The 71,277-nt window shown below is 37.1% G+C and overlaps 6 protein-coding genes across 8 annotated transcripts; 2 read left to right on the top strand and 4 right to left on the bottom strand.

Moving 5' to 3' along the window:
• The first annotated feature begins 12,746 nt into the window (after positions 1–12,746).
• LOC116206708 (ankyrin repeat-containing protein BDA1-like) lies at positions 12,747–13,795 on the top strand. The gene is made up of 3 exons (XM_031539505.1): positions 12,747–13,043; positions 13,375–13,433; positions 13,561–13,795. The coding sequence occupies exons 1-3, from the start codon at positions 12,747–12,749 to the stop codon at positions 13,793–13,795; spliced, it is 591 nt and encodes a 196-aa protein (XP_031395365.1).
• A 1,629-nt stretch (positions 13,796–15,424) lies between these two features.
• LOC116210422 (GATA transcription factor 26-like) lies at positions 15,425–20,376 on the bottom strand. The gene is made up of 8 exons (XM_031544291.1): positions 19,777–20,376; positions 18,248–18,616; positions 17,287–17,725; positions 17,117–17,189; positions 16,923–17,026; positions 16,580–16,766; positions 16,371–16,488; positions 15,425–16,043 (listed from the first exon to the last, which is right to left on the bottom strand). The coding sequence occupies exons 1-8, from the start codon at positions 19,814–19,816 to the stop codon at positions 15,724–15,726; spliced, it is 1,650 nt and encodes a 549-aa protein (XP_031400151.1). The 5' UTR covers positions 19,817–20,376; the 3' UTR covers positions 15,425–15,723.
• A 9,168-nt stretch (positions 20,377–29,544) lies between these two features.
• On the bottom strand, positions 29,545–32,240 carry LOC116200717. Of its 3 annotated transcripts, XM_031531594.1 has the most exons (5): positions 32,073–32,240; positions 31,598–31,716; positions 31,336–31,483; positions 30,217–30,327; positions 29,545–30,130 (listed from the first exon to the last, which is right to left on the bottom strand). In XM_031531594.1, exons 3-5 carry the CDS (start codon positions 31,450–31,452, stop codon positions 29,903–29,905), a joined length of 456 nt encoding a protein of 151 aa, XP_031387454.1. In that variant the 5' UTR covers positions 31,453–31,483; positions 31,598–31,716; positions 32,073–32,240; the 3' UTR covers positions 29,545–29,902. The 3 variants fall into 3 exon arrangements, with proteins under 3 accessions (XP_031387454.1, XP_031387445.1, XP_031387438.1); XM_031531585.1 differs by lacking the exon at positions 31,598–31,716; XM_031531578.1 differs by lacking the exons at positions 31,598–31,716; positions 32,073–32,240 and adding an exon at positions 30,529–30,828 and having other exon boundaries at positions 31,336–31,471.
• Positions 32,241–34,287: 2,047 nt separating this feature from the next.
• Positions 34,288–37,637, top strand: LOC116200709 (arginine/serine-rich coiled-coil protein 2-like). The gene is made up of 3 exons (XM_031531567.1): positions 34,288–34,693; positions 35,830–36,165; positions 36,344–37,637. The coding sequence occupies exons 2-3, from the start codon at positions 35,876–35,878 to the stop codon at positions 37,266–37,268; spliced, it is 1,215 nt and encodes a 404-aa protein (XP_031387427.1). The 5' UTR covers positions 34,288–34,693; positions 35,830–35,875; the 3' UTR covers positions 37,269–37,637.
• A 980-nt stretch (positions 37,638–38,617) lies between these two features.
• Positions 38,618–43,777, bottom strand: LOC116200699. The gene is made up of 15 exons (XM_031531555.1): positions 43,260–43,777; positions 43,096–43,154; positions 41,838–42,764; positions 41,649–41,715; positions 41,494–41,556; positions 41,306–41,369; positions 41,133–41,226; positions 40,968–41,051; positions 40,806–40,895; positions 40,672–40,699; positions 40,010–40,531; positions 39,876–39,931; positions 39,368–39,477; positions 39,205–39,292; positions 38,618–39,116 (listed from the first exon to the last, which is right to left on the bottom strand). The coding sequence occupies exons 1-15, from the start codon at positions 43,684–43,686 to the stop codon at positions 38,811–38,813; spliced, it is 2,985 nt and encodes a 994-aa protein (XP_031387415.1). The 5' UTR covers positions 43,687–43,777; the 3' UTR covers positions 38,618–38,810.
• A 17,341-nt stretch (positions 43,778–61,118) lies between these two features.
• LOC116198317 (disease resistance protein RPS6-like) lies at positions 61,119–65,813 on the bottom strand. Its single transcript, XM_031528595.1, has 7 exons — positions 65,045–65,813; positions 64,033–64,084; positions 63,774–63,849; positions 62,437–62,514; positions 62,227–62,336; positions 61,544–61,627; positions 61,119–61,440 (listed from the first exon to the last, which is right to left on the bottom strand). The coding sequence occupies exons 1-7, from the start codon at positions 65,506–65,508 to the stop codon at positions 61,258–61,260; spliced, it is 1,047 nt and encodes a 348-aa protein (XP_031384455.1). The 5' UTR covers positions 65,509–65,813; the 3' UTR covers positions 61,119–61,257.
• Between the last annotated feature and the right edge of the window lie 5,464 nt (positions 65,814–71,277).

The raw sequence follows: 71,277 nt of genomic DNA on the forward strand, positions 1-71,277 counted from the left end.
CAAGATCTTGCTTAATGGTAATAAGTGTCGCATCACTTAAACTTAATCCACATTAATTGGTAAAAAGCATATTACAATTAATCAGTTATCACTAATTTAAGTAATTTCTTCTTAGTTGTGACGTTGTAAATGTTCTTATTTTTCAGTTGAATCGCCGCAAGTTATGCCATTCTCACTTCGGCATACTTTGCTGCGACAACGTGATGTTTTTTAATGAATTTTGAACTTGAGCCCTATTACAAGTAAAGTTCATCCACTAAAAATTAGCCGGCCAATTAAGCCCTATTATATAATAGTCGTGATTTTCTAATTTGAAATATTAAAAATTGAAATTAAGATTAGCTTGGTGAAATACTGACTTTTATATAATATGAGAATTAATTAAAACAATCTTTTGGATAATTTGAATCGTTTATTATCATTTGCGAGTTCATAATTTTTATACATAAGTGATTTTATCATTAGTTTTAGTCATTATACTCTATTTTAGTTATTATACAAACTACTATGATAAACTAAAATTTTTGAAGAAAAAATTTTTCGATGCGGGTATGCACCCTAGTAGTGCATAAAAATAAGCCAACGCAACATTCGAGTCCTCCTCACTGGCCGATCCCCCTCTTGTTTCGCATGATGTCCATGGCATCATCTACTGGTCCCTATGGGTAGTATGTGCTTTGTCGAGTTTGCTCATATGGAGGCTGCAGTTGAGGCTATGGTGTAAGATTAATAATTAATCTAATAGCAATAAATTACGCAGCGGAATAAACTGACCTCTAGCCATTACTTTGATGACGTTAATGATTTTCTACGTGTCACACGATGAACCTGTAAAATAGATAAAACTGAAATTGTCTTCTAACTCCTAACCTCTCCATATGGGACGTCTAGATGGAGACACATTCCCTTTTAATAAGGCGAAGCTAGGGACCCCTCAGAATATTATTTCATTATATATCCTCTCATCGAAATGATATTTACTGTAATTCACAAGATATGAAATATCTCACTCAAATCACGGAATATATTGTATGACATGAGGGCCACTTAATTGAAATATTATTTCCTTAATTATGTAAATACATAATATATATTTTTACATTCTCTCACTTGGCCCCATGACATAAATATTTATGAGTGATAATTTTTATTTGGCCAAACTTGATATTCCCTGAACTGTGAAAACCTCTCACTTACCCTGAAAATGCTACACACGAACCATAGCGGTGATACCTGGTAAGAAAGTACTTCCCATCCATGTGTCACGATGTACAACACTCCCAAAATAAGCACTAAAGGGAAAATTTTGTTACTTAAAAATAAGTTACATGGGTCCTACTTTATATCCCAATGAATTTAATAATTTATTTGCGCAATTGATGGGAAATAGAATCCAACTTTATTCTCTAAAATAACAAAAGTAATACATAATTGTTCAAAGCATATCAAGAAAAAACTACATTGCGTATAGACCCATACTTCCAACATGACCAATGAACTGTTTTACCGGTAAAACTTTGGTCATTGGATCCGCAATCATAGCATCTGTACTGGTGTGTTCAATAATCACCACGCCTTTCTTGATATACTCCCTCACACTGAGGTACTTGATATCGATATGCTTACTTCTGCTGCCACTTTTGTTATTTTTAGAGAAGAACACTGCAGCTGTGTTATCACAATAGATCTGGATTGGTCTCTGTATGGTATCGACAACTTGAAGACCACTTATGAAATTCTTCAACCATAGTGTCTGTGTCGTGGCTTCACAGCACGCAATAAACTTTGCCTCCATAGTAGATGTAGCCGCCATAGATTGCTTGATACTCCTCCAGGAAATGGCTCCTCCAGCAAGAAGAAACACATATCCTGAAGTAGATTTTATGGAATCTACACATCCAACAAAGTCAGCATCCGAATAACCAACGACCCTCAAATGGTCGGTATGCCTGTAGGTCAATCGGTAGTCCTTGGTTCCCTGAAGATACCTCATCACTTTCTTTACAGCAACCTAATGTTGGATCCCAGGATTACTCTGGTAACGTCCCAGCAATCCAACTGCCAGACATGTCAGGTCTTATGCAGACCTGAGCATACATTAAACTCCCAACTGCAGATGCATATGGAATGTTCTTCATCTACTCAAGTTCCAACTCATCCTTAGGTGACTGGTCATTATTGAATTTATCCCCTTTGATTACAGGGGCTGGAGAGGGCCAACAATCTTTCATACCAAATCTCTGCAATATCTTATCAATGTAGGCTTTCTGAGACAGTCCTAAAGTTCTTTGTTTCCTACCTCTATGAATCTCTATACCAATGACATAAGAGGTTTCACCCATATCCTTCATTTCAAAATTAGTAGAGAGAAACTGCTTAGTCTCTTCCAGTAGACCTAAGTCATTGCTTGCGAGGAGTATGTCATCTACATATAGGACTAAGAAAATAAACTTACTCCCACTGACCTTAAGGTATATACATTGATCAACAAGGTTCTTAAAAAATCCGAACGAAGTGATGACCTTGTGAAACTTTAGATACCATTGGCGAGATGTTTGTTTTAGTCTATATATAGATTTCTTTAACCTGCACACTTTATGACTATCATCATTAAATCCTTCAGGTTGCTTCATGTACACCTCCTCATCAAGATCCCCATTAAGAAAAGCCTTTTTCACATCTATCTGGTGTAACTCTAAGTCCATATGAGCCACCAATGCCATAATTATCCTGAGCGAGTCCTTTTTAGAAACCGGAGAGGTCTCGTGGTAATCTATATCTTCCTTTTGAGTAAAACCCTTGGCAACAAGTCTAGCCTTATATCGTTCCACATTACCAAAAGCATCTCTTTTGGTTTTATATACCCATTTGCAGCCAATTGCTACCGCCCCTTCTGGTAATTCGACGAGATCCCAGACTCAATTCTTAGCCATGGAATCTAACTCATCCTTCATGGTATCTAACCAAAATGAGGAGTTATCCTCACTCATGGCCTGTGAAAATGTTGTGGGGTCTTCCTTAGGCCCAACATCGAAGTCGGACTCCACAAGGTATACATGATAGTCATCAGAAATAACAGGTCTCCTAGTTCTTGAGGATCTCCTTAAATCAACTTGTTCAGTGCCCTGAATAATACAAGTTGGCTCTTCTGGTTGAACCATAACTTCAGCAGGAGCAGTTTGTTCATAATTTGGTTGCTCTCTATGATCGACCGATCGATTATGCCTTAATGCAACCAAAGGTATTGTAGGTACCAAAACACCTTCTCGAGCTTCTTCAAACTCAATAGTTCAAGTACCATTACTCCCACTAGGTTCAACATCCTCAAGAAACCTTGCATTATTCGATTCGACAATTCGGGGACTGTGTGAAGGGCAATAGAACCTGAAACCCTTGGTATTTACGGAGTAGCCAATGAAAAAACCGCTAATGGTCCTTGTGTCCAATTTCTTTATGTAAGGATTATACACCCTTACTTCAGCAGGACAACCCCATACGTGTAAATGATTCAAACCAGGTTTCCAATAGCACCAGATCTCAAACGGTGTTTTAAGCACTGCCTTAGTAGGAACCCTATTTAATATATACATAGCGGTCTTTAAAGTTTCACTCCATAATGACAGTGGCAACTCAGAATGGACAACCATGCTTCTTACCATATCTATAAGCGTTCTATTCCTCCTTTCAGCAACATCATTTTGTTGTGGTGTGCCAGGTATTGTGTATTGAGAAACTATACCTTCACTTTCGAGGAATTTTACAAATGGACCACTCATTTGTCCATTCTCTGTGTACCGTCCGTAGTACTCCCCACCTCTATCAGATCTAACGATCTTGATTTTCTTGTCTTTCTGTTTCTCTACTTCTGCCTTAAATGATTTGAAAGCATCAAGAGCTTCCGTCTTTTCATTTAGAAGATAGAAATACATATATCTGGAATGGTCATCAATGAAGGAGATAAAATATCTCTGACCATTAAAACAAGGAGTAGGAAATGGACCACAGATATCAGTATGTATGATTTCGAGAAGCTCAGAACTCCTTCGAGAACCCTTGGATGTCTTGTTGGTCTGCTTTCCCTTTATGCAGCCCACACAAGTCTTAAAATTGGTGTCGTCCAGAGTCTTTAGGACTCCTTCTTTTACCAATCTCTTAATCCTCTCTAAAGAGATATGCCATAACCTCTTATGCCAAGGTTGAGAGGAATTTTCATCCACAGGATTTCTCTTAATACCAGCAGTTGCATGCAAACATAAATAATTATGCTCAAAGTCGGGATGTAAATCAACTTTAAAGAGATTATCAATCATGGTACCACTACCAATCTCAGAATCATTTCTAAAAATTGTCAATTTATTCTCATATAAAAACTTGTAGTCAAATACAACCAGTCTGGAAATAGAAATCAAATTTCTAGAAAAATCTGGAATGTAAAAGACATTATTCAAATCTAAAACATATCTCGAAGACAGAATTATCCTAAATGTCCCAACTCCAATGACTTGAGAGCGTCTCTTATTAGATGAGTAGACGAACCTCTCACTTTCCGTCGGATTCCTTAGGTTGAGAAAGCCATGCATGGTATTCACAATATGGATTGAAGAACCAAAGTCAACCCACCATGTATTCTTAGGAGCCTCAACAAAAAAATGATTCATGACATACTAAAGAAATTGAGATACCTCTATTTTCAAGCCACTTCTTATATTTGGGGCAATCTTTCTTTACATGCCCATCCTTCCTGCAGAAGAAGCACTTTACCTTACTGCCATCCGTCTTGAGTGGCACCTTATACTGCCTCTTCCCATGATCTTTCTTGCCCTTACCCTTTGGACGGGTAGCCAGATGAGCAACTTCAAGCTTGTCATGTTTCATCCTCTCCTCCTCTTGAACACACATGGTCAAGAGTTCTGTAATGGACCACTCCTCTTTATGTGTATTGTAGGAGATCTTGAAAGGTCCATACCCAGCTGGCAAGGAGTTGAGAATGAAGTGAACCAAGAATGGCTCAGAGATATGAATCTTCAGTGTCTTGAGTTGAGCTGCCAAGTCTCTCATTTCCGTAATGTGTGCACGCACACCTTTTGAACTGTCGAAAGTCTTGCTAGTCAGTCTCTTCATCAGGGTACTTCCCAAGGCCTTATCTGATTTGGCAAATTGTTCCTTAATTGCCTTCAGAAAATCCTTAGCCTTGGTCACCTCACCAATAGCTCCCCGTATGCTTTTACTCACATGAGACTTCATGAGCATGAGGCTTAAGCGGTTGGATTTCTCCCACCACCTATACTTCTCCTTGACCTCAAGCGCATTGTATCCGTGGGAGCAGGTGGCTCCTCCTCACGGAGCGCATAGTCTAGGTCCATGTACCCCAGAGTGAAAAGAACCAACTCCTCCCAGTCAGAAAAATTTTGTCCATCAAGTATAGGAACATAAGCAATATTTTCAAGAACAGATTGAGAAAATACTGCAAAAATCAAGGACATCAATTAAGTGCTATGCAAAATAAAAAATAACCATATATAGTAAATTCCTCCTCCCTTTGGGGATATGCCGCAAAAATGCATGAATTTACTAGTGAGAGAAGCGAATTTGATAATTACGATGAAATTATTCCTTAATCCTTTGGGCATAGAACAATCCCACCATAATACCAAAATTTACCTTCTCAGACTAATTGAGTCCCAAGACTAATAACTATCATTTGGGGCAAAGCGATTAATCTCACGACTCGATTACAATTTAATGTTAATAACTATATTGTAGTTTAACTATACGTGATTTGCCTTATATAGGGTGCTTTGGCTACTCCTATATCCTTAAAACCACACTACATAGCATCAGACCGGATCAGAAAATAATTGAACCGATCAGAGTTACCCGAACCGGTCAAACCAGGATCAAACCAGTCAAACTAGTCATTGGACCAGTCAAAATGGGGCTGACCAGTCAAACTGCGTTGAGTTCGTCTTAATGGGCTTGAGGCCAAGCCCAGCCCAGAAAGGATGATTGGGTCAAATCAAAAAACTAATTGGGTCGGACCAAAATATGGTCGGTTCGGACCTAATTGCTCGGGCCGAAGCGAATCGGGTGTAACCCAAGGCATATACGGGTCGGGTCGACTACATCTTCCTAACCCGACTCTGCTGCCTTCTCCCAAAAACCCTAGCCGCCACCTCCTCTCACCGGAAGCTCGAGCACCGCCATGCCTGCCGGTCAAGGCCACCTTCCACAACGACGACGCACACACCGCCGCTGGCCGCAAATGTCACCTGAACCGACAGATTGAAGGCTCGGGATCGAGACTGGAGAGGGGGAGAGCCACCGTGACTCGAAAACTGGAGGGCTCGGGTTCAAGCTGAAGTCGGGCACCGCAACCACGATTCCACCTGGGTGGGCCAAGGCCGGACGACCCATAACGCCAGATCAGTGAGGTCGACAATCGACCACCCAGACCGCAGAGGTAGGCGGCGGTCCTCGTCTGGTCAACATCGCCCTGTCATGACCGGAGAGGCTGCCGTCCGCCCAGCCCGAGACTGGTGTGCTTGTCGGCCGCCTCGTTCAGCCGCTGGCGGCAACCTTCAGCAGCCCAAAGGCTGCCCGCGGCCACCAGATGCCCCAAAAGTCAAAAACCCTTAATTCCGACCCAATTAAATTTAATTAACCCTAATCTGGCCCGATTAAGGCTAAATTCACATTAAATCAAATGATATTGCAATAATCGAAACCTAATTTTACCGTAATCTGCTTGAATCCGAATTAATCACAGAAGACAAATAATAATCCAAAGCCTAATTGCAATAAGCAGAAACTGATCAAGCTTAATCGGCAGAAAAATCATAAACCCTAATTGCATGATAAAATCATCAAGCACGATTATAGCACCAAGCATGGCATGAAGGTTGGCTCTAATACCAACTGTAAGATTAATAATTAATCTAATAGCAATAAATTACGCAGCGAAATAAACTGACCTCCAACCATTGCTTTTATGACGTTGATGATTTTCCACGTGTCACACGATGAACCTGTAAAACAGATAAAACTGAAAGTGTCTTCTAACTCCTAACCTCTCCGTACGGGACGTTTAGATGGAGACACTGGCCCTTTTAATAAGGCGGAGTTAGGGACCCCTCAGAATATTATTTCCTTATATATCCTCCCATCAAAATGATATTTACTGTAATTCACAAGATATGGAATATCTCATTCAAATCACGGAATATATTGTATGACATGAGGGCCACCTAATTGAGATATTATTTCCTTAATTATGTAAATACATAATATATATTCTTACATATGGCTCATGCGGTTGTAACTGACGGTGAGGCCGAAGCTGCTGCACTTGTGCAGCCAATTTTAATTGAAGTGCAAGTCCCTGTTGAGCCACATACAGCGCTCTACCTGTAGCATCATTATCATGGTCAGCATCGCCTGCGGTGCCTCCAGCTTAGCTTTCGACTCGGCAGTAGTCACCTTATCTGCTCTGGCAACTTGTCCTCGACATTTGATGATGCGTGCTGATCCAGCAATGTGGGGACTACAGCTCGCCAAGGCCACATATCCTAACAGTAGATTCGTCCCTTCTTGTTTCTAATCAGGAAAGACATTTGGCGACCTTGGTCTGTGATTGTCGACTGCCAGCAACGGCCAGGACAGTAGTCTAATATATCGATAGGAATTTTATGAACATATAGACTTACAAAGGCATTTGGCCATCGCCCATTTCTTGAATCGTTTCAAATTTATCAACTTGACTCATTTCCTGCACCTGTTTCATTCTCATATCTGTCAATCATATGATCAACTTAAATTCATTATCATTAGCCCCAAATACATGCCCATATTCTTGCCCAGTGACATCATCAATATATATAGTCAAAAACTCGATTTTAACTCTTAAAATCTTACGATTTTACTTTTCTAAAGAGCTAATAAACTTGCATAAAAGAGCGACTTAATTCAGAAGGAACGATGGAAATTCGATTCTATGAGTCAAGAATTTAACTAAGTACGTGAACCGTTCTAATCCATTCTACGAGCAATTAGCTCAATCTTATAATTGATTCAAAATTATAGCGCGCGAAACTTTAAATATATGTATATATATATATATATATTATTTTCTCTAACCTCGTTGATTTATAGAGAATCGAACTCTGAGAAGTATTAAAATCAGAGAACATTATATTTATGCCGGGCAAATTGCATGAAAAATCACCAAATTTCACTATCCTTACAGCTGATTCAGTAAGAATATATTTCGAATCTAAATTTTTTTCGATCTCAATCCTGATATTCGGAACCCTAATGAACCCCGACCAATCTTGTCGAGCCCTTTTAGCCCATTGAGTAAATCTCTCCCGGCATTAATTTTCTCTAACCACAAGACTCGAACCCGAGACATTGTTTAAGGAGAACAAATGCCGAACATCTTAAACCAACCCACGTTGCTGATTCTTAATTTTTTTGGTACGAACAACATTAGTTGTCACAAATTATTTGTGCTATTTTCATTGAGCATATACAATTAATATTGCTTCACAACACGCATAAACAAATCCAATCCATACAAATGATGGGAAGGCTCCCTTCCACAGTGCTCATCTCCTCCTCTTTACAACTCTGAGACGGCAACTAACCTTAGTTATATACACTAACATCGATATAAAAATTTCGTAAGTTAATATTATTTAGCAAACCTACATAATTATATATGAGATAAGTATCTATATATAATGCATATGATATAAATGTACTGATATATCTCTGGTATACATAACAGTTAATGATCGAGGTGAGGAAAACGAGCCACCGGCTAGTACGAGCTACCTATCTATACATATCTATATGCATATATATATATATATATATATATATATGAAAGCAGGATCAACATGGGTCCAGTCAAATAGCCTTCCTTTTTTAAAATAAAATTTTCTCAATTTTTTGATCTTTTTCTAAAAAAAATCTATAGATCTAGATTTGTGGGATCATTCATTATTTTCTCGATTTTTTTAGTTTTCTTTATTTTTTAATTTTTTATTTTAAATTTTTTAAACAATTAAATATAGATTTGTGGGATTGATCATTATTTTTCTCGAATTTGTTATTTTTTTACAAAAAACGAATTTTAGTTTTATTTTTAAAACATATAGGTATAGATTTCTAGGACCAATTGTTATTTTCTTGGATTTTGACCTTTTTTCATAAACGGATTTTAATTTTTTAAAACATATAAATATAGAATTATTTATAAAATTTTGAATTTCTAAAAATATATAGATATAGATTTGCGAGAGCATTCATTATTTTCTCGATTTTTGAGTTCTTTTATTTTAAAATTTTAAAATTTTAAAATAAATAAATATAAATTTGTGGGATCGGTCATTATTTTCTTGGATTTTTTTTTAGAGAAACGAATTTCAGTTTTATTTTTAATAAATAGTAGATGTAGATTTTTATTATAGATAGCATGATGTGTTATATATATGTTCTTCAAAAAGCAAATCAGTTTGGCACCTCGATGTCGACTCATCACATCCTAGGGTTGAAGAAGGTACCAAGGGTTCGCAAGAATGAAACTAAAAGGAATTGACGGGGCCCACACAAGCGGTTATCATTTTTTATAGATAAAGATATGATGCATTATCTATATTTTATTTCGTATGATACGCTATAAACAGTGGATGTACCACACATATACCGTGACTAATTTGACTAAAAAAAATATTGGTACCATTATATTTATTCAATTTTTCGCATGCATGCAGTTTATTTTAGGTACGTTCACAATTAGATTTTTGGAAGGGAATTATTCAACTTTTTATTTTTTTCTCACACGTGAACTTTTGTAGAATTAGGACTCTTCAATTTTGTGTATGTGGTTTAGCTGTTAAATTTTTATAATATTGAAGAGAAAATTCATCATGCCATGGTGGGAACTTTTATTTTCAATATTTTATACATAATCTTGACAATATTAGTTCTAAAAAGACTTATATTGAGTTCTTTTCTTTTATGTAACTTTTTTTCTATCTTATTTGTGAAATTAAATTATTATTAATCTTATATGTCTAATAATATACTATTACTGATTGTAAACAACTATTTTGTAAAATTTATAGCACCTATTTTATATAATAAAATCAGCAAAAAAATAATCACGTTTAATTCTATGCATGCTCTAGCTTCCCAACTAGTTATAAATATTGCAATATCATAAACTTAGCGCACTTGAAAATAATGATGGTAAGAAAAAGTGCTCGTGTATATGCAACTTAACAGAAATTATCAGTCAATTTTATTCGGCGTGAACTTTAATATCGGGAAATCCAATGAGCCCCTACTAATTCAATCGAGCCTAGTCGGCAATTATCAATCAATTTAATTAAGCTTAGTCACAATTACTTGTCAATTTCATAATATTATAAAGATTTAATAAAACTATAAGTACTTTATAAATATTCAGAAAATAAAATGATGTAAGTTCGGTTTATAAAGATATTGGACGTATTTTTCTTGCCGATATTCACACAGCTAGCACAGCCACTCAGTTACATTACATTCCCCGATTTCTGAGGCAGAATGAGAGAAATCTTCAGTTGGTTTTCCGTTTTTCTTTTCTTTTCTTTCATTCTTTTTTTTTTTTGGCCTCCATTGGAAAATGAGCAAAATGTTTTCCCTCCAATTTCCCTCGAAAATTTTCCTTGCCAACGCTCCTTCCCTTTTTCCGTCGGGAATATGGACGGAAATCCCTCGGAAATTCAGACAGAACATATTCAATATGTGATTTTCCTGTAATGTATGTACTACATCGCTCTGGCAGACAGCACCCTGCAGTCAGACGCCACGGGATGCATCTGGAATCTGGTGCTGATCATAAGCACTTCTGTGATCGCGATCCTGCACATTCACTTCACGATGGCTAGAAATGGCTCGGCTTAAGACTAAAAAGTACCACGTCGAATGGATAGTCCGAAGAGATGCATTTCTTACCTCACAAGTTTCAATCAGCGTGGCCCCAATGACGGCTAGAGCAAGAGATGCTGCAGTTATGTATGAAATACGAATGATCAGAAAGTGGTGCAATGCAAACTGCCTGAGTCAAAGAAATTTTTGTTGTCATCCGATCGTAAGTGCTAGTTTTCTTTGTATGCTATCAATTGATGCTTCTATTTCTGAGATTGTCAAGTTCGTAGCTTAGTATCGTGTTCAGATCAATACTGTATTTTCATATGCTCCATGAAACTCAAATCTTGACGGGTGCTCCAGAATGATGTATAGAAGTCGTGTGCCACGGGATGCTGGAATAAAGCAAATGGAATTGCACTTTAATATCAGCTTCTGCTTCAAAACAACCTCTACATATATATTTTTACTGCAACTCTATTCCCACAAGCAAACTTATATGGGATATACCTTTAACAAACCCTCTTGAGGTAATTTATATGTCAGTCAGGTGGCTTAAGTTGTGTGCAGTGGACGATTAGAGCTCAATGAGACGATTCTTGATCTGAGTGAGTCGAGATCAACAAATACAGTGGTGGCGACGAGGTGGTGAGACAATTCGCGGTCGAAATCTTCAAGTTTTGTAGCCCTGAAATCACGACAGGCCACATCGTGGATGACAACCTGTTCAATCTTCTTAAGCCTATGTCAATCTCGGAATAATGAGAAGACTCTAATCCATATCTCAAGATGTATGCTATTCCAATTAATATATGGACATTGATAAACAGTACCAGCTTCGTCCAGATTGCTGTTTGCGTATCAAATAATCCATTAAACGATTTGAAAATGATGTACCAATAGCATGTTACTACGATGCACATTTAAGAGTCGCCACGGGGTCTTCCACGGCACACTTTGTGTCTGCCGTAGCAAATGATACATGGTGTTCATGACCGGCTGTGTCCATGTCTCTGTTTGTATGTATATAGTTTACCTTAGCATTATTCCCACAAACCGCTTCCACCACATATTTCAAACTTTTGGGTCGTGCCTGGTCATTCATTTGGTCGGCTTACAAAACTCAAGCCATCCTCAACAGAAGGTCTTACAATAAATTTGTTCCAGATCAGGTTTCTGCGATTTTATGTTTGCATTATTGCCGTTAGCTGTGAAATAAATAAGGTTTGCATCGGTCTGAAGGAATGGATACCCGGTATCAAAACTCTTTACCTTTCGCTTTTTCTATTTTTTCTTAATCAAATCATGTGCTGTTTAAATTTTATGTATGATAGGATAATAATCAGATTGTTAGTTCTGAAAGAGAATTTAGAAGAATATCAGAAGCTTTATCCCATGTTTCGAACTGTAAAGGTAACAAGAGGAGTGCTCAGTAGTTCTATGTTAGGAGGAAAGGAAAATCTCACCCCTTGTTTATGAAAGTTCTGAACTTCGTATAAGACTCGGGACTCTCGCCCTCGATGTAACTAATTGAAAGTCGCTAATCCTATGGAAATTGTAAACAGAGGAATGGATGAGCTGAATGATGCTGCACGAAGGGGTGACACGGGCTTGTTATATGAGTTGCTTGACCGGGACCCCTGTGTCTTACATGGGATGGACAATATAACAATCATCGAAACTCCCCTTCATATAGCTGCAAGCGTCGGGAACACCCTCTTCGCCATGGAAGTTGTGATGCTGAAGCCATCATTTGCGTGGAAGCTGAACACCTTGGGCCTCAGCCCTATGCGCTTGGCATTGCACGCTGAAGGTGCCTGACTGTGAGAGCGCTGATGACAATCAACGCCGCACTTATTCGTGTCAGTGGATCGGGCGGGAGGGCTCCCTTGCACTTTGCTGCTGAGATCGGACTCACGGATCTCTTGGCTGAGTTCCTCTTTGTTTGTCCATCGTCCATTGAAGACGTGACAGTTCAGTTGGAGACTGCAGTGCATATCGCTGTGAAACGGGTTCAGTTAAGAGTTCTTTTCGGGTGGCTCCTCAGGATCAACCGGGAAGATGTCCTGAAATGGAAGGACATAGATGGCAATACGGTCCTGCATATCGCAACCTTCTCAAGCCAGCTCCAGGTGTGCGATTCGTTCAGCTCGCTCTTGCCATACAATAAACTGCACTTTCATCTAATAAGTTTAAGCTTTAGGACATAGATGGCAATACTGTCCTGCATATCGCAACCTTCTCAAGCCAGCTCCAGGTGTGCGATTCGTTCAGCTCACTCTTGCCATACAATAAACCGCACTTTCATCTAATAAGCTTAAGCTTCTAATGGTTAACCCGGTCTCGGCTCTTCTTACCTTTAGGCCAACTTTAAGCTTTTAGATTAGTTGATTGTGATTCTCTAAAACATTATCAATCTCTCTAATGCGATAACTTTCATTAGTCCATTCGTGTCATATGAAGGTGGTGAAGATGCTCGTGAAATATGTCGAGAACACAAAGAATTGCGACAACATGACCGCGTTGGACATATACATGGAAAAAAGAAGGCCAGCACCGGGATGAAAAACTCGGGAGGGTCCTCTATAGTGCAGCGAGGAAGAAATGGATCTGTTGACACACTTTCTTCTCATGGGCGTGGCCTTACAGCCACGAGTTCACGCTCGGGAAATACTTCAGTGCTGATCTTTGTTTTACTGAGAAGTGGGAGAGATTCTTGGGGTTCAGCATCGATAACGGAAGCACAGGAAATGACAATTCCGGGGGTGTGGCCCTAGCAGTAGCCATCCTGATCGCCACTGACACCTACAAAGCTATTCTCAGCCCTCCCGACGAGTACTGGCAGGAAAACCATACCGACGTTCTGAACGATATGAAACAATAGGCTGGGCAAATGGTCATGAATGGACTGAGGCTCGCGTTCTTCCTGGCATCCAACAGCATCGCATTCATGCTGTCTTTTTCAAACATCCTCATCAATATACCCGGCCTTCATCACAGCTTGCCCCTCATTGCATCCGTGTGCTTCCTCCTAGTCACCTACTACATAGCTCTTGCAAGCAATACCTGGCAGTCGGACACCACGGAATGCATCTGGAAGCTGGTGTTGAACATAAGCACTTCTGTGGTTGCATTCCTGTACATTCACTTTGCAATGGCTCTAAGTCAGCTCAAGACTAACAAGTACTGGGTGAATAGTCCAAAGAGGCACATCCAGGACCTTGCAAGTTTCAATCAGCCCTGCCCCTGTGGTGACCAGACCAAGAGGTTCTGCAGCAGCGGTGCTCATGACGAATGAAATATGAACGGCAAGAAAGCGGTGCACACTGCCTCATCAAAGACAAATGTTGTTGTCCAACCTAAGTGCTAGACTTCGATGTATCCTATTGAGTTCGGATTTAGTATCATGTTAATTCATACAAGGGGTGTCGTAGTTGATCTTCGTCTTATGCGAGTTAACTTTCAGCAATTCTTGGCTTATATCTTGTGGAATACGAAAACCATTTCAGGCTGTTTTTGCACTCTTTAAGGAATTCAACCTTCTGCAAAGCATGTTCAAGCCAAACCAAAAGGGTGCAGTAGGGGATGAATAACAAAATCACATAAGTCGAAGTCCTGAACGGTAAGATATTCTTAAATTCTTCTGAACGATGGAATTTATCGCTCTTCTCACAAAAAGATGGCAACGCAAGAGGGATCACTCATGTTCTAAACCAGAACTCAATGTCCCATGGAATCATCAGATGTGTGAGATATGAGAGAAGCCTTATATTACCAGGTTGCCCGTGATCTTAATCCCGCCATCGTGCATAAACCATAAAGTAGATCACCAAGGAGATGCACCCAATTATCCTAACGTATATCACTATAACCAGCTGTGTCTGCGAATTGCAATATTAAAATCGATGCGTGTGTGCTCGTATGTACGGTTTACTTCACCATTATCTGAACAGGTAGAGCACAAGTCCTGATAGAGCGAAACACAAATCCTTTTCTAGTTGGAACACATTCGCTCTTTGTTCAAAGAGCTTGTCATGATCTATCTTCTTCCTTTGGAGATCATTACCTCCTCCAACATTTGACACGGATATTAATCGCAAATAGAGGTTGAATCTCACATAATATGTAGTTCCCAGCCCGTCAAAGCTCCCAGGCCTTTCTTTTCCAAGCACTTGTGTTACATGAATTATTTTTTTGGTCGGGACAGGTCCCATTAGATTGATCAGTAGTCCACGGTCAGGTGTAAAATGCAGGATTCCAGTGCAAAATGTGCCTTTCGGTCCTCTGTTCCATTTAATTCATGCTGATGCGATGCTGTCCAATGTCTCCACTCGGAGTGGCAACAATGACCCAAAAGCCAGTCTATGATGGGGGTATCCCGTCAAGCGCTCCATTCAAATCCTGCCTATGCCTCAGATTTGAACTATCCTCATCATCTGCCTTTTGATATAGTCAGCCATGATAGAAAAAGCTTGTGTAGCAAGCAAGCTATCTCAATACCTTCTTCTGCAAGTAATTAGAAAGAAATTGAAATTGCAAAGACGGAACCTTTGAAGAGTAAACCAACTCTGCATCCTGAACTATATATTACAACCTGTTAAACATCCTATACAGAAAAACGCAGCCCAATCTGTACTCATCCCGAGTTCGGAAAAACGTCAAGTAGAAGAAAGAACAGAGCCCATCAAACCTCATTCACAAACTGTCCGCGGTTCGGATATTGTTTACTCAGTCCTAACCATCCAAAATATTTCTTCAAGGCCACATGCCTAGTATAGACCTAGTGAACCGGGCAATCCCCGAAAGGAGGCATCATCTGGGATGCATAGGGTACTGGTGCACTGAACTGCTACTAGTACTCGCCAGTTGGGACAGTGAACCGAAACTTGGAGCTGGGTGCAGAAGCTCTGCCTGAGGAAACGAGCTATTCGACGGCACGTTGAGAAGGAGATCCTGATCGGAGTTCTCCTCTACAAATGGCGAAGGCTCGAGCATGAGGGCACTGCCATTGGGAGGGAAGGCAAATAGGCTACTTGGGCTGAAGCAAGAGCCATCATTGTCCGTGAACTCTCTGTTTTCATAGCTACCCTTCATGCTGGGCCTTTTCGGGCTCGTCATCATCACCTTTCCTTCTGAAGATAGAAGGAAATACTCTTCAGAATAGTTCCAAGTTAAAATTATTGATTACCAAGACCTAGAGATGGAAGATTAATGTGAATTTCGACCTTTCTATCAAAAATATCCACATACATGCCTCAAATTGACCTGATTAATTCCCTTTTCTGCCAGTTACTTGAAGACATATAGCTAGAGAAAGTCCAATGGGGACGTGATAACTTGACCGTTTTAGGATTTCAGTTGCAGAGATTGTGGAGAGTTCATTGGTTTCTGAACAGATGACACAGTATCACAATTCACTAAAGAAGAAAACTTGGAAGAATTTATATTTCAAGGCTAACCTGAAAAATTCTGATTCTGCACATCACGTGGTCTTTTCCCTCCAACTAAATTGCTGGATGCTGTAGCTCGAAGCGTACTCAGTCCAGCAGAACTATTTTTGGAGCTATTCTTACTTTCCTGTATTGAAAATTTATACATATGATCAGCAAAACAAGATAAGATTTTATTGATCTTAGTATTCCGTGTAGTAAACTGTAAATTTTTATACCTCGAGTGAATTGTGGGATTCAACCTCTTTACGCTTCATTAAGCAGAACAAGGCAAGCTTCTTTAGAGTCTTACAATCTTCCGCTTTCGCCCCAGAATATGAGCCAACAGAGAGCCCATCAGCGAGCAGCTGAGGGAAGGAGGACAAGTTCTCCTTGAATTCTGAGCTACCAAACAAGCTTCTGAGGCTGCACGAATGATTAATCGAACACGAAAATTAGAACATAACCCATTCTCGGGAAGTCGGGCTTCCGAAGACGACTTCCATTCCTTGAACAAATCAATTCAATGAAGCGAATTTTGCAGAACTAAAATGAAAGACAATAAAGGGCAAGGACAATAACCTCTCGGGAAGTCGAGCTTTATCACCCGAAGGTATACACTTCAGAAGCTGCTGTTCCTCCTCATAAGTTAGGTGCTTCATGAACTCCTCGGCATTAATAACATCCTTTACCAATCACAAAGAGTATGTCTTATCATTAGAAATATTTGTAATTACAGGAACTTCTGCATAATGAAAGCAGGTAAAGATACTTACTTTAGGATTTATAGTACGCAAAGCGGAATTGTGGTCTCCGTGAATTTGCAGGTTTTCATGCTGAGAAATGTCCCTACAATTTTAGAAAAATAGAAAGCATTAAAGAAGACCTAATCATCAGAAGATGGTTTTCTTCAATCATTTGCCAAGCAAAGAACAGCAGCAGTCACCTTTTGAGTTGTTCTAGTCCTGACCCTTGGTCGATAGGCCTCTTAATCTTCTCCATTCTGGGACTTGGACTCAGAAAACTAAGACCCTTACCACCTCTATGAGGAGGAAGGTTCGCTGTGCGAGAATAGGCCTCACTAGCTTTGTATTGTTTCCGATCTACTGACAGAGAACTTGCTTCAGATTCCTCTTCTCGAGCTAGTGAGCTTGGGCCTCTGAAGATCACTGTGCCATGTCCAATCTCAAAGGAGCACATTGGAGTTGTGCTCTCCAAAAGTAAGTCCTCTTCAGAGGACCCGGAGAAACACGAAGACTGCTGCTCATGCATTATAGCATGCAAGTCTTTCGTGAGTTTCTCAACTGACGATTGTTTCAGGCGGTTCACACATGTTCTCTTCCTAGAAGGAACCATTGAGTCCCACACAACTGACTGAGCTGGACCTGGAAATAAAAAAAATACAAGTTAACTAATGATAATCTAATCTTTCCTCCTTTCAGAAAATCCATCTGTCGTTACAAATTTTGAGAATTAAAGGCATGAAACAAAGAATGAACACCTAATCATTGAGGTCTATAGGTCGAGAAATACACAGCATAACTTACCGCCACATTATACAATTAACAGATAAAACTATAAAATGCATGACAAGAAGTACCCGGCAAGAAATTTATTATCATTGTTCTGACAGTCTGGGATATAAGACATGCAAGAGGTTCTCATCCAATTTTCCATGACACGAACTATTTGTGGTATATTATTACATTTATCAGTTACTTTTGCAAGAGGTTCAATTGAATGATTAGCAGGTTAACATTTTGAAAAGAACTGCCAAGTCCTCCATTAAGTTATCCACCAGATTCTCTCCATGCCCAATCTAACAATGAAACGAGTCCTCAGCACATCATGGGACAGGATATTACAAACACAGAGAGAGAATTTTCTCAATTGGTGAACGTTCCAACCTGTCAGATCACTAGCATCAGCACTTTCAAACTGGACGTCAGAGTTGGACATGGCAGACCCAGAACTCGATCTATTACTCATGTCTTCCTCCACAAACTTAGGGAAACCCGAGTTATATTCAAGTGGAACATCCCCATTTGCTAACATACTATCACTGGCATGCTTTCTCTTCAGGAGCTTTACTTCCTTGTTCTTGTTTATGGATATGCTCTTAACTCGGGCAGCCCTATGGTCTTCATAGTCCATAGGATCCGCACGAGCGTGCAGAGGAGTGTAGTTCAATAAGGTTCCTTTTGTTCTCCACCGGGAGCCGCACGCATTGCAGAGGACTGGCTTGTCCGGTGGCCCATTACGCCAAAGAGGGGTGCCTATTGTTAAGGAACAGAGAAATGAAAGACTACATTATTAATAAAGAAATAAGAAGAACAGCAACTTCACAGTGCTTGTTAATCCACATTCTTGAAAAGACCATGAGAAGAAACTAAAATATATACGTAATGGTGAGAAAAGTGACGGTTCGTACGTAGATGAACACAGGAAAATCAAGAAGCTCAGAAAAGCAAAACAGCTTTCTATAGCATTTGCGCAATCTAGTTTCTTCGCGCTTGATACTAAAGAATCCAATTTGACACAACACGATGAACAACGAACAACCAGCACATGACTGAGCAATTGGTCACTGCATGTTCTCAGTGAATTTAGATTTTAAATCAAAGGTAAGACCTCAAGTCCAGAAGCAAGTCACCTTGTAAGCACAATGTGATTGTTTTATCAGAATAACGAGTTTAAATGTATGAACTCAATCATCACCAGAGCAACACTCTAGTCAGAAAGCCAATCAAACATTCGTGGATATTTCCAAACAAGCTCGACCATGTGAGCATTGACTTGCAAGTCATAAGATACTAGGTGCTGATCATATTGTCCTTGAAGTATTGAGTATTAAGATCAACACGAACAAGCTTCTCCAATCACTTAGTGTTGCCCCTCAACTCAGAGTGAACCGATAGAAAAATGAGACCTAAAACTTCAAGTTATTGAATTACTCAAAACCACAGTGCAGGCATTTAGATTCCTCCTGTGAAGCTTCTATGAACAAGTTAACTCGCTGTCTCTCTAAGCATATTTTTCAGATTGAATTATGTAACTCTGCATTGTTTCGCACTCGAATTCACGAGCAACCAACAATGTGGGAGCCACGTTACTTTTGCTACATTTTTGCAAACTGCAACACCTAAATACTCAGAATAAGCATTCTGTCTGGAGCCATATGTGACGAGTGAAGAGTTGAACTGTCAAAGAACAGACACTGCGTATGTATACAAGTCATGGACGGTTGAGACAATGAATGACAAACCAAAAGGGAACAACCACTAGTATAACTCAAACCAAAAAAAAGATTTCACTGCAATTTGAATTCCATGATTTATAGAACTTAACCATCAGTTCATCACATCCACAAACTACCCAGAAAAATCTTTTGTAGAACACTGTCAGTCGAAAAACATGGGAGGAACCAACAACTCACTTGTAACTCCACAGTGATGGCAAGGGCCTTGCTTGCCCATCTATTCTTCCTTCCTCGTAAAACAAAGTTTACACTAAAATCGACGGGAAAACGGTCGGACGATGAAAATCTTATGGACAAGAAAGGTCAGAAAATAATTGCAAAAAATTTGTGCAAAAAAAAAAACAAAGAAAGAAAAGATCAATTTCTGTTCAAAGTTTTGATGGGGGCGGCTATACAGTATACGCTGCTGGGCATCTACGCCTCCTCCTTCTCTGCGGAAAACCCAGAGAGAGAGAGAGTTCTGCAGGAAGAGAACAACCAAGAACCGAAATACCCAGAAAGAGTATGTATGTCCAAAAATACAGTCCCGGTGAAGAAATCAAGACCAAAGACCAAGACAACAGCAGGAAGAGAGAAAATAGAAAAATCTACAAGGAGTGAAGGGATTGAAATGGGTGTTTCGGCCAGGAATCTGTACAATCCAATGGAAGAGAAAAGACCATTGGAGGAATCTAAATAATGGCCGGGAGGGGGAAGGAAAAGGAAGATGAAGGAAGGAAGGTGTTGAGAGAGAGAGAGAGAGAGAGAGAGAGAGAAGGGGGTGTGTCTCTGTGTGTGTTAATGTGACCTTTCCTCTCTTTTCTTTTGTATTTTGTGTTATTGTGCGTGTGAAGTAGAATTTGCGTATAAAAGATTTGAATTATTTTCTGCTTTATTTTTGGACTGGAGGGAGGTGATTTTGTTTTTTCATTTTTTACTTATTTATGGATATAATTAAATTGTATAATATATGATCAATATATATATATATATATGTGTGTGTGTGTGTAGATTTTGAAATTTTTCTTTAATCCGTGATTGGGGTGATGTGTAGAGGAGGAATATTGTATTGCTTATCCTTCTGATTGTGGACTTTTCTGCCCCCCTCTAGATAACAATAAATTTCCAAAAGCCCCTAAATAGAAATTTCAATGGAAAGGGCCATAAAAATAATGATGATGATAATATGGTTTTGTTTTGGAGCATTGGTTGAAAATTTCAGAGAAAGAAAAAGAATAGGGAGAAAGAAACAAAGTGGCGTTGTTTGGCCTTTCCATGGAATTTTCTTTCATGATTTTAGGACTGAAAAATTACGACATGAAATGGAATGAAATGATATTAGCTTGTATATCTATTTCTTTCTAAGTCCCGTTCATTTCTTCGCACCAACTATGAGTTATTACTAGTCAATAGTACTTTTTTTTCATCACTAGGATTCATTCTTCAAAGAAAATTCCGCAATGTTATTCCACATTGAAAAAGAAAATCCATCGAGATTTTGTTAACATAAAAAAATGTTTCAACACCGTCCGGACTATCGAACGACCCGGATAATTTTACCGAATTACCCTAGCAGGACGTAAATTTCTTCGGTGATTATATATATAAATATATAATAATGTGAGTGGTCTTAGGAAAGAACAATAGCCAAAAAAAAAGGGGGGGGGTCACTATCTAAGGTCACATTGAAATCGTATAATAGTCACGGCCCCAATCCAACCCTTCTGGTGGTGCTGTGGGAACAAAGTCATGGGTTGCTCCCTCCCACCGTGCTTGACACTGCTAGGTCACCTCGGACCAGGCCCGGGATCGCGCCACGTGGTCGACTCAGCAAATCTAAGGGTGATTTAAGCGCCCGTGACCTAATTGCAATTAGTAGGAAGGTAGCTTTATCGTGAGGGCCCTAATTGAATGCAATGCAAAGCTCAAAAGCAATGCCATGAAAGTGAAAACTTGACGCAGATCTGCCCTCCAATCCCCGTTGACACGGTTCCGTCTCCAATTCATTGACCAATTAATTGGGAATTTTAATTATGATGGGCCAGAAAAAATAGTATGCAATAACTCGGAGCACATATAATTTACCGTGCAAGTATCCAGTTTTGGTTAGGCAAGTAAGATCGAAAAAGTTAATGGCCGCGATTCTATTAGGAAGTGGGATCTTAATCTACTATCCATACCACGAATATAAGACTGCGTGGTTCCAAAAGAATGATATCGGGTGAAAAATTTTATCTTTTTATATTTTGAATTTGAATATCGAAATTTGCATCTATCCATACCAAAAATATTATGAAATTTACACCATATCCCCCCTCGAATTGATTCTCGAATATCTTGATACATTATTAGAATTTGCATTATTAGAATCACATTGATCTTCTTCTACTTAAGCATTAGTTCTGCACTAGATATTTGCCGGCCCTATAATATGGTGCATCGGTATCCTCCTGAATCGGAATCTCGTTTCATTAGATATCGGGTCGAGTTTATCTTCAAATGATAAGTTCTTAACATTGCGTGGTCAAAAAAGGTTCTTAACATTACAAAGAACGATTCAATGTTGTCCATAACAGTTTATTATCGTCGAATTGAGTTATTTTCGACCCTAACTCACAAATACGAATTGTTTGACGTACAATTGCGGTTTTTTCACTATAAAGCATTAAACATACGTAGCCATTGTGCAAGCGTTTTTCTTTTTTTATTAATTCTTAAAATTGACAATAGTTTAATAATGATATATTTTTTTCGCCTTTAAATCATTAAACTATACGTAGCCATAATTGTAAAAGATCTTCTTTTTTTTTTTTGTGAATGATGGTATCCGAAAACCCAATTGGGATCCGACTACCAATTGAGCCAAGTCGACCCACTAAAGAGTAAAGTTCTCTCAGCATGAATTTTCTGCATTCACAAGAACTCGAATTTGAGATCTTGTTTAAGCGGAACAATTACCAAACAGCTCAACCAACTCAAAGATTTTTTATTTTAATTCTTATAATTCACACAAACCGTAAATTATTTATGCCACTTAGAACCATTCAATGACGGTTCGGGGTAATTTGGTCCAAGAATTAATAGGAGAATTTTCGTTTTACTTAGCAGCGAAGGGTCAGCAAGAACATTTTGGATATTCTTAGGCTTTAATCTATATATATATATATATATATATATTGTTGTAATCCACTCAATTAAATAGGGATAAAATAGTAAATGCTTCAATTTAATTGGGGTTAAATAGTCAATGTATTAATAAATTAGTATGTTTTATATAGAAATTGAATTATTGTAATTAAAGAAAATATGTCCAAATGAAACATTAATGAAGAATTATAATAACTTATTGTTATTATAGAAATTGAATTATTATAATTAAAGAAAATAAATCCAAAAGAAACATTGAAGAAGAATTCTAATCATTTATAAGCAATTTTAATTTTTTATTAGATTAGCGTTTTGTATAGAAACTGAATTACTGTAATTAAAGAAAATATATTCAAAAAAAAACATTAAAGAAGAATTCTAATCACTTATTATTATTCTACAAGCAGTTTTATTTTTTATTAAATAAATATACATAATTTTAAAGAAATTAAGGATTATAAAACTTTACTTAATTAATTTTAATAATCATTATTAGCTTTATAAAAGTTAAATTAAAGAAAACTCTCATCGAGCTGATTAATCATTTTATCTAAAATTATTCAAATTTATAAAACTTAATATATGAAATATGAGTGACAAAAAGACAATTGAGATAACATAATATTAATATTTGAATTTTTTTACATGGAGGTTATTAATTACAATTTTTGAGAATTTGATGTTTAAGAAAATGTAATGTGTTTTCTAAAATAATATCATTTTCTTCATTCATATTTGATATTATAATTCATTTTAAATTATTATGAATTTGTTATTTTGTGCATTAATATTTGAATGCTTTCAAATAAAGAATATATATAATGAAAATTTCAATTGTGATATCAAGATTTGTAAAAAATCTATCTAAAAATAACCACTTTAAACAATAACTCATACATTTCACGGAAAAAAAACTAATTATTTTTTCACCCAATTCGGCATACTGGACTCTTTGTACTAAAACAAAAGCTCCAACCTTTTAAGTTTCAATATAATTACGTATTTACCATTTAGAGGGGTTCGATTTGCCGAATTCAACGGAAAAACCAATGCTCACACGTAAATTTTTTAATGTATTTTTCTACCCAAAGATTTTGACCAAATAGAAGGCCAAAAAGAAAAAAAGGAAACCAATTACATAGATACAGCTCACATTTTGATGAAAGCACGTTCAGAGTTTGGGCGGCTAAGGAACCCAAATTTCTCTTTTGTTTTTTTTTTTTGTTTTTTCTCCATCAAAAACCTAAAAGGTGATTAATTATAATGCAAATTCTTTTGCCTCGTCTTTGCACGCTGTATGTCCCTTCTTTATATTAGTAAATAAGAAGATTATTGTACAATTTCTTAGCAGGTAATGTTGGTAGATGTTGTTTTCTTGGTTTTTGGGTGGAATAATAAGAAAAGGAAACCGAGTGATGAAAGAATCAAGTCATGCTCAAAATTGAAACTAATTAATAGATATGATTACGTGAAGCGTATTCGTGGAATATTTTATGTTACATTGAAGTATTTCTTGGTCACACTTCAACGAAAACGTCGTGTACTCGCCAAGATCATGTCCTTCAATTAGAACATCTCAATATTGAACAGTATTTATTTTTTTCTTCAATTCGTTGGGGTTCTTTTTCTAAAATTTAGATTTTTTTTATTTGCTTAGAGATTTTATTAACTATCTTTTGCAACGTGGTGTTGTAAGTTTTGGATTGTTAAGGTTTTCTTTAATTTTTGGACCATGAGAATAATGAAAGATTATTTGGTGCTTATAAATATAATTTCCTTTTACTTATTTGGTGTATATTTATCAGGCCGAACTTCTATAACCAATACGATTCCGAAAAAATAAGGCTTGGTTTGGGAGTGTTATTGTTGTCGTAAAAGTGCTGAAATACAATTACTAAAAAATAAGTGTTAATTTTAAAATAATTGAAAGTGTTTGGAAGGTAACAATTTGAAACTTATGATATAAAATATTTGAAGTAGAGGAGAAGCAGAATTAACCTGCTTGAAAAAAAATCATGTGTTTAACAGCAAAAATTAACCAATCATGATTTTGACCTAATTCATCAAATAATATTTCTGCTTAAAAATCAGTAAAATAAACAATTGTCCAATCCAACCTCTACCCCATTCCCAAATGAAGCCTAAAGTAGGCTCTCCACGCTACATCCAAAGGAGTTATAAGAAATCTCGTCACTTAACCATGAAACCGATCCCTTGGTGGTAACCGGGCACTCTAATATATCAACCGGTACCAATATCAAGGATTCCGTTCGTTCTACTAATACAAAAACTTGGACCGCTTCAATTTCAATTGTTCGAACCTCTTACATTCAGATAGGTGAGCGAGTTATCTGGTTGGCCCTCATATCAAAATTAGGGAGCGGGATAAGGCCGAAATCCGGATAGGAAATTGAGACAGATTTGTGAACGTAATGAGTACCTCTAAAACGACTTAATCAAACTAGAGGGGTTACTTTGAAACATCCTGAAACTACAGGGGGCAAATGGAAATTAAGCTATAAGTTATTGGATCACCAAATATGCTGATCATGGTGGGCCACTGGGTTAAGTGGGCTTTTCCCTTTTTTTGGTGCCACGTGTACGGAGAATATGCTAAAGTGCATGAATGATGCCCTGCTGTAGGAAGCAGAGAAGCTCCATTGATAGGAAAAATAGAATAATATGAAAAATGAGTTTAAAAAAATCTCTTCCAAAATTATATAATATATTTTATTTATGCCAACAAAATGATGCTCGAGTAGCGTGCAGTTATAATCTCTATGAAGAGAAAGATATAAGTTTGAATCTAAAAAAAATATTGTTAGAAGGGAAAATAACATTTAATACTCAATCTTTTTAAATAGTGAGAGTACTCCTTCTAAAAATTTTATTTTACACTAAATTTTTTTTATTTATTTATAAGTAAATAATAATAATAATATATCATGATTTTTTTTTTGGGTAAAAGGCAAGAAAGAACGTAACCTTGCAACAAATCAAATAGTTCTTCTCTTTTTCTTTTTTCCTAATGTGCAAAAAACATGTAAGTCATATCCAGAATAGCGACATGCACCACTTTGGAAAACTCGTCGAATCTCGACCATGAAAACGGAATTTTAATCAAAAGGGTCTCATTTTTTGAATTCTAATAGGGCATGTTTCCAATTGGAGCAAACAGAAATTTTGTTATTTAATTAAATTATATATTTGTGGGGTGATCTATAAATCAGAAGATATAATAATAATAGAATTATACGATAGTATCTGACTATCGAGGTTGAACTTATGATGGTGAATTCAATATTCACAACACGTGAAAATACGTTTAACATTGATATTCTCTAAATATTAAGCACAACTCTCGTGGTCCATCCTTTGCAAAATGTGCTTTTGGAAAATCGGGGATGCTCCGGGGAATCCAAAACTTATCAAATCCTTCATATCATGATTGCCCCGTATAAGAAGTTTGCTTACAACTCTTAACGAGAATACAACTTATATGGTCGGACTTACCATCTCCGTGACATTTAAAAGAACAAATATAGTCTCTTACAATTATACAACCATAAACTATTTATTACAACATATATCCCGGAGAAGCCTTACAATTGCTAGGTGGTTAGATGGCCTTTTTCATGGATGTTTTTATATACAAGAATAATTCCAATGGAGACTAAATAATATACCCCAAAAAAAATGAAAATAAAGAAAAAGGCCAAATGTTGAAGAGATGAAGAAAATCACTTTGTGAATGTATTAGTGGGTATTGCCACCAGTTCTTGTATTGTTCCTGTCACAGTGAGTACACGTTAGATGATGCTTTTCCTTAATTTAATCAATGAAGGAAGAGAAACTAAAAAGCATATCTCTAATCCATGATTAAAGTGCCTGAACATGTTTAGTGGGCACATGGATCATGCGATTGGACAACATATTACATTTTTCACCACATAATTCAACCCATATTATCGTCGATGCCATCCGTATCATATTCCCCGTTCCTTCAATTTCCGTCCTTGAGAAAATTAAACGATGCCCTCGTCACTTTTCAAGGACAGAGATAATATATCTTCTAATAGCATTATATAGAATGACCAGATCACTATATATATCACAATTAATTGCAAGAAATTCAGCCAAAAAGATAATTAATTGCAAGAATATTAATAATAAGATAAATTCTTCTATATAATGAATTTTACTCTATTGTTCTTTTAATTACTTCGTTAATTTGGACCTCCATTCTTAAGTTTTTCCAATGGCCATTTAATAATTATTTGAATATAAACCAACAAATATGGTAGCCCCACCAATGTCCAAACATCACAAAGACGCAATTACCTCTTTTAACTCTTTCGTAGTATAATATAAAAGAGAGCACAAACCTTTGACTCATCACACATAGATATGTCCATCATCTTTTGCTAGGTCCAAAAGAAGAGGCCATGCCCTTTCAAGTGGCATGACCATGTATTATACCCCTCTCATATATATATATATATGCCAACCGCAAAGGTGATGACAAGTGAAAGGCCCTAAACTCACCCTACATAACACACATGAATCCACTCGCGGGACCCACCCCGCCTCATCTTCGGAAGGGCCCACCACGTAAATAAATAAGAAAAAAAAAGGGGCCAGAACTCGTCGGGTCGAACCGATAATCAAGATTGTCGTGCGATCCGATTCATAACTTTTCTCGGCCTTTTGGCTAAGATCAAGTGTTCTATTCTAAAGATCATAATGTATGCACCGTAAATATTGCTATCAAAAGCCAAGAAGGAATCGTCATCGCACTTAATTCGCGATTTTTTGGACCTCGGTTAAAAGCTCCCGGTTGCATCATGGGTCATGCTGGTTTGTAGACTCCACACCTACCAATCTATTTGATCAGTGCAACCTTTTGGCCCCAAAAAGAAGTTAAATTACACAAAAGGGCGAGTTCCCATTTAGAGATGGAGGACAGGTAAAGTTATGGCAAATTTTCCAGTTATAAAGTTGATTTATAAGTTTAGTATAATAAAATATAAATTTTAGTGTTTAATAAAGGAGCGCGAATAGTCTCATTAAATATCGAATATTAAATTTCTTAATTATCAGGTAAGGACATGCGCCGCTGCACAACATTTTTTTTTTGACAAGATGTGACAAATTTTAAAGAGATGGAATTAGGGGCAGTGATAAGAAAATGAAAATCATTGGGTTTTGTCATGTAATAGCCTGCCAGAAAAAAAAATGGATAACTTAATATATAAGCTCCTAATTTGGACATCTAAACTGCTCCGTTTCTGTCAATTAAGGGGCAGAACATGGCCACTTCAGTGATCATCATCATCTTAGAAAACAACACTATTCAATTATTAAACAGCAAATCCCCCCACATCCCCACATAAATATAAATAAATGAGCAAATGGTTTCAAGAATTGATATGAGTAAGAATCATTATAGTACACAAAACCTATGTTATGGATCCATCGTAAAAGAAAAACGACTGTAGGCGTGAAGTTGATTAAAATGTTATTCGATGAACCGAAAGGTGCATAAAATGATCTTCGTATTATTAGTTCTTTGATTACTTGCTGGCGTTCCCCCTGAATATGCTTTTTTTTTTCTTTTTCTTTTTTGTTTAGGTAGGATTTATTTTCTTTTTTTGGGCATATGATGAAGAGAGGGGGTTGCTTTCACATTAGCTTTGAGCTATGGAAATGGGTCTTTTTTTTTTTTCCTTCTTTCCAACACTTCTTATTTTGTACTTCTTTCCACCCTCTCTCAGATTTCTTTATTGAGGCCAACTATTCTTATCTTTTGATTCAATCAAAGCCTCTATCTCTCTGTCTCTGTTCCTTTTCAATTCTTTTATATTTTTCACTTTTTGTCCATAATTTGTTCTGAGAATTTCTCACAATCAATTAAGCATCTACGGCTCGATGTATAACCACTCCACTAGTTCCTTGAATCCTAAATGAATTTTCCCAATATAACCTTCCATTTGCTCGTGCCAAATCAGTATTTCCCTCCGATGGAGAGTCGGGATCCTCTGAAGTTGAATTTAAGAGAACAAAGAGTCCAATAAAAATGCAAAAAGATAGAAGGTCTTCATAGATTTATGTTCCTGGACCATGTGACCCCTAGTTATGGTAAATACACTATTCAACATTGCTTCGATTGTAAGCAACAGTATACTTTGTCAATCCTGTTCATTTTCAGCACATACATACTCATAAAACTTCTTATATATGTGTGTGTGTGTGTTCATACCTGTATAATACATAGCCTATGAAAGTGACATTAGACACCGTGAAAAGATAACTATGTTTGCAAGCTCCAATGAGAATGAGCTAAGAGCTATCATGTCCCACTCTGCAACTTGCACAAAGCATTTCCTGATTAATACGAATTTTATACGTAACGAGCTTGCTAAGCCTGTCATCTCTTCGGCTTTTCCGGAAATGAATTTGCATTTGGTAACTTGACTTTATGAACCGAGGATGACTTCAAGTAGTAACTCTTGCTTTCAGTAGCGAACGGATATCTCAGTTGGGGACCAAAAGCAAGAAAATTCAACTAGGATCGACACTAAGAAGGGCGGTGGGCTCTGATAAGGATTTCAATCGACAAGATGCAAAGCATGGATTAGGGAAATCAACCAACTTTAAGCCCTTTATGTTTTTTTCACTAAACTAAGCAAGAGAGAAACGTTGGAGTATCTTCACAATAAAATACCACTTTTTCTGAAAGCTTACTGAATAGAAGGCAGAAAAGTCATCCCATTTTGCAAAGTAAATTTTGCAAGTAGAAAACCGAGATACGTCCGAAGATTCCATCGACTCATTTTTTTTGTTTTCCTACCTATTATATTGACATGATAAGATCGGAACCAGTTATCCGGTCCTGATGGTCCAGCAGGCCCAACAGTTCAAACAAATGAATATTGCTTCTCAAACCCAAATAGAACCGAACGGAGATGGCTCGAACATGGGGTAACTGCTCCAAGAAATGTATTCTAACTAAAAGGAGAGACCAAACACTTGGATGGCTATTCAGATTCTACCTAGGGGTTTTATGACCAAAAATGCATTTATAATGCACAAATTTTGTTTTCAGACATCAATTCTTATTGTATCTACCTACGTGTTGGCATCACATTGGAGAAGGTTGATGCTTTGCATGGCCTGCTCAAGAGTTTGCTGCCTTCTCTTCATCAGCACTCTGCTTGGGTTGGTTCGGTTCTCCAGCTTGATTCACTTTCGCGAATTTCTCCATCGCCTCTTTCTCAAGCAAGGTCTGCCTCTGCATGGCTTTCATCATCTCCTTCATTGTCTTCTCCTCTCCCTCAAGCTGCATTTTCATGATCATCTCAGCTTGCTTGTCAATTGGCCCGAAGTACTCTTCGATGGCAGCTTCCTGTTTCAGTAATAGAAAATTACAACCTGACCTGACTGAGAATCTAGAGACTGGTGCAGACAGAAAGGTTTCCAGTGATTGCTTACCGTTTCTTCAAGCTTCTTATTTAATGCTTGCATCTCTTCAACCATACGGCGAACCTCGGATAGAATAATTTGCTCCGGAACCTTATTTACAGCTGCTCTTTTTTCCTGAGCCTGCATGTTTGAAGTCCGATACAAGTCAACATGAAAGGTCAAGGACCTGAATTGAAGTCCCATATGAGAGAGAGACCAGAGGAACTAAAATCTAGAGATTTAAGAGGGGGCACAAAATGATGTTTACAGTATGATAAATCAGTGCTTCAAAGATATCCTTGAAATAGGGGCCAAATTTATCAACTTAAAAATAAGACAAACCCGAGAAGAAGTAGCATATTCAAGTATCATCAACCATGCAAATCCTATCTCCAGGACATGTGTGGACTTCCTCCTTGGTGATACACAGAAACAAAAACATATCCGTTCAAAGCTTAGAATCATATGGAACGATGTTCAGAGAGAGTACATGACAAAAGGAACAAAACATCAATAACAAAGTACGAACAAATGATTACCTTCAGTGCGTACATGGGATATATGACAGGCTTAACAAACTAGTAGTGTAACATAAGCAAGACTACTAGACTTTCAGTCAGAATCAAAGTTCAGCTCACGTCCCTATCAAAGCAATTATTTTTTACGCGGATATCAGCAAAGATATTGATGAAAACAATGATAGTCGAAAAGCATTTGAACGGTGCCAAAAGCAGTCGCAATGCAAATCTTCATAGTGTTTCAGAGCTAAATGTGGGTGGAAAAGAAAAATAAGACGATAAGTTTGCATCATATATAAGACATTATAATATGAACACAACAATAGATGGACCTTAGATCGTGTATCTAGTTATCCAAACATGAAGGTATTGATGTTCACTGGCATGAAAAATGCACGCTATGACATAATTCACAAAAGTTCAAAGAGATCCGTAACTTCAGTTGATACAAACCAAGTTAAATATTACACAAATATCAAGAACTCGTGATTGTAAATATACCCTCTTCTCACCATAATCTACTCAAGAGAATGAGAAGACAGCTTCTCACAGAAAACTATACTGTGGTTACTTCACACTCTTAACAGAGCAGAACGCATCAATAGAGATGGCATTGAAGTCAGACAATCACCTGTTTGATACGATTCTCGAGCTGCAACCTGAAAGATCTTATCCTCCTTTCTTCATATCCAGAGAGCACCCTTGCATAGAACAGGGCTTTTCTTCCAAACTCAATAAGCTTATTCATAGTACTCAACCCTCAGCAAAACAGAAAAGATCTGCAAAGATAGGTTAACGCTCAAATTTCCTGCAGCCTCAAAGCCTTACATTAATGTTCCGATTCTGGGTATTGCTAATATCATCATTAGTTTGGTTTCATGAAAAATGGCTACCTTGGTCGGATCGTAACAAAACTAGACTCTTTGCTTCAAAGAGCTCTCAAAGAAATCTCGTGGTCCAAGCACAAAAGCGATTATTGAGCATTCCCGGCACCACACCGCACCATTGTACACTGAACAAACAGAGGCGTCCGAATCCACTCAAGTGAAAAACTGATCTCAAGGACATGTTTTAAGAAACTTCCCAGCGGCCATAGTAAATCTTGATTCACTGAGAGAGATTACACACAACCTCATCCCCACCCCTATTCCAAAATTTCGATCTCACCCAACAGAGCACTGTCCCACGGCAAAATTCAACCATTTGCAGATCCAGAAATAGTCCCAAATCCCTGAATTTGAGCTAGATGGGTCATCAGCCCACGACTTCTAAAACCCACAATAGCATAAATCTCTTCCAACTCTACTCAACTACAGCACTCAATCATACACGCGCACACTAAAGTAGAGAGGAGAGAGTGGAACTGACCCCAGATCGAAATCAAGAAGAATTGCGGCTTTCTACGCCGAGGCCATTCGACGGCTAACCCGAGCTTCTGTCCCAGCTTCTGCCGTGGCGGAGAGACGACTGGGTCGGTCAGCGCGGTTCGTTGGTAATAGGTTGGCCGGAGGTGGAGGAAGTGAGAAGCGAGCTTTTGGACCCCGACGGTGTACGAGATGACAAGAAGGGGAAATTTTTATTTTGCACCCTCAAATTCGGTCTTAGTACTATCTTGCTCCCAGAAAATCTTATTATTCCAAAATGCACCTAAAAGTTTTTTGTTAGGACCATTTTACTCCCTGAGGTTTTCATTGTCCCAATATGCACCCCAAAGTAAGGACAGAGATTTGTCCCATTATACATCAGTATATTATAGCTCAGTCAAAACCCTCCCAGCCTGACTCCTTCGGTGATAACTGACAAGTATTTTGGTGGAAAATAGATTTAAGCTCTATGAGATCACTGGGAGGAGTTGAGAACATCCTATGCGAATGCGACTGTTAACGGGTAAAGTCATTGAGGTCATTTATGACATTTTCTATCAAATTGTAAATAGAAGTGTAAATCATGCAAAATGAAATAAAAGAAGCCCAACATTTATAGTATATTGGGCCAAAAAGTATTTTAGAGTGGACAATAATCTCAAGGCTATTATCCTATAAAACAAAATAATAATGTCCCGTTTGGATTCAGAGTTCGTTGATTTTAACTTTAACTCAACACACTACACAACAAAAATATACATTTTCCAATTCAAAAATTTTAACTTTAACTTTAACTTAACACACTACACAACAAAAACACACATTTCCCAAGTCAAATTTATAATCACATCTCATTTGTCTTTTTCCACAATCAAAATTAAAATCAAAATCAAAGTAACTTTAATTCCGAATCCAAACGGCCCCTAACAATCTTAAGGCCAAAAGGTACAATATTGAGAAAATGAAACTTTTAGGATGCAAAATGCTCCAAGGACCAAAATTCAAGGTGCCAAATAAAATCTCCCCCACGGCAAAAGAGTTTTAAGAAAGGGATTTATCATCCAAATTTTTTCCTAAGAAAACAATCAATGTGGTCCTTCAAAGATCATAGTGTTATCAATTTGATCTTTCAAAGATTTTTTCCATCAAAATAGTCCTTTAAAGATCTTATTGCCATCAATTTGGTCATTCAAAGATTTTTGCCATCATTATAATCCTTTGAATATCATATTGCTATCAATTTTGGTAATTCAAAGATTTTTGTTATTAATATGGTTCTTCAAAGATCATTCCGTCCATCAAATTAATCCTTCGTTAAAACACAGTTAGTATTGGTTAACTCCGTCAAATAATTTCTATTAAAAAAAGAAAAAAAAATCTATCTGCTGAAACAAAAAATCGACAATATTTCTGAACTCCAACACATACGCTCTGATTCTATCAACCGCCTAATAGTTTCCATATCCACCTCCATCTTCATTCATCTCCATCTTTCCTATTAATACTGAGAAGAAGAACAAAAAAACTAAATAGATACGTACATTTTCAGCATGAACATATACATACTAAGTGTTACAAAGAAAGCATGAGAGAGACAGAGAGAAATTTTTCTTCTGTCTAAAACTTTTTTTTCTATTTTTTTTAACTTTCATAAAAATTATTTGACAGAATTAAGCAATTATGATCTTTAAAGGACCATATTGGTGGCAAATATCTTTGAAGGATCAAATTAATGGCAATATGATCTTTGAAGGACCATATTGAGGGCAAAAATCTTTGAAGGACTAAATTGATGGTAATATGATATTTCGAGGACTAAATTGATAGTTTTCTCAATTTTTTCTCCATGAACCAAATTCACTTGGTCCCAGTTGAGAAAGGATTTGAATGCAGTAATACAAGGCATTGATTTAGATATACGAGATTTACGGTTTGATTTTTATCAGTGAGACTCATGTACTCCTATACATGACTGGAAAAATGATCATTTAGTTCAAGGCAAGTTTTCAGTTCATTTTGAATCTCAAACCTTATCACAATCATTGTCATCATAGTTTGTAAACGAATGATCGGTGACACTGGTTAAACCGTAAACACCACACAGACAAATAAGTGGATGACATCTAGTACGTGTACTAAGTTGGAAGCTCGAATTGGCATGAGAGGAGAAGGTCTCATTCTGCATCTCGAATTGTAGTCAGGGAATTTTTCCACAACGCATTGAAACGCACCTAAGTCATGCTCGATCATCCTACTCCAAAATCGGAATTTCAACATCGCATGCATAAAATATTTGTCGGGAGATCCAAAGAGATTCCCGATTCAATTCTTAAGAAGGACGCATCGTGCCTTCATATTTTCCCGATCATATTTATCCTCTTCTAGAACCATTGATTTCGTTTGTAACAAAAAAAAAAAAAAAAAGAAGGAAAATCTCCCCACAAATGAAAAGGGAGATAGACACGAAGGCCGTACCATTGCAGGACATTGATATGCAGTAGCATCATTGCAGGAAATTGCAGCCCTGTCGTTCCATTCAACCCCCCAACCCCGATCATATATATTTCTGCCGTGCAGCTGCCTCTCTTCTCTGTGATCGCCCACGTCCTTCCTCTTCCTCCTCCGGTGAGTACTTTTCAGGGTTTTTGTGTTTTGGCCGTCCATTTCTATGGCAATCCGTAGCATTATCTTGTTTGCAGAAATATGGTGTGTGTGCTGATTTGTGAGGCTCTCTGGCACAGCGTTGTGTGAAGAGCGATAGTGTGAGAAATCGAAAAATCTTCTTGTTTTATTTCGCTTGTTTATGTCGGACGCACCGATCCTTCTGTTCCTCAGTTGATCATGGTAGTGCCCACATTTTCCTTTCGCTGGCTTCTTGTTCTAATGCATGTCTTAAGTCTCCGGCCTCTGATCTTCTTTGTCTTTGACCTGTTTGTTTATTCCATATCGTACATATAAATAAATAAATAAATATATATATATATATATATATATATGTATATGTAGAGTCTTCTGATGAGTGGAAGGAAAACCCTTTCCACTGTAAAGCTTTTATCTTGTCCTTCGGAGTTGAGGGGATTTCATGTTCTTGAGAGATCTTCTTGCTCCCTTCCTCTGTTCTCCTCGTTTTTGGGAGATGCCCCGGAGAGTGGTCGGGGTCAGTTCTGGTGAGCCGATTGAGAACATTATTAGGCTTAGAGAAAGGTTCCATCGGTTGAACAAGGGCATGAATGCTATGAGAAGCAGCTCCACGTATAATAGTCCTTTTTATATGCATCGATTTAATATTATGGTATAAATCACGATACAAACCCAATGAACTTGGAATTCTTGGTTAATATCTGAACCAATCAACTTCCGGAATGATTTTCAATGTTCATGCTAGCAGTGGACAATATTTGAACTTTGATGTTCTTTACATGCCAGTGATTTAGTAGTGGAGGAGAGCTACTGGCTAATATTTGTTAGACCCACATTCGCTTTGTCTGTTTGCCATATTATGCAAAGAAGCATTTCCCTTGGAAATCACGACAAGTTAGCAATGTTTCTGCCTTTCAAAACTGCAGGCTACAGCAAAGAACGAACATTTGGGAGGCTGTATGTGTTAGACTATGGAAAGTAGTGAAATGAGTGATTTTCTGGATTCTGATTGCTTAATTTTTATTTGGTTCGAGGTATCTTAGTTTGAAACACACTACTTGTTTAGGCTTCAAAATGCATAATGCATCTCCAATTTTCTTTTCTGTTTTTGATGATTGCAGGTTTAGAGGGGCCTCTGATTGCACAAGGGAGTTGTCGTTTCATCAAATGAATACTAATGAAATACCTCCTAAAAATGCGGTTAACATGGAAAGCGAGTCTAATCTAAGTGCCCATGAGCCCATCTCGAGCCATGCCCTATTATTATGGCAATATGAGTTTGAACAGTCATTAATAGACGAGCAGCTCCAATACCAGCAACAAGCTGTTGCAATGGAGGCCAGCATAAAGGAAGCAGCTTTGCAAGCTGCAGCAGGGGCTAACGAAGCTGCGAAACTGTTAAAAGAAGAAACTGATACTTCCATGGTAGATCTTGTGAAGGAATTGAGCTCCAGGAGGTATAATTTAGAATAAAAAGTCGTTGATAACCTACCAAAGAACTCTTTTTTTTCTTCCTCTCCCTGTACAGGTTTACTGCATTTGTGTATATCTGTTCTAACTTCTCGGTTTGCAAAAAGTACAAAAATAGTTTTTGTGCATTGTGTGTTTGTTTAAAACTCCTTGGCTTGTCTGTAGGCTCATTGAGGGAGTGGAGCTGCAGTCACTGGATTTAACTTCAAAGTTATTGAGATCCAAATCGATACCTATCTCTCCTATAAGGCTTGAGAAAGAAGGCAATGATGAGGAGAATGGTCAATCAAGAAGCCGAGAGACCAAGGAGATGAGAAGTAGGAAAGGTAATGAAAGTGGAAGCAAACATAGGAGCAGGAGCAGGGAAAGAAGTCCCAGGAGCAGGAGCAGGAGCAGGGAAAGACGAAGACACAGGAGTGGAAAAAGACAGAGACACAGGAGCAGAAGCAGGAGTAAGGAAAGACAGAGAAGCCACAGGAGCAGGAGCAAGAGCAGGAGCAGGGAAAGGAGAAGCCACAGGAGTAGGAGCATGGAAAGACGAATGCACAGGAGCAGAAGCAGCAGGGACAGAAGGAGATGCAGGAGCAGGGAACGAAGAAGACACGGGAGCAAGAGCAAGAGCAGGGAAAGACATAGGCACCAAAGCAGAAGCAGGGAAAGGAGAAGCCACAGGAGAAGGAGCCAGAGCATGAGCATGGAAAGACAAATACACCGGAGCAGAAGCGGAAGCAGGAAAAGGAGAAGCCAAAGGAGCAGGAGCGGGAAGAACTGGAGAAGGATAAGCTGCGTGTCTAGATCACCACCTAAGGGGTCTAGTCGAGTTGACTCTAGTTTCAGTGGGGGTCGGGATTCCAGGTCCCCCTCATCTCCTTGTAGAAGCAAACAGGATTTGAGGATGGAGAGCAAGCAAAAGAACAGCAAATCACTATCTCATACACAAATCTTTAGTCCCAGGAATACAAAACCTTTTTCGACAGGAAAAATTGTTGAGAAAACTAAGGTCACAGAGGGAACGGAGAAAACATCTCAGAGGTCGATTTGCAGTGATGATTTTGGTGAGCGAGAATCTAAAGGCAAAGAAGAAGCGTAGCAGGAGATCATTGCTCATGCTCAGGGACTGGGAGTGGTGGTTGGACTTGAAAGGCCGTGAGGAAGCTGTGAGCCGAGGAGAAATTCTTTGGTCCACTGGATGTGTATTGGAATATGGAATGGGTTTCTTATATCGGAATCATACAATTTAGGATCATCTTACAAGTCTCTGCCTGAAGAAAATAGGAGCAGCACCAGTCACGTTTTGTAAGCCGATATGGCTATTCTGGCACTATTCTGAATATGTTAGGAAACTGATATCTGTAGCAAATACTATCTGTTCACTTAACCGTCGCTCTTTGCTTTACTTGAGTTTCTGGATTGATCTGTCGTGGAGATGGGAGTAAATTGAATTCGGAGATGAACTGCCTCTGAACCTTGAGCACAATCCATCGCTTTAGTGTACAAATTCTGCAGAAATTGAACGGGAAAAATAATCTGTGAGCTGCAAGCATTCGGACCATATGAATGGCGATCTACAAATCTGTAGGACCATCTGATTTGGAAGGCTGATGAGGCTTCTTCAAGTGATTGTGGCCATAAGCGAACCAACCCTCTTTTGCTGGTCAGGAACATGACGGTTTGGATCGATTAGGATTGGGAAAAACTACACAAATGATGAGGACAGCAAAGTGCTTCTGAATAATCTCAGTACATGGACGGACTGGAAGATGATCACTGGGTCCATCCGTTGCAATTTCTCTTTCAAAGGAAACCGAACGCCGTGATTCATGCTGACAGTAAAGAGTGGGTAATTCCTCTTCAAAATTTTTTAGGCATCGGATCTCAATCCGTTTGGCACTTACAGTGAAGAAAATAACCAGTGTGCACGAGAGATAATCTACTCTCGAGACTGGCCCCTTAGTCTCAACATAGCTATGTCAATGCTGATCGAGTTAATCACTTCTTATATCATAATCATATCCATATTCTGGCGATCAACGAGTTATATGTCCTTCAACCAGCTAGAACGGTGTTATGTGCAGGACAGAGTTGAACCGTATTTTGGATGTCTGATAACTATCCATGGATCCGACCGGCAAAGGACGGCAAGCCGTGCTCAGCTTATAACTGGGGCTTCATCCCAAACCGATTCCTATGAATATTGTTGCTCAACGGTCATTCAACATGCTATTTACACTAATTATCTTGTGGCCATCACTCCCTTTAGCATCCCCGGAATCATGTTCTCCTCAAACATACGAGCCCACACATACCCATCACGTATATTTATGGCTGTTTATGTATGTTAACAGGAAGCATCAGTTCCCCTAATGTAACAATTTGTTCGGACCTCGACCTCACTAAGAGGAAGCGAGAAAGTTGCTCTATGAGACTTGAACATTATAGTAGATGCGAAGAGAAGTGTCCGACTTCGCCAAATAGCCAGATTGGTCCGACGCGATGTACATTTACATTGGACATGAAAGAATAAGAAACTTACACAAACATGATGTTACATGTACAAAGCTAATAATGGGAATCAATTTCTTATGGGACTTAACTTTTCCAATAAGAGATTGGCTGAGGAGACAAGTTACTGTCAAATTTCAGCCGTCGGTAATAAATTTGTTTTGTATCTATGGATGGGGTGGCTAATTTCGGGTTCCAAAGGATAGTCCCGCCTGAGCAGCTTCTGCTTCCTTAGCTCCTCGTGGCACGGTACAAAGAACTCATGCTTGAGAGCTTCCTCTGCGGTGATTCTCAACCTAGGATTCACCGACAAGCACTTGTCTAGAAGATCGAAGAATGAGCTAGGGACCACCTCGAGGAAGTCCGGTCTCCTTGTGTTTCTCCGGCACCAATCCCGTAAATTCGTGGCCATCAAGTGCTGTGCATCATAGAGGTCCTATCACAATATCATGTAATTTACTATCAGGAGTGACATTAATTACCATAATATATTCACACGGGTAAAAGATTCTAGTTTCGGGTACCACTGGGAATGACAGCTCACGGTTGTGTAGCTTAGCCACTTCCCATAGGTCTTCACTACCCCTTAACTTTGCGATATCCTTAATATTCCTGCAAGGAGACCTGTGAGTTAGCAAATTTCAAATGGGATTAAATGGTTGTAGTCTTAAAGGCAAGTATTCATACTGCTCGGGATCACCCAAGAAGGGCATTTTTCCAATAACAAGATAGAGCAAGGTGACCCCTGCTGACCATACATCGAGCTTAGGACCTTGATGTGGAGATCTGAACAAGACCTGCAGGATAAAATGTGGCAAATAGCTACTTGAGGAATGAAAGATGAGAGCGAATTATTTGACGAAGGACCCTACGTGTTTCTTACACACTCATTGAAGTATAGCTGACACACATCTCCTAATAGTTGTGCTCATACAACCTCTTAACACTCGTATGGAATATTTGCCCCGGGATGATTAAATTAAACTCACTCTGCCTGCGCGTCAGAAGGTTGTTTAGCCACAATTATTAGGAGCAAGCCATTTTAGTGTTGCGTTTGTCTCTCGGGAAAAAGCATCATACGTCTTTAGTAGTGAATGTTCTCGAGGCAGTCATATCCTATGGTGTTGCACGGGTTAATAAAGTGTCAAGCTGGGATAAACCTAGACTTGCGGCTGCCACAATAAGTACTTCTTACCTCGGGGGCTCGAAAGCCTTTGGTTCCAACACAAGGTCCTTCTTTCTTGTGATCCCCTGAGATGAAGTGAAACGTAATCAACTTCACGTATTAAAAAAGATCTTCCAACTACAAGTGCTATACCTAAAAATTACCTTTGCTTGATCTGAAGCCAGCACCACAAACAGGGATGCCAGTTGAATGTACAGGCATTGGAGTGATAATCAGCAGCTTGTCATCGATTTTTGCTGGAGGGGCAGCTATCCTTTTTCTCATAGGGGCTGGAACACTAGATGCTTCGCTATTTGTATGCATTGTTTTCTGCAACAGGCTTATAAGCTCCTTCCTACCTTGTCGTGGCAGAGGTTCCCTCATCCTTTCTGCAGATGCAGTCCTAGTGCTCGTCACATCCCTAGCAGAGGTTACACCCGAGCCTTCTGCACCTTGACTTCTTACTGTGTTCCAACTGCCCACATCATTACCAGCCTTTGTCTGATCCATAGACTTCCTCTTTAAGCTCTTGGCCTCCAAACGCAACTTTGAGACTTTTATTTCATCTTTTCTCACAGCACCTAAGGATCTAACTCCATGGAACTTCATTTTGCTTGGGGATAGAGGTTTAGCATTGGAAAGTGGAAGAGGATCAAAGCTTCCATTGCACCCCAGTTTCAGTTTATCTGTAGAAGCATCCCAAGGTTCCACCATTTATTATGAGCAAAACAAACTTGCGGAACAAAACAGTCAGGTTTGCAAGGTCTAATCCAGGAGCTGCCAGCAATATATATTGGATTATGAAGTAAACCAATGAGCCACTCACTTTTTGTTGCATGCTTCTGATGCAGATCCTGTTGAAAATATTCACGAAAAGGGAAAAAAATTCAAAATCTGCCGTCTACACGAAGTGAATAAACGACAGGGACTAGTGCGCATAAAAGATGAAAGATCACTAACCATGGCAAGGTTAAAATCAATAAGATAGCCCTTATTAGTCTTGTGAGAGAAAAGGAAATTCCCTGGCTTCACATCCCTGTGAACTACCCCCTGCAAAATTAAAGGGCTTATAAATCCAGTGTAAACAGGACATTCGTAGACTGTCACCAGTAAAATTCTGACCTGCTTATGCAGACTTGCAAGTGCTCTGAACAAGCAGTAGGCATACCATTGTAGCTGAAGAATATCTATTTCTTTCTTGAGGACCTGAAATCAAATCGAAGACCATCAGAGCAGATGAAACAGGCCAGAAACTTAGAACGCTGGGCTAGGGAAGACATTTGTTACCTCAGGCCTGTCATGCTCAACGTGCTCCAAAACAAAGCAATCAGCGTTCCCACTCTTGAAACAACCTTCATATTTAATTATGAAGTTTTTGCCCCTGAAGCTCTTGCATATAAATCATCACCATTTTGTTACACTAAATCAAAGCAAGAAGGTAACATTGTCGAAGCCCTTACCCAAATCGTTCTAGCATCTTTAGTTCATTGACAATATGGTGCTCCTGAGCCTTTGCATGAGGATCTGCATTTGCAGAGAATTTTCAGTGAATTACATACATGTAGATGCAATAAACAAAAGGCCAAATGTATTTAGTGTATAAGTCAGGGAATGAGAACGTCATGGCTTATACATTAGTATCACTTACATTTTATGGCAACAATTCTTCCATCTTTTCTTCTATGAGCCCTATAAACAGTGCCATAACCCCCTGCCATGTTTGGTTTGAAAGATGGCTATTAGAAAATACCGATGAGTAAGGAAAGTAGTTACCCATGTTTGTATAACTGAAACATGCAGTACCTGAACCTTCTTCCTCTTCTACCACATAAGATTCCAAGTTCGGCAGTACCTTCACCTGAGCTTGGTCCTACAAAGCACGTACGGCTAATTTGAGACTAAGAGCACAACTTATAAACTAATGAAGCAATCATTGAATTTGTAACAATAGAAATTTTTTTAATATATAGTATATATTGACATGAAGCTCACTTTGGAAGATGCAGCAGCAGAGTTATCCCTTTTTTCTTGACCAGAAATGGCAGTGTTTGCATGCTTTAATTTCCGGTCAGCATTAATCAACTTCTGAGTTCTATTTTGCTGTTTTTCTCGAGGAGCTGAAGCTGCCTTTTTCTGCTCCAAAGATTCGTATAGAGCTCGCATCCTAGAGGAAACTCCAGCCCCATGGACAGCTCTGCTGTTGGCATTCGGTTTGAGCAAAGGCTTTTGTGATGGAGAGCATTCAAGTGCTGGATAATTCTCCTGACCCTCCATGAGTGGAACCACATTGTCATATTTAACCTCATGCTTCTTAGATTCACTTTCACGTTGCCTATCTAATAGAGAGATGTTAGGAAGTGGAGAAGGGTGTTCCACTTCTCTTAAGCTGCTGCCTTGACCTGTACATAATCCTTTCTGTGGTGCTTCTGCAGTTATTCCGTCTTTATTTGTTCCAAGAGCTATAGACTTATTACCATAGGTCATGCACCCTATCTCGTTAAATAGAGCATTCATTTTCTCGGTCGCTACACTAGATGACTCTCCAAAGTTTTCCCTCCCCAAGCAACCCTTCTCTCCCTTATTTTCCTCTGTGCTCAGAACAATATCCTTCAATGCTCCACGGGAAATAATGGGTGCTGAATCGGTGGCCTGATATGCCATCACTGATCGTGAAATTTCCGGAATTGATTGTTCTGAAATTTCTTCAATTTTGCAGGCATTATGCACAACAACTCTCTGCATATTCATTCTTGTTCCATCTTGATATTCCTTGTCCACAGCATCCCTTAATTGCCAGGTTGAGTGTCCGGCAACATTAGCAAACAAGGGCAGCATCTGCATCAGTTCACTTCTCACGCCTAGAAAGTTTCTCTCCAGTCTCTCAGCTGTAATTCCATCTCCACCAATGAGAAAATGTACCTGCATGACCTCAAGTCAATAGCAGTCCACCAGTCTCGACACGGCAAATCATTCAACAATACTCCCATAAGGGAAGCGAGAATGCAGGTTGAGTTAGAACCAAAATCCTCACGATGACAACCAATGCAAGTCGTAGGAGCAACGAATACTAGCAGATTCATATTTGAAGTGCAAAGCACGTTACGAGATACTAAAATCTGGAATGATCTATAATCTTCAAGCACAATCCAAACAATGTATTTGAGACAGACAGAATCATAAGCAACCAAATAGACTGCATATACATAAAGAACGAATAATACGAAATTCAGTTTCTGGATTTTAACACTACCTTCTTACAAGGATCTTGAATTCCTCCAGCCAAACACCAAATCGAGCATTCATCTACACCTGCAGCAAAAGTGCAAATTCATCCGCCATCACAAACAATTCATCGCGTTGTTAATTTCGAAACTGAAACAGTGGAAACTGAAACGGATCCACAGTCAAAACTACCTTCCTCGGGATACAGATTCACTCTCCTCTTCGTGAGCAGCAGGAGATCATCCTCAGACGCGCTCCTCTTCCTCTTCCTGTAGTAGGCCTTCTCGATCCTCAGCGGTCGGGGAGGATCGACTAGATGCGAGTTCGACAGAAGCTGACGGATGGCAATTATGGAGGTCTGAGAGTGCGTAACGCAGTGGCCGCTCCTCAGCTGGATCGGCGAGTAAGGAATTTCGCAGAGGAAGCGGATGAGCTCGGGCGGCGCGGGGAATAGCGTGCAGAGGGAGGCTAGCTCCAGCAGATGGGCAGGGCGGCCCAACGAGAGGAGGAGCGAGAAGAGGTGCCACGCCTTCTGAGACTGGTCGGAGACGGTGAGGGCGTCCGCCTCAGGCGGAGGAAGGGGGATGAGTTGGCCGGAGCCGGTGGGCTGACTTGACATGGCCGATTCAGGACGGTGAGAGTGGGGAGGGAAGACGGAGAGATCTGCAGAAAAGGAAAAATAGATGGGAGAGGAAGAGCGGGGATGAGCGGGAAACCGCACGTGCGAGGTTTGAGATAGGCACATGTGAATTTTCCCGCCATTTGTTTCGCTGGATTTTGTCAGGGTTCATACATGCCGTCGAACGGCATATTTTAGTTTTTTTTTTTTTGTGTGTGAACCATGTTTTAGTTGATAATTTTGATATGAAATAGATTTTCCTATGTCAAAAAATTAATCAAAATTTTGTTTTATTTTTTGAAATATTTCATACAAATGGATCCTGAAATTTTTCTCAGGACAATACAAGTATCCAGACATAACGAATAAAGTCCTACCCTCTTTATTTAATAAAGGGTTAATGACATAAAAAAACACGATCTTTGGTCAAATCCCTATTTTTAGCACAACTTCTTAGAAATCGTATAGAAAAACATAACCTTTTGCTTTAATTTCAAATCTAAAATTACCTTTTGTTTTAGTTCCAAATCTAGCATGATCTTTCAGAAATCGCACAAAAGGCGCAACCTTTTGATTTAGTTTCAAATCTAGCATGACATTTCGTTTTTATTCCAAATCTAGTACGACTTTTTTTGGTGCCACGTGACATAACATGATTGGACAGATGAACATCACATATTTTTATATAATATAAAATTATTCTTAAATTTTTTTTAAAAAAAATGAAGCAAGGGAGGGAGGCAATTGGGCCTACCATCGTCGGCCCCCTCCCTAATTTTCCTCAGTCATGGTCCTTCCCTCTGATATTTTTAGTTTCTAGAATTTTTTTTAAATAAAAATATGTGGGGTCCATTCGTCCAATCGTGTTGTGCCACGTGGCACAAAAAAAAGTCATGCTAGATTTGAAATAAAAATGAAAGGTCGATACTAAATTTGAAACTAAATCAAAATGTCGTGTCTTTTGGCGATTTTCTAAAAGGTCATGTTAGATCTAAATCTAAAATAAGAGGTCATGTCATATTTGAAACTAAAGTAAAAGGTCATAAGGTCATGCTTTTCCGTGTAATTTCTAAAATGTTGTATTTGAAATAGGAATTTGATCAAAGGTCATGCTTTTTTATGTCTTAACCTTTTAATAAATTTCTTAATTTTTTTACATAATTTAGGTATACAAAATTTTTTCTTCCCGAAGAACACCACCTGATATTTGAAAATTTGATGGGTCTGATCAATTTTAATTCTAATGAGATTCGCTTTCCAAGAGATAAAGCTCTCTTGATCATGAATTTTCTCCAGTAATAAGAGTCGCGTGCGATACTTTATTTAAGGGGAATAAATTTCGAATCATTTAAAAATAACTCAAATTGATAAAAAGACTATCTATTTCAATATTTCACCAATTGAAGTAGTATATATCTTTTTATTTGATATTGTTAAAAATGTCTTTATTTTTTCGATGAGATGCAAGGTTATGCTAACCTATTAAATAATATTAATTTCGCTTTGTATTGACTTGCTTGTACAACAAGATGCAAATTAATACCGAACATATGCTGCAAGTACGGTTCATTCATGTAGAATTGGAGGCTTACCAAGAGCCTATTATATTACAATCATGATTTTATATTTAAGAATATCAAAAACTTAATGAAAATTAATAGGAGAAATATTAATTTTTATACGGTATAAAATATTTAGTACAATATTTTGAAAATTTTAGAGCATTTGTTATAAATTAAGAATTCATAATATTTACACATAATTAATTTTATCATTTCTTTTAATTTATATTAACCATTATACAAACTCTTATGATAAACCAAAAAACTGACGAAATTTTTTTACAACTCATAGCATCGCGCGGGTGTAGGCAAATTGATGGGCCTAGGGCCTCTCTGTTTGGGCCTGCATGCCATTATTGAGCCTGTATGCGTATTTTATCTTGGGCCTTCAAGCCTAGTCAGAGTAGGCTGGCCCAAAGGTGAAGGGCTCTTGGTTTTCTAAGCATTAAATAATGTTTGTAATGTATGCAGCATACAAACATTATTGCATATATATTTTGAGGCTATAATTTTTAATTTGATCCCTTAAAATCACGCTAATTTGGCACCAAGTTACATATGCAGCCTGCATTACAAACATAGCATGAAAGGGGAGAAATAATGAAGCTGCTTTCCCTTCTCTCCAGGGCTTCATATGTTTTTTTTTTCCCTTTTTAATGGAAGGGTTCGACATGTTGCTGATATCCTCGTATAATATATATATATATATATATACTAGTAGGATTGCCCGTGCAATGCAAGGGAAAAATAATAAATAAAATCATGCACAATATATATATGATGAAAAACATATATTAATTGCTTCATAGTTAAATTCTATTTCAATTTAATACAATCATTACAAACCATCTAAAAATTTTGACAATTTAATATACTTATTAAAAATAAGTTTTGTATTCTTCGACCGACTCTTATTATGCCATTATATTGATGCATCTTAATCATAATATTGTTGGCTTATTGAAGTTTCATAACTAACAATCCATGTCTAAATACTTTATAGATCGACCTATAAGATTGAATTAACAAGAAATAAGACTCATCTTGTATGTTTTTTCTTAGTTAAGTAAAACGTATTTCGTAATTAAGTTACTGTAGAAGATCAATTAAAGTTTTGTGTATTTGACAAACTACTATTAATATCACTATCACTATTATTATTATTATATTATATTTATTATAATATTTATTTATTATCGTTATTATTATTATTTACTTCACAACTAAGTAAACGTATATATTATTATATTTAACATATATTAGTAATATTTATTATTATTGTAATAATATTTATTATTACATTTATTATTATTATTATTATGTTTATATGTGTGCTCAAGTGTTGAGCTGTGAACGTGGTATATATATGCATATATATAGATAGGTGCATGTGTGTGAATGCTTATATGCATGTATTGTGCATGCATATGAGTGTGTAAGTGTATGAAAAATTCGGGTTGAATTGTTCAACTCGAATAGGTTTGATTAAGTCTAATAATTATTTCTTTCGATCATTAACCGCTAGTACCGTTGATCTCAAAGTTGGTGTAGATATTTATATATCATAATTCCGCTTCCAGTGGCCAGTGTTGCCACAATGGAAGCAGTAGTCATCTTTTGCCACATTAGCTTTGGGCTTTAATGCACCCAAGTCACACTTGGATGCGCCCTTAGCTTTCTTGGTCCCCTAGACCATCAAAATAGACATTCTCTTGTTGATATTTCTGTTCAGTTGTTCTCAACATGCTAAGTAGTTCATGCAATGGTTTATTGAAGTTGTTCATGTTATAGTTCATGACAAACTGACTGTAATTGGCGGACAGCAACTGCAGGATTAAGTCAGTGGTCAACTCTTAACCTAGAGAAAATCTCAGTCGCCCTAGTGTCTCCACATACCCAATTATCTTGAGTACGTGAGAACTTATGGGGCTGCCCTAGATCATCATAGCCTGAAAACGAGCCTTCAATACCTCGAACCTCTCATGTCGAGCCTGCTCTTGATAGAGCTGCCTGAGATATACAATCATATCATACGCCTCCATGTTCTCGTGTTGCTTTTGCAATTCTGGACCCACGGTGAGAAGAATGAGACATCCAACATTCACAGTATCTTCTTAATGCTTCCTGTAAGCATCTTTATCAACTCGAGTATGAAAAACGAAATTCTTTACAAAGTATTTGAAAATTTTGACAATTTAATATCTGTTAAAAATACATGATGTGCTCTTCGACCGACCCTTATTATGCCATTATATTGATGCATCTTATCCATAATATTGTTGGCTTATTCAAGTTCCATAAGTAACAATCCATGTTTAAATACTTTATAAATCCGCATATAAGATTGAATTAACAACATAATTAAGACTCATCTTGTATTTTTTTCTTGGTTAAGTAAAATGAATTTCATAATTAAGTTAATGTAGAAGATTAATTAAAGTTTTTTGTATTTGACAAATTACTACTACTACTACTACTACTACTACTACTATTATTATTATATTAATATTAATATTATATTTATTATTATCATTATTATCACTATTTGCTTCAAAGCTAAATAAACGTATATATTATTATATTAATTTATATTATTATTACCTACTTCATGGTTAAGTAATGCATATATTTACATTAATTTATTTGCAGTTTTTAAAAAATAAAAGAGAAACTCGAGAATATGAAAAATGAACGTGCTCTCCACGAGAACTTTTGAAGTGCTTTCGATTTATACATATACGAGGAGGGTTGCCCACGCATACACAAGAAAATTAATAAATAAAATCATGCACAATATATATATATATATATATATATATGATGGAAAACATATATTAATTGCTTCATAGTTAAATTATACTTCAATTTAATACAATCATTATAAAGCATCTGAAAATTTAGATAATTTAATATCTTTATTAAAAATACATGATAAATTCTTCGACCAACCCTTAGTATGTCATTATATTGATGCATTTTATGCATAATATTATTAGCGTATTCAAGTTTGATAAGTAACAATCCCTATTTAAATAATTTATATATTGGCCTATAATATTGAATGAAGAACAAATATATTATGTTATGTTATGTTATATTATATTATATTATAATTTTATGATATTATTTTATGTATATAGATATTATGATGACTTGCTTCATGGTTAAATAATAACTATATTTGCATTAATTTATTCGCATTTTAAAAAAAAATAAAAGAGTAACTCGATAGCATGAAAAATGAACGTATTTCTGCGAAAACTTTCGAAATGCTTCCGATTTATATATATAAATATACATAGGTATGTATGTTGCTGATATGGCCTTTTGTTGTAACTTGTAAGCAATCAAAATTTGGTAGGGGCCCCCGCTCTCCACTGGTGTGTAAGAAAACCATTATTTCTAACATTCTCTAGCATCTATGGCATACTCCTAACATGCAAATGGTCACACATATTTATAGGACTAAGCATAAAAAAAATTAATTTGATTTTTTCTTCTTATCCACCTGGATGCCAACTAAGCATAACAAAATTTAATTTGAATTTATCTTGTCCATGGAGGTGCAAGCTGGGGTGATCGGTTCCGCGTACCCTGTATTTTTCACGATACCCGGATCCTACCCTGTAAAGTACAAGTTCCAAGATTTTGGATCCGGACCTTACCCTGTTGAATTCTGGAACCGGAACCTGTATTATATCACAGGTTCCGGGTAGCTTATTAGAACCTGTAAAATTTTTTGTCTTGCTAAATAAAATCGAAAATATCACATACATAATTAGTAATAACGCCAAATAGAATATTAATAAAGATTTAGATTAATCCACAACAACAAAAAAATAATATGTTTCATCAATCCATCGACAAAATTAAACATTCATAATACGATCCCACACAAGAAAGTACCTTTGTTCTGATTCATTAAAGGAGACAATAACTTTACTCTTTCATCTTTTTTTTATTATAAATAACCGGGTCCGGGTACCCTGTAGGCAAGAACCGGAACCAGAACCGATTTTCATTGGTTCCTGATTTTAATATCCGGAACCTACCCTATTTTCAATACAAGCTACCTGAACCCTACCCTAACGGGTAGGTTCCAACCGGTTCTGGGTATACCCGGTACCCGTGCACACCCCTAGGTGCAAGACTTCTAAATTGCACTATTTTAACCATGAAATAATAATATCACAATTGCAAATTACTTTCCAACACCCCTCTTAATTTGCAATTCGTGCATTCCTCTGAAACTGCTCAAGCTTTTCCGTTGCGACTGCTTTTGTGAATATATCTGTAAGTTGTTCCTGGTGCTAATAAACTCGAGTTGAATTTCGCCTCGTTGCACTTGATTTTTGATAAAGTGATCTCACAGCTCAATATGATTGGTCCTGCTGTGAAACACCGGATTCTTGGTCATAAAAATTGTAGACATATTATCGCAATAAATTATTGTTAGACCTTCTTGTGTCTGCTATAAATATGATAGTACTCTTCGTAGCCAAATTGCTTCACATGTTGCATCCGTTGATGCAATGTACTCTGCTTTTGGCAGAAGAAATTGACACGATTTTTTGCTTTCTCAAAATGATACTCAGGGATACTTGTGAATTTTCCTTCCTGCTCTTTCATTTACATTTGAGCAACATATACCTGTGTTGGGGTGGACAAAGGGGATCAAGATAATTAATTTACAACAAATCAAGGAAAGAATATCAAGCTATAAATGACAATTATCTTTCCTTGATATTAATTGCAGTATTAGCTTCGGATTTGTTGGGACAGCTCTTATTGGTAGGTCGCCCAGCAGAAATCTCGAGCTGTGATTGTGAGGGCTGTGATTCCTCAATACTCACCCAGAAACCGAGCTACAGGTAGAAAGAAAGACCGAATTTGGTGCGCAGTCGAACACAAACCTGTCGTTGTGAAGGTTTTGTAAAGATATCTGCAACTTGAGAGGTTGATGGAACGTATCAGGTGATAACATGACCAAAAGCAACCTTCTCTCGAACAAAGTGATAATCTATTTCAATGTGTTTTATTTGAGCATGAAAAATGGGATTAGCTGTGAGGTGAATAGCAGAGACAATATCTGAGAAAAGCATGGAGGGCTGGTTCTGAGAAACACCAATATCCCGCAAAACAACAAAAACCCAAGTCATCTCTGTTGTAGCTGAAGCTAGAGCCCGATACTCAGCCTCAGCTGTAGAACAGTTGTAGAACAGGATGCAGTAGACTGCTTCTTGGCACTCCAACTAACAAAATTCCAGTCAAGAAAAGCACAATAACCTGTGGTAAATCGCCTAGTGTCCTTGTATCCTGCCCAATAAATACTATTTGTAAAGAAATTATAAATTATAAATTTGATAATTTATTAAATGCAAAAATTTAATAGAATATTGAAAGAAAATAAATATATGAAAAACTATTTTAATATAATCTGCAATTTTATTTTAAAATAAATAGTAATATATAGGTAAAAAAATTAAATCTTAGGATTTAAATAAATAAAACATATTGTTTTTAAAAATTTCATCAAATATATATATCTATCAACATATATAATTTATACTCCCATGCAATTAATATGGATAAATATTGAAAATATTCAACTTTAGGATTTAATAAATGAATATAGTCAATTATTTTTAAAAATTTCATCATATCTATATGTTTGTCAACATATACAAATTTTATTTCTATGTGGTTAATAGGGCTAAATACTTATCATAAACTTAATTTCATATATATATATATATATTTCAAATATGTATATATATGTACATATTAAAACGACATGATTTATAACTATTATATTAATCTTCCTTCTTCAATTTTTTGATTTATGGAATGTGGGATATTAAGTTTTTGTTAATTGACATAATATTATACATTACCTCCTTTTAACTTTTTAGTTAAATACATTCCAAAGAATGTAACATACTCACATTTTTCGAATCAATGCACATGAATAATAAGTGCAAAAATTAAATATTTTTTAATATAAACTTGACCCTGCAAAATAAATTTTATCTAATCAACCCTTGTAAAGCACGAACAAATAACTAGTATATATATAAACTAGACTATGAGGCAATAAATGGGGTCGAGTTGTAAATATCTTTACAAAAGTATCATAAATAAGAATATATTGTAAATGCAATTTTGTAGAACAATTTCATAATAAGGTTTCGGCCCCATAATTAGCCCCAAAAAAAGATTTCATAAAAAATATAAAGTATCTATTAGTTCAAAAAATATATTGTAAATGCAATTTTGAAGAAAGATTTGGCCCCGTAATTCACCCAAACAAAGATCTCATAAAAAATATAGAATATAAATAATAGATAATTAGTTCAAAATGAGAAGAGACCACTAACAGTTTAGTTCTCGAATTATTCAATAGCCACCACTTGAGTACCTGAATTTTCAAAATGAGGAATTTGATCCATCAATTTCAATTCCGTCTAACACTTTGGTCCTGACGTCAAGTCCTTGAATGGAAATCTGACGTGGAAGCTGAGTTGGCGGAAACAACATCAATTTTATTCCATGTCATCACCGAAACGACGTTGTTTTGCTTCCCGAACGCCCAATAACGAAAACGAAGTCGTGCAACATTGGCCTGCAGGCCCAAGAACTCAAACGACGACGTTTCGTTCCTTCCGGCCACGCAAAGACGGTGGCGTTTGGCAGTTGCCCTGGCGACTTAGAAATGATGTCAGCTTGGCAACCTATAGTTGTCTTCTCTACCTGTTCTTCCTTCCAAGAGCGAAACCCTAATTTCCAGCAGATTCCCAAATTCAATCAACCTTATTCCCGTAAATTCGCAATTTCCTCCAATCCAATCGAAAACCCTAAGTCCCAAATTCCATAAATCCTCCAATCGAATCCCAAAATTGTCCAATCGAATCGAACCATGAACCCCAAAACGCAGTCGGCCAATCCAACTTTAGCACGTAAAAACGCCGTCGTTTGGTAACCTACCTATGGAAAAATGAAATCGACGTCGTGCCATCTTTCGGTTTTACGCAAAAACGACGTCATCTACTGCTTCTGTCAGTGAAGGGGTTGAAAGGGTCAAAAATCAACCCCAAAATTATCAGTCTAACCTAATTGCAGAGTTGAGTTGAAAAATTAATTTCTTTTTCTGCCTAACCCACTTGATTCAATAGAGTAAAGGTGAAATCGAGGACGATTTCGCATTTATCCAGGTTAGTGAAGGTTACAATGGCATGAAGCTTGCTCTTTTTCTGCCATAGAAGATCCGAAATGTTGTTCCTCTTGTTGACCAGTGGTTGTGGACCACGGATGTTGGTATTTGTTCGGTTTTATTTGTCGTTTTGGCATTTATATGTTGGCTGGTAGGTGGACAAGCATAAATGAGTTAACTTTTTTTTAGTTGTGGACCATGCTTTTGTGTTGGGGTTGATGCTACTATTTTGTTTATTTATTCTATCTCTTATTTGTTGTTTTTTGTAAATGTCAGACAATGTTAGAGGAGAATTGTCGGTCGGATGGAGTTGAGACTGGTTCTAATGGTACTGAGGATGAAACATACGAACCTAGATCAAACGAGTATGAAGAGAATGAGGATGATGATGAGGAATTTCTCGCAGAAGCATTTGATTTTGTAGATAAGGTTATAAGTGATGTAGTCGAGTCTTCAAGGCAGAGAAAGTTAAAATGGAGAGCTAATGTTGGTATTAATATTTCCTCAAAGAATGAAGTGTCAAAAATAGTTGTGAGGGCTGAACATGATGATATTGTAATACCTGAGTTTGATTATCAAAGACACATTAATGAGGAGTATCACGTATTGAGAGGGAGTGATGACGAAGATAATGGGATGATGCCTGCAAATTTTGCCCAGGCACCATTTGGTTAGGTTCACTTAGAGTTAGAAATGGTCTTTCCCACTCTTAAACTGTTTAAAGAGGCTGTGAAGGACTATAATATATATCTTGGGAGAGTTGTGAAGTTTAAGAATAATGACAAGATTAGATGCAGTGCCGCTTGTGTTGTAGAACATTGTGAGTGGAAAATATTCTGTTCATGGGTTGAGCATATGGGGGTTACCAGATCAAGACCTTCTATCCCACTCACACTTGTAACAAGGTCTTGAAGAATCCTCTAGCAAACAGAAAATGGGTGGGAAGGAAGCTAGTGGATGCATGAGGAGTAATCCAAATATTGCAGCAAAATAGGCAGCCAAATTCATGGCTTATAATTATCAGGTTCAATTGGTGGAGATGAAGTTGTATAGATGTTTGGAAATAACCAGAGACATTGTTGAAGGGTTTGCGAAGGAACAATTTGCTGCACTTTGGGATTACTGTCAAGAGATAAGAATGAGCAATCATGGGTCAACTGCAAGGTTAAGCGTCGAGAGGGTGGATCAGAGTTTGCCTCCTAGATTTAAGAAAATTTACATTTGTTTTATAACAACCAAAATTGGGGTATTATGGGATTATAGACCTCTCATAAGTCTTGATGGTTGTTTCTTGAAGGGATATTATGGAGGCATTCTATTAGCAGCAGTGACTCAAGATCCTAACCAAGCTTTCTATGTCATTGCATATGTAGTTGTTGAGATAGAGACTAAGGAAACATGAAAGTGGTTTCTTACAAGAATGTTTGAGGATAATGGGTACCCTAATGAGCATGGTGGGAAGTGATATCTGATATGGAAAAGATGATTTCTATCTATAATATATGTGATTATTACTATGCCTTTTGTCTTTCACATCTAACCATTTCATATATCTATAAGGTTTGCTGCCAACAGTTCAAGAAGTATGCCCAGGAACCCAACATAGGTTCTGTGTGAAGCACTTGAAAGCAAATGGAGAAATCAAGAGCTCAGAGGGTTATTGTGGGTTTGTGCCTTTTCGAAGACTATGAATGAGTTCAATCCACATTTACAGAAGATCAAGGAGTTAAATGAAGGAGCTTGGATTTACCTAAAGAAGTTCAATGTACATCACTGGACTAAAACAACTTTCAGTCCATCAACAAAGAATTCAGTGTTGGTGAACAATGTATCTAAGCAATTCAATGCAGCCATAGTCAAGTTTAGAGGCAAACTAATCATCACAATGTCGGAAGATATCAAAGAATACTTGATTATGAAGATGAATAATTATAGGAGAGAAATTGAAAGTTACCATTGTCCAATTGCTCCGGTAACTCAGACCAAGGTTGAGGATGCTAAGAAACATGCCAACAAGTGGCATCCAATGTGAATGGGGGATCCTGGTGGCTCAATGTTCCAAGTACTGCACATCTACAGTCCAAGTGAGAAATTTATAATTGACTTGAATAAAAAGAGTTGTTCTTGCAGAGAATAAGATCTAAATGGCATTCCGTGCTGTCATGCAGTGACTTGCATATGCCACAATGGGATGTAGCTTGAAATGTTTATCCATGCCTACTTCTCCAAAGAAACCTGACAGGCCATTTACACGCCCTTCATTCATCCAGTGAGGGGATAAGCTCAATAGGATAAGAGTGGTCAAGATCCAATCATGCCACCACAGTACGTGAAGGGGTGGTGGAAGGCCCAAAAAGAAAAGGGATAAGAAGAAAGATGTAGCACCCAATCCATTTAAGACCAAGAGGAAGTACAAGGCTACCACATGCTCGAAGTGTGGAAACACAGGCCACAACAAGACTAGATGTACTGGGACTACAGTTAGAGATAAGAAGCAGAAAACAACAAAAGCAACTGCCAAGGACAAGGTATATATACTTACTTAATACTTATATATAACATTATTTATTTATCAATTTTTATGAATTTGCATGTCATTGCTCCGGGTAAATCCGTGGCTGGAACACAATATGGCGAGAATGCACCCACTTCAGAGTCAACGGTGCAAACATAAGAGGTATTTATCTTTTTTTTTTTGTCATTCTCTTTTTTCTATGTATTTGTAGTGCTTATTTAATGATTTTCCACAACTGATTTTATCATGCAGAGCATCCAGATTTCAATACCAACTCCAAGCAGCATTACTTGGATGCAACTAGGCCAACCGAGTGAGAGCATATCAGTTTTCATCCCCACACCTGGCCTAAACTTGCAGAGAAACAACGAGAAAGTTGTAAGGCCATCTTCACGCAGGCCTCTATCACTAGCAGCACTATCACCTCAATTTCATGCCTCGGTGCTCAGTCATTTTCCTGTCTCAATGCCAAGAACTATACCTACCTCAGTGCCAATGCATGCTTCTACTCCAAGGTCAATGATTGGTGGTAATGCAGTAGAATCTCATCCTCCACCAACAATTCTTCCAATGATGACCGGGAGTTTGGCAAACGAACAAGCTCAGAGGTCGTCATCTAGCTAAAGTAAAACTTTGGCCACTGAGGAATCATGCTCCATGTAGGTTCAGAAAAAGAAATAGCATCAGTAACTGAAGCAACAACACATGAATCATTAATGGAAGCATTTTTTGGTATATTTAATGATAGTACATATGGAAGTGTATAGGAACTGATATAGTCATCTTTTGGTATTATCGTATAGTTGATGACATGGTTAAGTTGGTCTTTTGGTATAGTTAATGCTGATACTATATGCATGGTGAAATCAGGTATATTTTGTATAGGTGACCAAATGAGCAATTTATTGTGGTTAGATGGTCATGTTCTAACCGGTTGTTGCCATATTTTGTGGTCTGGAAATATTTATCTGACCATTTGTACTCTTACTTTGTAATGGAAGCTAATACATGCAACAATTATTCTCAAGAATGTTTAAAAGTTGCTCAATTGCACTGTTGCTCCATTGTCAGATTACTGTTCAGTTGGTCAGTAAATGGCATCACAACAACAAAATGAAACAACTCAGTGAGTGCACAATGATATAAATGGCTCAGTTGGTCTTATTACACAGTTGGTGTTAGTGCTTGGTGTTAGTACTTAATCGGTGTTCTATGCCCAGTTGGTGTTTCAAAACAGTTAGTGTTGGTGTTAGTGCTTGGTGTTACTGCTCAGTCCGTATTAGTGCTCAGATGGTATTACTGGATAGTTAGTGTTGATGTTAGTGCTCACATGGTATTAGTAGTCAGTGCTTGGTGTTAGGTCCCTGATGCTTGGTGCTAGTGCTCATTGCTTGCTATTACTGCTTAGTACTTGGTGTTAGTGATCGCACAAAACAGTGCCCAGTGCTCAGTTACCATTAGTGCAGCAATTGGTAAGTTACAAAGTAAGATATAAATGGCATAATAGGAAGAAGATGAAACAACTAATATCAACAACGGTTCTTCATTAGATATTGTCATAAATCAGGTACATTCAGTTTATACATGCAGCAGAGCATCCAGCAAAAACCAACTTCTAAGCACTATCTACTCAGACCACAAACACTGACAGTCCAACAAACAGATAAACTACCAACACAATGATCAACTCCAACAGATTGATCAACTATATAGGCCACTTCCATCACAGCATAACAGACCACTGCATTCCAAGCCACTCCAAATATACCACAACCAGCTTACTTCCATAATTTCAAAGCAAAATAGTAACCAAGAAAGCCAAAATCAAACACAAAATCTATAACCTTTTCAACTATAGCGTTCATGGCATTCCTCCTCCTAAGCTGACTAATCAACCTCTGATCAGGAGAGGAGTTTGACAAGCCAATTTCATCTTCCCATTGAAAATAACCGCAACTCAGACTTTTGTTCTTCCACTGTGGGCACCTATAAAAAGCCCTTCCGGGGTTGCATTTCGTGTTGGATGTCATCCTCATAGCTCTTCTCCCACAGTGACAGTAGATGTCTTCATCCCTCTTACTGTTCTAACTGCACTTTCTTCGCCCGCAATCACAGAACCCATCTTCGTCATTGGACATGCTCCAACTACTCGTTCTCATGCTCTAGGGGTACATGGTTGTGGGCTCCAATTTGGCAAGCGGCGATGATTATCACAGCTCCACTGTGACTGAGGGTTGCAACTCATGGTGCTCGAAATTGGGACCACAATCGGCTGGAGGATTTTGGGAATCTAGTGGAAATTTGGTGATTAGGGTTTACGATTCGATTGGAGGATTTTGGGAATTTGGGGATTAGGGTTTACGATTCAATTGGACGATTTTGGGAATTTGGGGATTAGGGTTCACGGCTCGATTCGATTGAATGATTTTGGGATTCAATTGGAGGATTTACGAAATTTGGTGATTAGGGTTTTTGATTGGATTGGAGGAATTTGGCTATTTGGGGATTAGGGTTTCAAATGGATTTGGGAATTTGGGATTCGACTCGAGGATGGTTTCGATCGGCAGGAAGAACACTGACTAACACAGAGAAGCCGACGTCGTTTTCGTTCTTCAATCTGCAGGTTGCCAAGCCTACGTCGATTCAATGTTGCCCAGGGAAGCTGGCAAACGCCGTCATTTTTGCATGGCCGGATGGACTGCACGACGTCGTTTTGCGTTCTTAGGTCTGCAGGCCAAGGTTGCACGATATTGTTTTCGTTTTTGGGTGTTCGACTAGCAAAAAGACGTCGTTTCAGTAAGGACGTGGCACAAATTTGACGCCGTTTCTGCCAACTCGCTTTCCACGTCAGATTTCCGTTTCAATAACTTGACGTGAGGACCTAACTGTTAGACAAAATTGAAATTGGAGGATCAAATTCCTGATTTTGAAAATTCAGGTACTCGAGTGGTGGATATTGAATAATTCGATGACTAAAGTGTTAGTGTCTCAAATGAGAAAGATAGAACTGAATACCTCAGCTTTCATAATTTCATTAAGTCTATAAATACAAAAAACTATTCTCATAAGAAGATCAATTAAAAATCATATATTTAAGAATCATTTTCGCTTAATATATGGAATTTTCTAAAAAAAATCAGCCCTCTATTAGTAAAGCATTAAATCTATTATTACGGAGAATTTTTCATATCAAAATTAAATCAATATGTTATAAATAAAATTAAAAAATTGTGCAATATAAAATCAATTCTCATCAGTAAAACTTTAATTTTGTTTTATAAAAAACTTTTCTTATGAGAAAAAAATATGCTATCAATAAAATTAATAATAATTATAAGAAGTGAATTTCATCTAATAACTAAAAATATAAAAAAAAATAAGGTCATAATTATAGTGACCATCTTTATTAATTAGACTAATTCTGCTAGTTTTAATGATTAATTTATATGGATATAAACATAATTTAATAAGCTTAGTTGCATAAATTTTCTCTTGCTTATATATTTTGATTGGTCTTATAGAAAAATAGTTTGCGACCAATTAATCGTAAAATAACATCATACAATAAGTTTCGATAATGTTTTCGTCTCAAGTTCCTTTTTCAAAATTACAATCCTAATATGATAAATACAAAAAAAAAACCGTGGAATGCATGAGACTTAAGACTAGTATATATATATATACACATGCATATTCAGGAATGACAACCTAGCTATAAAGATTGGTATCAATGTGGTTGGACATATATTAATTTCTAACTTTATATTTTGTTTCCTTTTCTAATTGCCATCAGCAGTGAATTTGCCGTTGACACGTACGGAAAAAGAAAAGCTAGCTGAGTCATCGGAAAACTAAGCTTGCTTTTGACTTTCGAGTTGAATAATAATCTAACTCAACTTAATTTTGTGCAATAATTATAAAAGTTGGCAAATATATTAATGTGTCAAAATATATAAGGTGTATATATATGGATACGAATGTAGATAGAAAATTTATTATTAAAAAATTAATATATATATATATATATATGCAAAATGTAGATGGAGAATTTATTATTAAAAAACGATTACAAAAATTATTAAAAAAATATATGAGAGAATTTATTATTAAATTAGAGAAAAAGATAAAAAAATGCGATTCTGTTGTTAAATTGAGTAAAGTTGAGTTGAGTTTAAATTTTGATTCAAAAACTAGACGAAGCATAAATGATGAAACTTAATTATTATGTAAGAATTTCAAATAATCATTAAAAATATTATGAAAAATAAAATAAAATAATTCAATTTGCAAATAAATCTTCATATTTAAAAAAATTAATTTTCTCTATAAATTAGATAATCCTAGAGCTTGAGGGGAAAAAAAAGATATGGTAAATTACATCCCCCTCCCTTGATGCATTGCTAAATGATAGCCCACTCGGTTTTTAACAAGAAAATGACACTCCAACCATTATTGGCAAAAAATTGACACTCCACCCCATTTGCTATAATATGACTTAATATAAAAAAGTTCTTTTTGTCCTCATTCTTGCTTTTCAAATTCATCCTAATTCATTCTTTTGTTCAAAATTGTTTGCAATATGTCACTATTAGTGTATTTTTATTGTCCTGTTTGACTATCCATTAAATCTATTGAAGTGGAAATTATTTGCAAATGAAAAATAATTATAAAATTAAGAAAAGAAAAAACAAGTTCAAGTACTCCTATATCCAAAAGTACGACCTTCGTTTCTTGAGTATAAAAGGTCTCTCGCAACCACACTACCCGATGTTATTATTGTCAAAGTATTGCATGCAACTTCCACGAGATGATGGGGGTTATTTGAAACCAAAAGTAATCCATTAGCTAATATGAAACTTTTTTCCTAAATAATAAAATAAGTTTTAAAATATAATAAATAAATAAAAGAATGACCAAGGGGCAGATGATGCGGGCCACCACCTAGGCAAAGTAAGGGGATATCACGAACTAGCAATGATCACTTGGAATGGGAGTGCAAAAGGGTACAAGCACTCGCTGGTTGAATAGCCTCCTATCTAGATCACAGAGGTCTCAATAAATAGTTTTACTATCGACCTTGGACAAATTCTTTACAAATTTTTTTCTATTGCATTGTTATAGGCATCTCTCAATATCAAAATATCAAAAATAGCAATTTAAGATATCGTAGAAAGCATCAATTACTGTTGGGAGTTATTATTTTTAGTTTTCCAAAAGTACATTATTTTTAACAATATTGCACATTAATAGATCAATTTAAAATTTAACAATAAATTAAAGTGAAAAACCATATAATATCAAGATAAGATCAAACAAGAATTAGGATGACACGTAATAGTATTTAAAAGTTGAGACCAAAAAAGAATATTTTTATTAAGTCAACATGGTCAATGGGGTGGAGTCCCAATTTTTATCAAGAATGAGGTTAAGTGTTGATTCAAGCGGTTCAACTCTTATTCCGCTTAAGTGAGGTATCGGGTTTGAATCCTTATGAATGCATCAAATTTACGTTGGAAGAGCTTTATCCCTTAGTGGGCCGACCCGGCTAGACTGAATTAGTCGAGCTCAATTGGGTTTCCAGATGCCATGATTCACCCCGAAATTTTTTTTTTTTGCTAACCCGGGGTGTCCAGGTTTCGCCCGACTAATCCCCGAGACTTTATGAAATCCCGGTAACGCACGGAGCGGGTAATCACACCAAAGGCACTCTGGTGGTTCCAAGGGGTTTCGAACCCGGGATCGGGTGGATACTGGAACTCCTCCTTAACCGTTAGGCCAAACCCCTTGGATTTTTCGAAAAAAAATGTTGAGTGTTATTGCATTTTACCTAAAAAGATAATAATAGAGATTAGTAGAGTGTGTGTATGTGAACACCCATGTAAATGCATACATGTGGATGTTCTTTTTTTTTTTTTTTGGTTGAACGAGGGGGCCGAAGCCCAAGTGTGATATGTGGATGTTCTTTTAAGAGAATACATTCTACTTCTTTTATCCTTCAAAATTTTTCCAATTGCCTCCATCTATTTAATAAACACACACAACGCAACGTACTAGCATCAAATCACCCAAATTTCCAACAAAAAAAACTTCTCAAAAACATCAATGGTTATTGAGGTTGAGAGAGGAAAAAGAATTTGAGAGGAAGAACAGAGAAACAGTTCAGAATCAAGCCATCATCAACCTTGTCTGAGTAATAGATATACGGACTACAAAGCTGTTTTACGAACGAACTTATGATAATTACATAAAGAGCCCAGGACAGATAAATATATCAAAATACAAGACTAATAATGGAAACATAGCGTGAAGATTCTTAAGAAAGCTATCTGGACACAATTCTGAGTGGCGTCAACCGAAAGGTATCCAGCGGTAAATCCGACGAGGAACGCTAAGAGTGCGACTTCGTAGGAGAAGGTTAATGTCTGAAGCCCAGTCTTTTGCAGCCTTCTTCTCTTCAACATGTCCTCCTGTATTATAATGTAAAAGGGAGATTTTTTGAGTTTTAATTAGTTTCTTTAACAATATCGATACAGTCATCGGTGAAGAGAACAGTGAGGAAGATTGAGTTACCAGTTCCTGTTGCAACCGCAGACCGTGTCGAACAGCTTCCCCCTTTTCTTCTAATAATCTTTCAATAAGTGCTGGTGGCTGAATCTACAATTTTCAGAAAGGTACAATCCTCGTGAGATCTTTTGCAGCTTCACGGAATCGGAGAAAAAAAATGTCCACAAAGAAAATCACTGCAGGTCAGTTTGGTGCTGATCCTTCGTACGGTTTCGAGTTGTTTTCATAGATCACCGACCACATTTCGAAAGTTCTGGTCCCTTCATCTTGGCCCCTTTATAATTCACCTTATAGGTAAACTCCATATCGAGTTGTGTCTTGCAGAGAAGCAACATAAACAGAGCAGAAGTTGCAAAATCGAAGGTGTCTCACTGACTTCAGTCAGTAGTCAGTGCCAGCGGAAAATGATGTTAGCAAGAATCATCTTAAAATACGTTGTTGCAATCTCAACATGTCACCCGACTCATCCAGCTCTTTCTTAACATATAATATGCATCGACAAACTTGTATTGCTAATGGATATTGGTAATTGCATCAAAAGATATTAACTTATTGCAGGATGCCCCCAAATGCAGAATGAATCGAGATAAAATATATATCTTCAGTTCTATTTCTATAAGTGAGATATCTAGCTAGTCCCAGCCAATCAAGCAAAAAGTTTACAGAGGAAAAAATACCGAGGTTCTTACTGTGTCGGGATCACCAATGTCTGAACGCAAAGGAGCTACCGTATGTCGAAGGAGAAATTTGCCTTTGCATTGTGTATCGGGAAGATTTTCAAGTTGAGCTTGAGGAGTGGCTTCAATAGATAAAACCAAACGTTTTCCATACTGTCAATCAGTAGATAAGAAACTCTTTTTCGAGCCAAAGATGAAAATCTCATGATAAGCTGAACATACCTCTATGGAAATATGCACCGACCCAAGGCTGAATGGTATTAGGATCGCGAGAACTTTGATTTTCCACGTGATCAGCAGCTGTTATAAGGTCAAATTGAGCGTCCATAAGTGTCCCAAAGCTTATACATTCGATTTGAGTGAACAAAATACGACTTCACACTATATAAATCTGAAAGGATTGAACCCAGGACCCTTTTTGTTCAATTCAAGGTCGAGTGCAATACTGCAATTATTAAACCGCATTTTTCATATCACATATGTAATTCGCGGGCTGTGTCAAAATAGTGCTAGGTATGTGATTATTGCCTGAACAAATTAGACAATCTTTCAGCTAGTAATTAACAAAATAGATCACTTATAAACCATCCCATTTATCAGAAAAGACTCCATATTAAAAAAAAAATTAGGAGGAATATAGCGGAGGTCGTATATCTTTGGACTTTTTTTAATTTCAATTCTATAAGTTTTATTTTGGGATTTTCCGTCCTATAACACACTTTTGATTACCTTAATCGGCAACCAGTTTCTTGTAATTGGCCATTTAATTGCGCACTTGGCAAATTTTTAATGGCAGAAAATTAAAAATATTAGAAATTTTTAACCCATTGGAGGCTCCCGGATCCGGTCCCCCCATCTCTCTCTTCAAAAAGAGAGGGGTGACCAGATTTGCAGGCTCCTCGTCCGGTCAACCCTCACTCTTGGCGATGTCGTTGGGGATGGGAGAACACCAGATTGTGGGCCCGACAAGGGGCAGGGGGTATTTTTTTATTATTATGTATTAATATTTTATTTTTAATATTCTGTCATTTGTTTTGAGTTTGCATGTTAGATGAGTGACTTTGGTTCATATACATATTTTTTGCTCAATGAAGATTACACCTCCCAAAAAAAAAATGCCCTTAAGAAATGAATAGCCAATTAGGACAAAATTGAGAGGGTGAAGATGACATTACCGGTTCCATAACAGTCGGTTACGGATAGTTACAAAGTTTTTGATGTAACAAACGTTATAAAACTAGAAAATTTAAAGTGAAATTTATAGTATTGTAATTTAAAAAGTTTAAACTTATAGGACTTTTTATTGTATTATATTTTTCTTATCATAATTTTGAAATTATCAAATATATAGGATTAACCCAAATTGCCCAATCGCGGTTTAACCATCTGTGATGCATGGACCAAGAATCTATAATATCTGTTCTTTACAAACTAGATAAGTCTAAAGAGAAAGGGAACGAGAAACTTATGATATGAAGTGTACGTACGTGAAGTTTCACCAGTAATGGAACTTCAAGTTTTCAGGTGAGTTTATAGAAAGAAGAGAGAGGCCGTATCACAGATTAACGGGAGCTCATCATCAGGGTGGACAGATATCAATGGCTGACTGGGGTTGGACATGGAGAGGCACTGCACCTAAAAAGTCATGGAGGAGTACGTTTTAATATATAATCCATATTTTACTTTTAATATATATATATATATATATATATACTAGATATCAATCATGGTGCGTGCATGGAAGTGTTATGATTGTCGATAATCTATATATATATATATGTATATATTATATTGATCACATATATAATTCGTCTTTACCTTCAACTTTGTCTGAACGTCTCCAACAAACGATTTGCTAAACTCTACATACCTGCAATTAATGTGTGTACAACGATGCTAATTAAAAGGAAAGATAACAACTCCAAAACTCCTTTAAATTTCTGTTTGGATGGAGGAAAATAAAACATTAGTTAACCCGTTTAGATTGATGGAATTCCAAAGTCGATCCAGCTCAAATTCCGTCCAGATTGGAAAAGCCCGCGTTTGGTTATTAATTAAGAGTCAGAATTCGAATTCCAACTCCGGCCTAATTCTATACGGATCTGGATTAGCTACTCCGTAAATGTCATTATTGTGATTCTGAACGCACCAACAATAGGTCCAAAATGTGGAACACCAAATGTACCCTCGTCACAAACCCTAGTCACTGTTGCCATCAGTCGGGCCCCTACCACTGATCACTGCTCCTCCGTCTCCACCTCCAACTGTCCGACCAACCTCTCCCGACCAGTCTAGCCTCTCCATGACCAAATTTCACCGGCATGGTGAGATTAGAAGCCAGGAGGGTTGCTCACAAAAACTAGCATGCAAGCCTCAACACAAGGAGGCTCATATCGAGGTCCCTGGCGGCTCACCCTAGGCTTGCCAGCATAGGGTTGCCATTGGACGAGGGCGTGCTAAGCCAGATAGCTACCAGGTTTGTCGAGGGCCAACGACCTCGCCCGAAGCCTATGAAAATCGCAGAAGCCTCCATGAGGTCATCATCAGCACTTAATGAACCCCATCGTGGGCTGAGCACCCTAGCTTTTCCAACGGTCTCCTCATGCCAGTGAACGTTGGCGAACCTCCGAGGACCTCAAGGAACCTCCTCTAGCTTTTTTTTTTTTTTTTTAATTTACAAAAGAGGCCATGCATGGATCTAACACTAATATTTTAAATTTTTAGTGAAAAAAGGTATCAAGTTCTTAAAAATTTTTCATCCAATTTCTTGCCTATAACGGCACCTAATTAAGAGAATGAACTTTTCAAGGGAGTGAATTACTTTACTTACCCTGTATTCTTCACTTCCCGTCCTTTGATCATGGCGACCGCTTTGAGAGAATCCTCCCACTTCTTCACTCGTTCTTTTCCATGCTTCTTCTCATGCTTCTTTAGATCCTTCTTGAATAATCCCGTGCTTAGCTTAACATCATCTGGCCCGGCCGTGTAAAAAATTGGGATTATCAGCTTCCTGAGCTCGACCATTCTTTCAACTTCGCGGAGGCACCACGTGCTAGCAGCAAAGGTCTTGGATAAGATCAGTACGCATATCCTGGAGGTCTCAATAGCCACTAGGACCTCACCGATCTCATCGCCCATTTCAAGCTCATCGTCGTCTCTGAAAACACGGATACCAACCGCTCTCATTTCGCTATAGAGGACATCGGCCAGACCCTGTCGAGAATCCGGTCCTCTAAAGCTCAGGAACACTTCAAACTGATCTTTCACCGTTCTCGGACTATAAGGGAGACCCATGAACTAGCTAGTAGGGATGAGGAAAAGGGAAAAATAGAACGAGACGTGATCAAGAACCACTTGATTTTAAGTTCAGGGGTGAGTACCACTACGCTGAACCTCAATCCTTCGAATCATCCTTCCTCGGAAAGCCAAAGCATGCCCAGGCAGGGAACTGAGAATTTGAGAACAACCCAAATGAAAGATCGACACATTGGAAACAGGGTCTTATTAACACCTTTCTGTGAATTCATCATGCTCAGGCAAGGAAATTAACGGCTAGGGATGGCAATAGTAGAGCTACATAGGACAGAAATCCCATCCAAGGTGATGATGTCTCAAGAACATTGAGATAACATTCTCAAGAACAAGTCTTAAACCCCCTATATATATCCTAAATTGTTTTCCGAAGAGTCTACCGATTTATATTAAAGAAACAATTGTTGACTACCAAGCCAACAAGCAATGTTTTTAAATATATAATGATTATTCATTTCTCACCCCCACCAAAAATATAAATAAAATGGTTATTATATCGTAGACTTAGTAAAACTGTGTACTTTTCTTTTTCTAGGAATCGGAGTGGAAGCCCGAAATAAATAATATGTTTACTTTTAAAAAAGTCTTTTTCATTTTTTTCTAAATTATTTCTCAAAAAAAATTAAGAAATTATGTTTACAAACTCAAAATTGCGAATCATCAAACTTATATCGATATCTAACAACAATTTGAAAACTTTCTAATTAAAGGTGGAGAATTGACATTATTAAAAAAAAAAAAGAAGTAACTAATAAGATGACCTTCCAAATACCGAGAAAAAAATTGAAAAATTATTAAAAGTATTTCTCTAAATTATTTTGAATTTGGAGAATTAGAAAATTTGTTTTTCCTAAAATTATTTTAGATAGGTAAACACATATTTTAAAATTTTCTCTTTTTTAATGAACTTTTTCTAAAAAATTAGAAAACTTTCTCAAAATAAATAGGGCCAAAACTTTTATCTTATGATTATGTTTTAAGGAATATATGTTTTTACTAGAATTCTTTTGTATAAGTTCCAATATAAGGTTATCGATCAACTTATCATTCTTCTTTTTCCCTCCCCGATGTAAGGATCAGAGTATTCTAGACTAAAGCATGGCGTAACCCCTCCTCGCGTTAATCCAAACATGTCATTTATGGCGGATCTAATCAAAGCATTCATAACTACTCTTAACGTCATTTGAAGCCAAGACCTCAACTATGATTAACCTTTTGGTTACCTTGGATTGCCCAATTACAGTTCTGGTCAATCTTCATCGATTAGGAGAATTTTCTAGGAAACTATTGGGGGGCTAAACTTGAAACGAGAAGGGTATATTTATTATAAGATACAAATACAACTCCCACAAGAAAGTGAATTAGATAGTGATATCATCAGCCCTGACCGTCACACTTACATATATGTATATATATTTTTATGAATAGAACATATACACACTAGTACGTAGGATTCATGTACATTCCCGCCGTTATGGCTGAAATTTATTATTTTATGAACTAGACTACTTTTCTTTTTTTTCTTTTTGTGGATATCACTTTAAAAACTACTTTATATCTTATCTTTAAGGTCATGTTTAGTCAATCGAATATAATACCGGATTAAAATTTTCAAATCCTTAACCGGAGTTTGGTGATGACTAGGATAGGAAATCGGGGAGGTTTGGACAGGATTATTCTTTAAGACTTAAATCCATCTCAGAGGGTGGATTGGGCCTAGATTAGGATTTTATTTAGACCAAAAAGAAGAAAATACCCCTGATGGATTGAATTTTCCAAATTTGCCTACTGGGACTTGACACCAGCCATCAGCCCTCCAATCAAGCTTGCCAAGGGTATCCGGTGTCGCCAGCGAGCTTGACTGGAGGGCTGATGACCGGCGTCGAGTCCACACTGGTTGAGAATCTCCCAGCTCTTTGGAGAGAGCCACTCACTTCTTTTCTCTCCGTCCCAGATATAGACAATGTAGTATAAATGTTGTTAAAAACCTAGAGAGAATGATTCCGTTCACATGGCCTATCTCCATTGTTACTCAAGGCAGCTAATAATCGGCATGGTTGCCAAACATGCCAAAGGTCATGTCTGGTCATTCATGTACAAATTGATCCCAACATTTATAAATTTAGGATTCGTGCTATACAATGTTATACATTAATTAGAAAGTCATTCGGCTGAAGTGAAGTCAATATATGATTTGTAAACAAACTGAATTATTAATTCTAAATGAATTTGAATTAGTTAATGATCATCATATAGGAATACCTACTGTTCGAAGGAACCCGGTAGATCTGATCTGAGCTCCCTCTAGAAAGATCCAAATTTGAGTTATCGCGATTCGGCAAAAAGTTTGAGTTATCGTAAATGCATAGAGGAGAATACGTACTTCTAATTCAGCTCACTTGCATGATATGTGTGATCGGATGTTCACATGCGGCCAATTTCCTATGTTTTGCCTTAATTAGACTTGGGTACAGAGATCTAAACTACGATCTCTATTTTATGAGGTTGAACCTCACAGGACAAGAATGAACACAAATAGCCGGGCCAGCCCTTTGGTAAGGCCGGTAAAGCCACTGCCTTATGCTCCCATATGTTTTAGCTCCAATTCAGGAGTATTATAATCAATATATATATATGTAATCACAGTTCTTATCCATAATTAATTAAGACCCTAACTTAATTCCATATAAACTTACATGCCAAAAATAATTTCTAATAAATCTAATTTTCCATTATCTGTATTAATTAGCCAATGATAACATAATTAACTTCGCATAATCCTAGCTTTTTTCTCTGTCATCATGGATTTATTGCTCACTTCTCCTGAGATTCCTAATTGTTTTTTTCTGGTTAACTGTCAACAAGATTCAATTGTGAATCAATTTTCTCTACTCTTTACTCTGCTGAATTTGTCCTCTTCTTTTTTTTTTCTTTTTCAGTTATAATGGATGTTTATCAGTCTAATACAATGAAACAAAAATTTTAAATATCTAACAGAGGGGTATGAATAGTCCCACATAAATATCGAACATGAAACTTTTGAATCATCAGCAAGGGCATGTCTCCCGCACTATACCATCTTTGATTCTATTTTTTGTTTTATTATAGTCATTCCTTTTTTTTTTATTGAACTTTCCTCTTTTCTTTCTCTGAAATTTCCTTTTTTCTTTTATGTGGTTTTTCTTATCATTTTCCCTCTTTCTTTTGTTTTGGTAAAAGAGAGGTCCAAGGCATAGTTCAATAATAAGAAATAAAACGAAATAAAAGCATATAAGTCTAATTGGTGATTATTGAACTCATGAATTTCTGGTTCTAAGTCCACACGTTATGCCACTACATTAAGACGACGCCTTCCTGATTTTTCATTTTTTACTTTTTGATTGATGCAAGCAGTAGGGAAAGAAAAATGCTATTTTGTTTAGAATGATTAACATAATAAAATCATAATGAAAAAATATAAGAATATATTGATATAAAAAATTTAATAATGAACTTTACATCTCAAAAGTTTTAAAAAGAAAATAAAGTTGCAAATTAATCATATTAAATAAAATCAAAGTCCTCCCATCATATTTTTCCATTAGGTCATCAGCTTTCTTTGGCCGCCACTGCCAAATGAATCCTTCTATATGTTTTCTATGTATGGCTCTACGATAGCAGTCTTTATCCTTGAGCTACAATTGTTTAAGTAAATTCCAACTCACTTCCACCTCACGAGGAAGTCGAACTCGTCGATACAATTGTATTGTATTGTTGACTGTGGGACGTGTTTAATGCTAATATACATTTGACTTTTTTGTTCCCACAATATGGAGCTTCCAAATGTCACATCACGGAAGGAAGTATATATGTATATATGTATATATGTGTATATATATATATATATTCAACAAAAAAGAGAAAAATAAGCATATATGTATAGGTATATATATATATATATACTTGCTTTCATGGCCACCTAATTTTTGAATATTTTTGAAAAATTCATTTATTATTTATTTTATGAATCTAAGCTAAAAAATGGAGTTGTTCAATGAAAAAAAAATTCTTTTTGTGGATCATATTCTAAATTATATTTTATAATTAGTGCCCAATTCCAAAAATGAAAAGGTCGTTCACTTCAAATCTCCAATTACGAAATCCCTTGATGTGAACCCACCCCCCCCCCCCCCCCCCCCCCCCCCCCCCCCCCCCCCAACTGGCCGAAAAACAAAAGGATTTCTCCCATTCACTCAAAAAAAAAAAAGATTTCTCCCAAAAAGATTTTAACTTCGACTCTTAAAGGGTTGAGCGGCTATTTTAATTAATCTTTTGAAAAACATATATTTTATAAATATAATAGAATGGTAACTTGGAATATTAATTTATATTTTATTATATATTGCATCCACGAATGTATTTATTAGTAATTTTGCATTTTATGATTTTATTCATATTTTCTAAGTCACAATTTCAAATTTTATAATAATTATAGATGACATGAAACATATAATAGTAATAGAGTAAATTCCACGTGCATCCTCTATGGTTGCATAATATGCTAGTGACACCCTGTACATTTAAAACTGGACAGTCACTACCCTTCCTTTTGCATATGTGGCAGCTAACTCACCACCAAATAGGTTTTTAAGTTGACATGTCGTTAGTAATATTATAATTTAGAAATAAAGATAATTGTACAAAAATTAAAAATAGAGAATACAAAAAAATTAATCAGTGAAGGGGAAGGGATGGCTGTCATCCCAGCCAACAGCGTGCCACGTGGCCTTCAGACAAAGTTCATCGGGGTTCTAACGATATCGTTTGAGGGGACTTAGTGGCAGGAGGGGATCCCATCCAATCACCGCTCCCCTATATGAGGTCGCCGAAGGCCAAAGAGGTCTCCAACAACCACTTTGTCTTCGAAGAAAGAGAAGGGGGTGAGACCTGGCTATGGGACCCCCTTTGGCTCCCCTTAGACTGGGCCATCGGAGATCCCTCAAAGCTTTGACGACCTTTGCTTGGGGCGGGTAGTGGACTACTAGCGAAGTCATCCCTCCCCCTTTCACTTGATTCTAGGTTTTTATAAAATTTTCTTTTTTAAAAAAAATAATGTACAATTATCTTTATTTTTAAAAGAAAATAATATTATTATTAATGACACGTCAGCTTAAGAGTCCATGTTATGAGACAGTTGTCACATATGTAAAGAAAGGGTAGTACGTGTTCAATTTTAGAATTAGGGGATATTGAGTTCATATTAGGAAATCTTAGGTGTGCGCATGAAATTTACCCATAATAAAAAAATAATAATTTTTTTCGGTAACGTAATAAATAATAATTTTAAATACTTACTATATATCTAATAATCTATATTACTATTTAAAAGGAGTTTTAGTGTCTAATGTTAGTTATTTTTATTGAGATTTTATAAAATTACCCTCTATTGGAAGAGGAGAAATGGATATATTAAATGTAGGGATAAAACTGTAAAATCATTACTCTTTATCACTCCTTCATAAATTTCTCTCTTCTCTCCTTGTATCAACCCCCCGTGTCCCACTTCCTTTAAACTCTCTTCTATCCATCTTCCACCCCTCGGCCACCTTTCCTTTGAGTTTCTTTTTTTCTTTAAGTTTTATTTTTATTTTCACTTTTACCGTTTATACTTATGGATAGTTTTATAACATAAAATATAGATTTTATTCATTTTATAATATCTTTATTTTGATTCGACTAAAATCTTATATTACGCCAAGTGAAGCGTGGGTG

Source organism: Punica granatum, chromosome 1 (assembly GCF_007655135.1).
Source record: "Punica granatum isolate Tunisia-2019 chromosome 1, ASM765513v2, whole genome shotgun sequence".
NCBI classification, from domain to species: domain Eukaryota; kingdom Viridiplantae; phylum Streptophyta; class Magnoliopsida; order Myrtales; family Lythraceae; genus Punica; species Punica granatum.

Excerpts from the sequence above, each read along its gene's own strand:
- LOC116206708 (XM_031539505.1), top strand. The coding sequence starts at position 12,747 with ATGACAATCAACGCCGCACTTATTCGTGTCAGTGGATCGGGCGGGAGG. Across the intron at positions 13,044-13,374 it reads CCTTCTCAAGCCAGCTCCAG|GTGGTGAAGATGCTCGTGAA; the intron begins GTGTGCGATTCG and ends TGTCATATGAAG. Across the intron at positions 13,434-13,560 it reads AATTGCGACAACATGACCGC|CCACGAGTTCACGCTCGGGA; the intron begins GTTGGACATATA and ends GTGGCCTTACAG.
- LOC116210422 (XM_031544291.1), bottom strand. The coding sequence starts at position 19,816 with ATGGGCAAGCAAGGCCCTTGCCATCACTGTGGAGTTACAA. Across the intron at positions 16,489-16,579 it reads AATCCCACAATTCACTCGAG|GAAAGTAAGAATAGCTCCAA; the intron begins GTATAAAAATTT and ends TTTTCAATACAG. Across the intron at positions 16,044-16,370 it reads GCAGAATCAGAATTTTTCAG|AAGGAAAGGTGATGATGACG; the intron begins GTTAGCCTTGAA and ends TTCTATCTTCAG.
- LOC116200717 (XM_031531578.1), bottom strand. The coding sequence starts at position 30,651 with ATGATTCTAAGCTTTGAACGGATATGTTTTTGTTTCTGTGTATCACCA. Across the intron at positions 30,328-30,528 it reads AATATGCTACTTCTTCTCGG|GCTCAGGAAAAAAGAGCAGC; the intron begins GTTTGTCTTATT and ends TCAAACATGCAG. Across the intron at positions 30,131-30,216 it reads ATAAGAAGCTTGAAGAAACG|GAAGCTGCCATCGAAGAGTA; the intron begins GTAAGCAATCAC and ends TTACTGAAACAG.
- LOC116200709 (XM_031531567.1), top strand. The coding sequence starts at position 35,876 with ATGAATACTAATGAAATACCTCCTAAAAATGCGGTTAACATGGAAAGC. Across the intron at positions 36,166-36,343 it reads AAGGAATTGAGCTCCAGGAG|GCTCATTGAGGGAGTGGAGC; the intron begins GTATAATTTAGA and ends GCTTGTCTGTAG.
- LOC116200699 (XM_031531555.1), bottom strand. The coding sequence starts at position 43,686 with ATGTCAAGTCAGCCCACCGGCTCCGGCCAACTCATCCCCCTTCCTCCG. Across the intron at positions 43,155-43,259 it reads GAATCTGTATCCCGAGGAAG|GTGTAGATGAATGCTCGATT; the intron begins GTAGTTTTGACT and ends CTTTTGCTGCAG. Across the intron at positions 41,227-41,305 it reads AAGATGCTAGAACGATTTGG|GGGCAAAAACTTCATAATTA; the intron begins GTAAGGGCTTCG and ends CAAGAGCTTCAG.
- LOC116198317 (XM_031528595.1), bottom strand. The coding sequence starts at position 65,508 with ATGGGTCTCCCTTATAGTCCGAGAACGGTGAAAGATCAGTTTGAAGTG. Across the intron at positions 62,337-62,436 it reads CGGTGCATATTTCCATAGAG|CCACTCCTCAAGCTCAACTT; the intron begins GTATGTTCAGCT and ends TATCTATTGAAG. Across the intron at positions 61,441-61,543 it reads TGCGGTTGCAACAGGAACTG|GAGGACATGTTGAAGAGAAG; the intron begins GTAACTCAATCT and ends ATTATAATACAG.